Genomic DNA, 70,368 nt, shown 5'->3' with positions numbered 1-70,368 from the left:
TATATATAGTCGTTCAACCAATACTGTTCAATTTGTTCAATAGTTTCTTGAATATCTAGTACAATCTTCTGAGCATATCTCTAATAGTTCTTAAAAAAACACTTGGTAACTAAATGAATATTCTATCTAATAAGTTCCTAAAAAGGTATGCATGTTATTTGTTGCCTTTGTCCAACCGTTTTCAATAATTTGCTCTTAAGAAAAAAAAAACAAATCCCAAGTGGGTTAACCTAGTCAGCCAGCAGTCTCATCCTAACCGGCCATGACCAGCCACTAGCCCCTCACAACAAAATACTTGAATCATAAACATGTTATCATAACCAACGGCAGCTAAGTTCGACCAGGCCACAACCAACCAATGGACGTTATGAGGTGATTGTGGATACTTACTGCGACTAGGGCACCATCAACCGATTTTATCTCTTTTCATCTTTTTTCTAGGTCTAGGATATGGTCGAAGCGATACGGAGAAACAATGGGGAAGGAACAAAACTATACACCAATAATATCGATACGGGTCTAAGAACATCTTCAACAATTTACCAACTTTCTCATCTTTAATTTTTTTGACAAAATAAGAAAAATTCTCTTTAATTGTTTGGCACCTTCCATCCCCATCTTTCTCAACCTCGCAAAAAATTATCCAGGGCTCGCATATATGCGCGTGGCCTAGGAGCATGCATAGAGTTTCGTGGCCCGTCTAGTAAGTTCCAGGTAAGAATAAGTAAGAGAGAAAGATTTGATCCTTAATAAATAAATATTTCTATTATTAAGTTGTTAGTTTTAATACATGGCTTATAACTAATTAGTAAACTGTAAGCAAATCTTGAGTTCACACGTAACAATGCAAATATCTAAATTATCTGTTTGTGAGTTCGCCGTCCCGATCGCTCACGCGCTCCACGAGTTCACCACCACAGCAGCCCAACACCTCGTTGTCAACTCTCCTGTGTCCTGGCCATGCATCAGGCTTGCCTGCCTGTCTCGACCACCTTTCTAAGCCCACTAGAGATGGAGAAGAGATCAGAGATTGTTGGGTCGGCCTGGCGTTGAGGCATTGCGCGATACAACCAGAGCACGATGAGACGTCACATAGATTTTGTGAATATCTATTGCCACATGCCAATCTACTAATTAATGTCTTGAAACGAATATATGTTTCAGCTATATACAAGTCTATCATAGCATATATATATAGTCATGTCAATTTCTGAAATCAACCCAGATACTGTAATCAAGTTTTATGGTCTCCCAAAACTCGGACGATTCTTGGTGTCCCAATCCACAAGTCCACATGCCAGCAGTGCCTGAAGATCCAGTAGTGCACTGTGCCACGCTGCTAGCCGCTGTAGATATCGGTACGAAGGCCACTTCACCTCCTCTCTCAACAAGGTCAACATGCAGCGTCTCCGGCCAATCGTACAGCCTCGGGACAAAGATCTTGTTTCGCATCCACTTAACGTCGGTCTCAACCATTATCGTAGCGGGCGTACCGGTGAACAATGCCCGCCCTTTTAGGCCGCCGTCCACCTGCTCTGCATCTCCTGCTCGTTGAGCTTGAGGACGTGCACCGGAGTCCCACGGCAGCAGCCCATGAGCACCGCCATCAGCTCACCTTCGTCGGACTCGAAAAGATAGGAGAAAAAATCGTCGTCGAAACCACCAAACCCTTGGGGTTTGTCAAGAAGCCGAAGTCCTTCCTCGTGTCGGTTGTCATCATACACTGCCAACCTCCCGTCGACACCCAACATGTAGAGCAAGCCACGGTGGCGGACCAGGTTCGTCATCGGCGACGCGTCGAGCGTTGGCTTGTCGACTCTAAACTCTGAGAACTTCCATGGGTACCACCCGCCACTGTCGGCGTCCTGGATAGCACGGGCGACCTGAGAAATGGGGAACGCATTGTTGACGCCATACATTCTTCTACGCTCACCATCATAGATGACAAAGTCAAAGTGGGTTCTATGGAGCGGGAAGAGGTCACAGATGACGCCAGTCACAAGATCGATGTGGGCCACCGTAATTTCCTGATCCGCACGCTGGCACACCGTGAGGTGCCGGCCACTGGCGCTGCAGATCTTGGCGTTGGGAGTTTGCAAGTTGAAGCTGGCCTCCTCGAAGATTTTGTGGTGGTAAGGGCTGTAGTACCGAAGGTTGGCGGAGCCGATGTCGGCGGCGGCGTTGAGGAGGACCGGGGTTAGCCAGGCGGGGTAGAACGGGGCCACGACGGAGCGCCAGTGCCTGCACACGGCGGCGAACCTCGGGTGGCTCGACCATGGCAGCAGGTCCAGGATGGTTTTGAGTAGGTCGCCAGGGAGGGACGACCAGCCCGCCAGTTCCTGAGTGGCGGTGGCGGACGAGGTGTTCTCCATTGATCTCCTTCTCTTGGCTGCTGCTTGCGTAAGGAAACGAGCGAGGCCGGCAGTATATATATATATATATATATATATAGTAGACTTGTTCCCGATCCATCTTGTCATGTACTGTTTATTGTCTTGGATTTGGAATCGACCACGAGTTGTGTTCCCGCTTCCATCACGCTATGGATGTACGCGTATTCTGTTGGGACTCCGAAATATTTTAGAACATTTTATGGGGGAGTTTCAATATTATTAAAAAATCCCAATACCCTTCACCGAAACTTCATTCAGTTACGATCTCTAGTATTTAAAACAATTTTGAGCCGTCCATTTAATTAGATGACATGATTAGTAACATCTATTACTTCATAGGAGGGGATTGTGGAACATATATTTAATTGAATTTTAAATTTAACAAAATATGATAAGTAAAGAAATGTTTACATATAAAATCTTTTTTCTATAATTGATGTATCTTTTTATTTGAGACCGACATGATGTGATTTAATCTACATCTATATCTATACCCCTTAATATTATCTATACCTAATAATAAAGAGATAAAATTTCAGCCGATTTTTTAGTCTGGCTACTTATAAAGATAGAGAGATTAGACACAAGAGAAATAGAAAGAAGAATCCTCTCGATCCCAAATCAAACTTATCCAAATCAAATTCTATCAAACCTTCGTGCGGCAAAATTTCCGTCCGACCCCTTTGGCATATTTTTTTAAACGAAAGGTGAAGACTTGAATCCGTACCCGTACGTGAGCCAAATAATTTGGAAAAACGAGAAAGACTAAGAGAGATCTGTTAAGTTTGTTATATCTTTTTCACGGCAACGCACGAGTATTTTTCTATTTTTCCTATCATAGCTAGAGAACGACAATGTAGTGGAAAATTAAGTGCATGTACTAAAAATAATAATTATTACTATTTTGGTTATTATTACTACTACTAAGGGCACTCACAATGCAGAGTCCAAGACAATTAATTACATATTATTTATAGTATTTTGCTGATGTGGCAGCATATTTATTGAAGAAAGAGGTAGAAAAAATAAGACTTCAAGTCTTATTTAGACTTTAAGTCCACATTGTTCGAGATAATAAATAATTTTAGACACTATGATAGAGTCTGCATTGTGAGTGTCCTAATACTACTATTGTTTACAAGACTCTTTCTTATGCTCATTCGCCCCAAATGGAATTAACTTTTGTAATTATCTTAAGTCAAACTATTTTAGATTTAACCGTATTTATAGAAAAGAGGATAAAATTAAGTTGTAAAAGCGAACCATGGAAGAAGATGAGGTGATCATTTGAGTTGATTAAGACTATTTGCCTATAGATAGTATTGTTTTTTCTCCCGTTGCAATGCACGGACATCTTTGCTAGTAAATACTAAAGAGGCAAAATTTCTACCACCAAAACTTTTTTCATCTAGCCATAAATCACTTAATAGTTTTTGAAATATATCAGAGATTATGATACAAAATATTCAGATCCAAGTGGATCTCTCCTGGTAGGACTTTTTTTCCGACTTGGGATTGAATCCTTGTAGTTAGGCCGACTTCGTTGTAAGCTGGACCAAGGCCATGCAAGCCTTTTTTTTGTCGCTTTTCTCTTTTTCTAGAAAACAAAGATCTTGCAAAATTCACCAAAAATCATAGAAAAATCAGGAAAATGCCAAACTAATTTTGTTAGCTTCATAAAAATATGATCTGTCGATAGATATTATGAATCTTGTTAGGTTATGTTTTATCAAGGTGTGTTCTTTTCGGCACTTATATATTTGTTTGCACATTAAATTTTGATTTGAGCAGAAGGATTTACATCATTTGATGTAGCTATGATTACAAATTTAGTGCTGAATTTTGATGAACCTTCATTGTCGGTTCTGAGCTTGAAAATTAGAAAATGAATGGGGGTCAACAAAAAAAAACGGCAGTGTTGGTTGATGGAGCACTGCCGGCTTTGAGCCACGAACTGGTAGTGTTGGTCAAGGCAACACTGTCTGCTTGAGTCAGAAATCGGCAGTGTTGGCGCAACCGGATACTGCATGGTGGTGCTTGAAAGATCTCTTCTTACCACTGGCGGTTTTGAGTTACCGGCAGCGATGTGAACCCCTCATCATTGCTGGTATGCCACAGTCAGTTCAAAATCCGGCAATAATGGGGGTTGTTGAATCAATAGTGATGTGAAGAATTAGGGTAGTATCCTTGGTTAGAAGCACGAAGAAGATTGTACAAAGGAAGGGGTCACGACGCTCGTAGGTCTCCCGTGGTAGTGACGGCTGGGATTTGACCATATTTCTTTTTTTTTCTTTTCCTATATATAAGTTAATTAACTAATTATAACTTTAAAAACCTAAAAAATAATTAATCAGATTTATTTGAGATAATTATTTTTAGTAATTACTAGCAAATATATCGTGTGTTGCAACATGAGAAAATAAGTTATCAAATTGTAATGGAAAACGTGAACATAAATTATGTATGTCTATATCCTTTTATAAGTTTAGAAGCAATAAATATATCATAACTTAAATTTTTTACTATGTATGCTTTGTTACAGTTAAATATCAAGTTTCGTGATTTTTGTTGAGAATCTTCAGTTTAAGTTTCGCGACTTTTATACTACTAGTAGACTTGTTTTTTTAAGAAATAGGAGAGACCCAGGCGTCTGTACTGGAATTTATTATTATTAAAAATAACCAAGGCAACAACAAGCAGAAAAGGAAAACTAGAGAACAACTGAGGGGGCAACGCCCAAAGAGAAATAAAAACAGAGACGCGTGCTGTGTATTGTTTTGGATTTGGAATCAACCACGAGTTGTGTTCCCGCTTCCATCTTGTCACGCTATGGATGCACGCGTATTCTGTTGGGACTCGGGGAATATTTTAGAAGATTTTGTGGGGAAACTTCATTGAGGTACGATCTGTGGTACCTAAAACAATTTTGAGCCATCCATTTAATTAGATGATACTAGGTGAATTCTTCGCGCGTTGCTACGGAACTTTCTTAAAAATAAATCATTATATACATAGCATTACTATATGGTATTTAGTTTATTATGTATGTACACATATAAATTTGACTTGCATGTATTTTATTGTATTAGATCTAGTAAAAAATTGCTAAGCTAATAAAACAAAAACTAATATTTGGTTACATTATAGAGAAATTAATTGGTGATGAAACAAATAGTATATGTACATGACTTGTACGTGAATATATTAATCATTTAAAGTATTTCACATGATAAGATGACATGGTTATTTTTTATAATGAATATGGAATGACATGGATTTAGTGGGGAATGATGTGGACATCTTGCATGAAGAGATAAAAGATTTAGTAGGTCACTTAGTGGGGAATGACGTGGACATCTTGCATGAAGAGAGAATTCATCTAGTGGGGTTTAGCTTTATAAGAGTTATAGATAACGTCTATTACTTCATAGGAGAAATGTTTACACATAAAATCTTTTTTCTAGAATTGTTGTATCTTTTTATTTGAGACCTTTGGACATGACATGATTTAATCTATATCTATACCTAATATTAATCTATATCTATATCTATATCTATATCTATATCTATATCTATATCTATATCTATATCTATATCTATATCTATATCTATATCTATATCTATATCTATATCTATATCTATATCTATATCTATATCTATACCCCTAATACTAAAGAGGCAAAATTTCCACCATCAGAACTTTTTTTGTCCAGCCATAAATCACCAGCTTGGTCTCGGTCTGACAATTTTTTTCAACGTTGCCAACGGAATAGGAAAGGAAATAGAAAGAAATATGAGAGAAAAATTGGGACAACCTTAATAGTTTTTGAAATATATTAGAATATCTTATGTAAAAAGTCCAAATCCGAGTGAGCCTCTTTTGGTAGGCGTTTTTCCAACTTGGGCCTTTTTAGTTCACCCCAAAAACCAAAAACTTTTCAAGATTCTCCGCCACATCGAATCTTGCGGCATATGCATAGAGCACTAAATATAAACAAAAATAAAAACTAATTACACAGTTTATCTGTAAATCGCGAGATGAATCTTTTAGGTTTAGTTACTCTATGATTAAATAATGTTTGTCAAATAAAAACGAAAGTGTTATAGTTCCGAAAACCAAAAAACTTTTTAAAACTAAATAAGGCCTTGGATTAAATCCTTGAAGAGCATCTCCAATGGTTTGTCAAATTGCATTTGCCAAATCTTATGTTTTGGCAAGTGGCTAAAACATATGGCAAGTGAAATAATCTTGTATCTCCAATGGTTTGTCATCTGAGCTTGGTAAAATAGAAAAGGAGGCCCACATACTTCAACCATTCAACTGTCGTGACTCTCGTGCCCGTCGTGCGTCGCTGCTTCGTCGCGGCGATCTCCATCTGGCCGCCGTCCGACGCCGGTCTCCATCTCCTGGCCGTGGTGCTGCGCCGTGGTCTCCGCCGCCGTGCTGCGCCGATCTTTGATTCTGCCGTGTCTCCATCGTACGCAGGTCAGTATCTCGTTCCCAGCCTTCACCACGTTGGTTCGTAGCATCTCGTTCAAGTTATTTGTTCCCAGCCTTTGTTCAGTATCATGAATATGCCTAGATGAATACATTGAGTTTGTTTTTTTTCAAAACAAAAAAAATCATTGAGTTTGTTCAGGCTGCTGTCGACATGTTTAGATTCCAATCAATATGTTCAGATTCCAATCAAAATGTAGCCAAAAAATAATATTGCATCAAAGAATTAATGAGAGTTTTAGTTATCATTTGTTTATTGCAGCAACTTAGTATTTATTTTCAGTTATTGTGAATTGGGGTTTTGATTTAGGATATATTTGTCGTTCAGGAATCATGTCTAGGAAGAGATCCCTTCTTCGAACGCAATTGGATGATTCGTCATCATCCGATGAGGATTGTTTGATATTAGGGACTGCTGCAGTTGTGGATACTTTTGCAATGAAAAACAAACACGGTGGCTCTGTCCCAGGTCGTAGAATGATTTACCGTGATAGAAAAGGCGGCCATGAGAGGATGTTTCAAGATTATTTGGCAGTAAATCCAACATATGGCTCTGAATTATTTCGTCGAAGGTTGGTGTTCTTTCACTCTCGATTGACTTGTTATCTTTGTTTAAATATTACTGGAGTTGGTAAACTTTAAATTTTTCTAGGTACAGGATGTCTAGGGAGCTTTTCCTACGCATAATGAACGACATTGAAGCACACGATGATTACTTTGTGCAGAAAAGAGATGCGGCCAATGTACTTGGGTTGAGTTGCTTCCAAAAAATCACCGCTGCAATGCGTATGATCACCTACGGGGTTCCCGCTGATGCCACAGATGAGTACGCTCGCATTGGCGAAAGTACTGCATTTGAGAGACTACGGAGGTTTGTTGTTGCAGTGGATGAAATCTTTGGAGAACAATATCTCAGATATCCCACTGAGGCGGACACAACACGCTTACTTGCAATCGGTACATACATAAAAGAACACTAGTCTCTGATTACGATAGCAGATGGATAGCAGAGATACATGCACAATAGGATAATAAAGGAGCTGATCGATCTAGCAGATACATGCACAAGACGATTAACATATACTTTCATCAATCCATCTGTAAATATACAACTACTAACCTTCATTAGTACTGATACCCTACTGCTACCCAGTTGGCCAGTTCCAAGAACATACCTTCACGAACACGAGGAACGGAGGCCGCACGGACGACGACGGAGGACGGCCGCGCGTACGACGACGGATGGAGGCCGCGCAAACGAGGGATGGAGAACAGCCGCGCAGACGACGACGGATAGAGGCCGCGCGGACGATGACGGACGACGGCCGCACATACGACGACGGACAGAGACCGTGCGGACGACGACAGAGGACGGCCGCACGGACGAGGGAGGCAAGAGGACGGGGCGGTGATGACCACCATGGCGCGAGGGACCGACCGACGCCGTGACGAACTCGATCTGTTCAGCGACGCAAGGGACTCGATCTCATCGGCGAGGGAGACCGAACGGCGCGGCGATTTATATGACGAGCAAGGAGACTTGGAGACGCGTGGGAAGGAGTTCGGAAAATTCAGAGGTAGCGCGGGAGAAGGGGCGGCGCGGGCTTCGTCGCGCGATGGCAAGTCGCAGAGTGCGCGCAAATTTGCGCGTGGAGCGCCTCTGGATAGCAACTCCTAAAAATTTGGCAAGTCCTTTAGCAAACCATTGGAGAATCAAATTTGTAGTTTTTGCCAAATAAACAAGGATAGCAAGTGCAAATGACAAACCATTGGAGATGCTCTTAGCCGACTTTATTGTAAGCTGGACCAAGCCCGTGCAAGCCCCCTTTTTTTTTAACTTTTTGGTCGTTTTTCTCTTTTCATAAAAACAAAGAGTGCCCAGACAAGCAATGAAGCAACAGCACACCCGTCCTCCCTCTTTAGCCCTCCCTCCTTTCTCGTAACGTACACACCGGCGTAGTACACCTCCTCAAGAGATTCAGCAGCATCATCTCTTCAAGATCTGAGTGATCGTCACCTCTTCAAGATCCGGTGACGGTGACCGGCCCTAGCACGGTAGCACCACCCATTGTAACCTCCAACACACGGTCGCACATCAGCAGCAGTCGCTGTCGCTGGTGCCCGAAGTGGTGACTTGGCGGATGCAGGAGGGGACGAGAGGGCTACTGTGGAGTGGAGGTGAACTCGTGGAGCGCGCGAGCGACTGGGACGGTGAACTCGCGGACAACCAGGTGGCTACAGAGGCGAGCTCGTGGAGCACGTGAGCGATCGGGACGGCGAACTCAAAGACAAATAATTTAGATATTTGCATTGTTAGGACAGATTGGAGAAATATTTGTTTTGATTAGATTAAATGATAAATTACTCAAGTTTTGCTTACGGTTTACTAATTAGTTAAGCCATGTCATAATAATAATTTATTTCTATTTAAAATTAACAACTTAATAATAGCAATATTTATTTATTAAGTTAGGATCAAATTTTCAAAGACCTTAATACTGTATTTATTATTTATCTATTTTTATAGGGAAGAGTTACTTGATCGGAAAATTAAAAACAAAAAACAAAAACATGGAAACAACAACACAACAAAAAAAGTTATGGAAAATCACCATGCGGGGCGGGGGTGCCACTTTCACCTACACGTACGCCCACGTACAGAACCCCTACAAAGGGTAGAAGGAGAAAAATAGAAAGCAGCAGGAGTAGAAACAGAGATGGAAACAGGAAAAAAAGAACGCGAACACAACACGAACATGGTGATTAAGTTAGACGAAAATCTAAAAGAGATAGAAACTTTGTCTTTTTATTATTATTAGGTATAGAAAATATTAGTAAGTATAGATATAGATAAAGGGGGTATTATAGTATTGCCCTCAAGAAAAACATGAGTCCTACTCGCTCCTAAAACGAATATCAAATCCATCCGAGCTCATCAGCGTTAAGGAAAAAGGAGAGGCCCGTGCAAAAAGATATACGAGTCCTTAAACCTGCATCAATATTATCTCTACAACTAATAAAAGTTACAAAGAGGACATGTCTACTATACCCATGGTGAAGCCATGACTCTCATCTTCTTCTGGTCTTTTTTACTCCGTCCGTCCTATCTATGTGGTCTGCGCATGGATGACAGGCTATCCCATCGAAGTAGAACCCACTCACCCACGTATGCATAAACATTTTTAACAAATTAAAAAAAAGTCATAACTCCTAACCATATATCTAAATTAAATTTCGATTGCACCATTAAATTTCTTATAATAAATCCTTCGAAACAAGATCACATATGGATATATTTAGATAAAATTTTATTAATTAATATTTATCTTATTCTCTACAACTAAAAATTACAAAGAGAACCTGTCTACCACACCCGTGGTGAAGCCATGACTCTCATCCTCTTCGGTGGTCTTTTTTACTCCGCCCGTCCTATCTATGTGGTCTGCGCATGGATGACAGGTTATCCCATCAAAGTAGGACCCACTCACTCATGCATGCAAAAACATTTTTAACGAATTAAAAAAGTCATAACTCCTAAACCGGAAATCTAAATTAAATTCCGATTGCACCATTAAATTTATTATAATAAATCCTTCGAAACAAGATCACACATGGATATATTTAAATAAAATTTTATTAATGAATATTTATCTTATAAAGATAAAATATTTTCTTTTATTAAGTAGAGACAATTCTAGGTTCAATAGACAATGTTCCACCTTTGTAAGAAAAATATTATTGATTTAGAAGAATAATATTTTGGTTTTAGGTTTATAAAATTGATATTACAATATACATAAAAATAAATAAATACATGACATACATAAAAATAATAAAAAAAGAGTAAAATACACTGGCGGCCCTTTAACTTGTCAGCATGTGCCACTTTGGTCCATGAACTTGCAAACCCGAAAAAGTGACCCCTGAACTTGTCCGTCTGTGCCACTTTGGTCCATGAACTTGCAAACGCAAAACAGTGGCCCCTGAACTTGTCGGCCTGTGCCACTTTGGTCCATAAACATGTAAAGGATCTTTCAACGCGTCAACAAATATTTATTTATTTCATAACTAATTATTAATAAAATACTAAATTCATTAAATGTTTTGTGTAGCCTCTTCATATGTACTCTGCCTAGAAAAAATATGAAACCTAGAAAACGAATAATTTTTGCTTGTTTTAAAATTATCTCTTTTAATTAATAAATGCAACGAATTGATATATTATTTGATATATTTGACGCTATGAATAAAAATATATCAATTTCGTAAATTAAAAAAGAAGTGTTGACATCATTGCTGACGTCAGCACCATAAACGGTGCCATGCATGGCCTACCAGAGGCGGCCACGTGGCAGAACAGTGCCATGCAGCCGGTGTTATTTTCGTATTTGCATGTTCATGGACCAAAGTGGCACATGTCGACAAGTTCAGGGGGCACTTTTTCGCGTTTGCAAGTTCATAGACCAAAGTGACACATGCTGACAAGTTTAGGAGCCTCTTTTTCGCGTTTGCAAGTTCATTGACCAAAGTGGCACAGGGCGACAACTTAAAGGGCCGCCGGTGTATTTTACTCATAAAATCTAGAGCAAAAAGCATAAGAAAAAAAAATAAAACACATAGTGGACACAAATTTCAAAGAATATCAAAGAGTTACTTTTCAAATATCGTAAATATAGTTTTAGACTATTACAAAAGGCATAATTTCAGGCTTGCATCTCACCACAACATGAGGTAGCACATCTACAGCGTATTAGGTGCATCACTTCAGTGCGTATTATTATGTGCCATCGATTATATTAACATTCTGGTTTTTAAGATCAGTTAAGCTAACAAGTTTCTAGTAATATAAATACATTAAGACAATCTCTTGCAAAGTAATTATTTTTTCCAATGTCCTTCACAATTGTGCAGCCATACATTAGATGTGTTGAAATTTATTAAACGGGCAATGGTTAGTTAATCAATAGGCTTTTCCGTCAACTAGATATGGGATGTGTATTGATTATGATTCTTGAGTGAATTATCCAAAAAAGAACCTCAAACCTGTTAGATGATGGTTGTGGTGGGGTGCCAAAAATTCAGAAATTTTACTCCATCTTGGTTTCTTGCATGACTAACTCTTGATACCAGTAGTATAATACCTAACTCCTAATGAAATTTTGTGATTTTTTAATGAGATGTAGAAGTTATGCCTATTAAGCATTAATTATTGTTGTTAATGAGCAGGTCTAACCTTGTGGTTCTGTTTTTCGGTGAAAATTCATAGGGTATTAAGGGGACCTTGAGGTTTAAACTAAAAAATAATTTTGTACCTTTTTTTTCAATCCGGTCTATGCTTAGTGTCTCATGAAGTGTTTCTTCCTATGTTGGATGGTTCGATTTCAAGCGTTATTGGCCTTGCTACAACCCACTTAAAGTTTTAGTGATGCCTTCTCAAATTTGCATGTCAGGCAATTTGTCCTTTGCTAGCTGCATGCAGGGGTGAATAAAAAACTAATGAAATAAGAAGAGAAAGGTTGAATGAGCGTGTTGCATATGTAAATTGCTACCAAAGAAAAAGTGTTGCCCTTGCGTGGGTTCCTATTGAATTTAACAAACCATTTATGTTGAGTAAATTAATTATTTTTAGTTGATTGATCATGGCCCGGGTAAAAGATCATATCTTACAGAACTAGACTTACTTGAGCATTTATGTCTATATAACACTGTCTCATGTATTTTACTTATTATTATTACTTGAGTATTAAATTTTGAAGATTGGATCTGGAAGGTTTGTAGTTCATAGAGGTGATATCTTCACTATAGTCTAAACAACTTAGGTGTTGATGGTGGTCTTTAAATCATTGGTTTCCAAGGCGGCACTAAGCTAAAGTGAACTATAATCTTCGCTCGCAAGTTGCTTTTCCATACAAGGTGTTTCAAGAGATGTTTGACTATGTAAGATGTTCGGTTACCCAAATTGAAACTATAATGCCGTAAGATATTTCTTTTTTCATGTGTTAGCTGAAAATTACTTAGGAGTATGTGAATTTTAAAACCCGTAACAACGTACGGGCATTAACCTAGTTGGTGTGTAATTTTGTTCCTTCGCCATTGTTTCTCCGTATCGCTTCGACCATACCGAAGACCTAGAAATCGGTCGATGGTGCCCTAGTCGCAGTAAGTATCCACAATCACCTCATAACGTCCATTGGTTGGTTGTGGTGTGGTCGAACTTGGCTGCCGTTGGTTATGATAACATGTTTATGATTCAAGTATTATTTTGTTGTGAGGGGGAGGGGCTATGGCTGGTCATGGCCGGTTAGGATGAGACTGCTGGCTGGCTAGGTTAACCCACATGGGATTTGTTTTTTTTTTCTCTTAAGAGCAAATTATTGAAAACGGTTGGACAAAGGCAACAAATAACATGCATATACCTTTTTAGGCACTTATTAGATAGAATATTGATTTAGTTACCAAGTGTTTTTTTAAGAACTATTAGAGATGCTCCAGAAGATTGTATTAGATATTCAAGAAACTATTGAAGAAATTGAACAGTATTGGTTGAACGACTATATTCTTGCATTTGATTGCGAAACAACTCGCCTGGGGCATGCATGCATCAAATTTACAGGCTTTACAGAATGGCATGCATCAAAAGTAGAGGCTTTGCAGAATCTGGAACATTGGTGCCAGGATTGTGCAGGGTGGTAGTTCCTCGCTCCAAGTCATGCACATACAGCCCCTTGTCATTCTTATTACCAACACCATGCGTGAAGTAGATACAATTTGGCTTCAAACCAACCTCATCTGCTGCCATTGAGGCCCCAAACTCATAGCCATAGCTGCCCCCACCACTACCACAGAAGAACACCCTGTTGTCACCAAGGGTGGATACCTTCACCTTCACCCAAGCGTTGTCGTTGGACGATAAGACCAACTTGTAGACGTTTATCTCTGTGATGCTTTGGGCGCAAAAGGGCTCCAAACTGACCCGCTGGAAGAAGAAGAGGTCGCCACAAGATTCGACTAGGCGAACTTGCAAGAACCTTGACAGGAATGGCGTACGAACTAGGTGAGTGGTCGAGAAAATGGGTCCCGGCGAGAACTCGAGTGCCATGATCTTATTGTCTCCAAAGACAAGGGCGTAGAACTTGCCCCTCGCCGCGGTAAGGCTGCTCATCGCCCACATGATATGGCTGTGGTCGTCACTAGAAATCAGCTCGGGCGAGTACTCGTGCCTCAACCACCGGCTGCCCCCGGGGCTGAAGTACCACAGCACGGGCTCCTCGAGGTGGACCAGTAGCACAATGCAACCAGGGTCGTCGGCGGCGGCGGCGGTCGGCCGGTGCTTCGACAAGAGGCACCTCGTGTGTTCGTTGCTGCTTGGGAGGAGGCTCTCCTGGTGGTCCGATGGCAGACGCACCGTGCGGGAGGTGAAGGGATCGCGCAGGCAAGCATCGCGCGTGCTGGGGTCTAGAACGAGCACCCAACCCTGCGGCGTGATCCAGGTGGCGGCGTCGCTGTTGAGGTAGTCGAAGCCGGCGACCACGAGGAGCCGCCGCTTGGGTATGCTGTACAGGAATCTGGTGCCGCCGTCGTCGTCGGTTGTTTCTTCCTCTCCCGCTTCATCAGCACCGCCATGGCCAGGTTCGAACAGCAGGGCTGGAGCTAGGGTGGGGTCTAGCGGAGGCGAGTCTTCTTGGTTCTCCATATGTTGTTCGTACACGCTGCAGTCCGGTTAGGTTTTAATCTCATGCAACAACAGCAGAACAATGATGTTTTGGTGTTCCGTCGCTTTTTTGTTGTTGTTGTTGTTATTGTACCTATATATAAGAAAAAGGTAGGCAGAGTTCGTATCACAATCCATAATGAATCAGTTAATCCGACTAGTTGATTCCCGTACGTGGTACGAACTACTCAGGGCCGATTGGTGTCCGCGCTCTCCATGCGACAGACGTGATTGGACTTCGTCATCTACGATGGTGAGCGTGTAGAAGCATGTACGGCGTCAACAACGCGTTCCCCATTTCTCAGATCGCCCGTGCTATCCAGGCCGCCGCCGACAGTGGCGGCGGGTGGTACCCATGGAAATTCTCAGAGTTTAGACTCGACAAGCCGATGCTCGACGCCTCGCCATTGACGAACCTGGTCCGCCACCGTGGCTTGCTCTACATGTTGGGTGTCGACGGGAGGTTGGCAGTGTATGATGACAACCGGCACGAGGAAGGACTTCGGCTTCTTGACAAACCCCAAGGGTTTGGTGGTTTCGACGACGACTTTGACGACGATTTTTTCTCCTATCTTTTCGAGTTCGACGAAGGCGAGCTGATGGCGGTGCTCATGGGCTGCTGCCGTAGGACTCCGGTGCACGTCCTCAGGCTCAACGAGCAGGAGATGCAGTGGGAGAAGCAGGTGGACGGCGACCTAAAAGGCCGGGCATTGTTCACCGGTACGCCCGCTACGATAATGGTTGAGACCGACGTTAAGTGGATGCGAAACAAGATCTTTGTCCCGAGGCTGTATGATTGGCCGGAGACGCTGCATGTTGACCTTGTTGAGAGAGGAGGTGAAGTGGCCTTCGTACCGATATCGACAGCGGCTAGCAGCGTGGCACAGTGCACTACTGGATCTTCAGGCACTGCTGGCATGTGGACCTGTGGATTGGGACACCAAGAATCGTCCGAGTTTTGGGAGACCATAAAACTTGATTACAGTATCTGGGTTGATTTCAGAAATTGACATGCCTATATATATATGCTATGATGGACTTGTATATAGCTGAAACATGTATTCGTTTCAAGACATTAGTTAGTAGATTGGGCATGTGGTAATTGATATTCACAAAATCTATGTGACGACTCATCGTGCTCTCTCTGGTTGTATCACGCAATGCCTCTACGCCAGGCCGACCCAACAATCTCTCTCTCTCTCTCTCTCTCTCTCTCTCTCTCTCTCTCTCTCTCTCTCTCTCTCTCTGGTGGGCTTAGAAAGGTGGTCGAGACAGGCAGGCAAGCCTGATGCATAGCCAGGACACAGGAGAGTTGACAACGAGGTGTTGGCAGCGATGGGTCACACACTCGTTAATGGCGTGACCCATCCCGGATTATTAGCGTCTTAGATATTTATGGCCAGTATCAGAAAGAGGGTTTGTCGAGAGAGAATCTGTAATCACTAGCAATAAGGCGGTAAGAATACCACAAAAACGCCTCAATAATATAATTATTCCAAGAGACTACATGTTGGTTAGATTATTTCAACGCATTCCATCTGAATATAACATCCATTTTAATATGTAGCAGCTTTCTATATAGTACTACAAAAACATTCATCACCAACAGTAATAAAGGAGAAAAAGCACATGTTTTCTCCTTACTACAAATATAGTGAGTCACGCTATCAAGATACCAGTGCTGCACGTTTTTGTAATGCTTGCTTCTTTAATTTGTTGCGAAAGCTTCTTTTCCTGCTGAATGCTCTCTCCTGTTTAAACATTAACAGTTTTATTATGCAAGTGCTTCTCCAGAAAAAGATTATACCTTCCAGATGGTGAAGAAAACAAAGAGTCTTACCACTGGCTGAGCCAACTCCTCTGCTTGACGAACTGCTCTTACAAGATCACGATTTGCCTCTGTGTATAGGCTGGTCACTATACCAGATTGACCAGCTCTGGCTGTGCGGCCCACCCTGTGCAAAAAATCAACAGCACAGGCAGCAAATTCTGCCTACAGAAGCAAAGATCATTTGATATAAGCATTCTAATGAGATGAAACCACCCCACACAAATTCAACTGTAGCTGGGTTACTCAAGGAATATGACAAAAGTTACAATTTCGTATGTGTAACTATTATAGTAATTTGAAATTTTCAATTGTACTGTTTAAGTATTGACACTGATACCAGAGGTAGATGATACCTGAATGACATGAGAAACATTTGGGACATCAAGCCCACGGGCAGCAGCATCAGTGCATACAAGCACACCGCCATTTTCCCGGAAAGATTGCAAATTGTTAGCCCTCTCCTCCAAGGAACTCTCACGATGGTACAAGATACATGGAATACCAACTCGCCGCAATATATCAGAGACTGAATTGGCAGCATCAACAGTGTTTGTGAAGACCATAGTTCGTCTTCGAACATCTTTAGCATCATGAACTTCACTCTTCAGGCCATATTTAACTGCGTTCAGAAGAGCATCAACTTGTGTATCAGCAGTGACCTCTATCCATCTTCGCTCTAATCTGCATGATCGTGCAATATATATATCAAGCATGTGAAAATTAAGGCATGAATATGAAGTAACAAAGAAAAAAATGGGCTTACAAGAGAAATAGAAAGATTTAATTTTAATGCCAGTGAGAATTCCATAAATGAGCAAGCAAATTAAAAAGAAGAATCCTGACCACAGAAGGCATTCAAAAGCTTATATAGTGAAGAAAAAGTGCATACCTGGGGTTGTGACAGTGAAGATAAGTGCCACTAACCCATACAGCATCTGGAAACATACGTTTTAGCACACCACCAGCAGTTCTTTTCCCACTCTGAGGAAGGGTGGCAGCAACAAAGACATACTGCTTGCTGCGTCTGTATATTTTTCTAACTCTCCTCCAGTCCTTGCGTGCTCCAACATGACTATTCTCCACCTTGACAGGTCTATCTTGCACAATATTGTCTTCAATTTCCTCGTCAGAACCACTAAATTCAGCAGTCTCAAACCTTGAATCCTCAAGATATCCATCATCACTCCCAAGTGATACTTCCTTTCCAGAATCCTGTGCTCTTGAAAGTAGCTTTTCATCAAATCTCAACATATGGATGAGACGAATGACCTGGTTCTCAAAACTTCCACAAAGTAGCATGTCCGCTTCATCAAACACCTATTCCAAATATACAACTATTAGGGCTTTGTAGTACCCAGAAAATCAAGTACTGCAGTTCAAATACTTGCTTTAAAACAGAACAGACACATGAAACGGATTCAAGACATGCACCAAACATGCTAACTACATAGATGTCACATCTTAACTCAAAACTATTCCAGATATTTCTTATCCAGGTGACAGGAAATGGAAAAAAAGAAAACAGAGAACTATTCTAGCTTTGCCAAGCAGATTCACAAAATTGATTAAATACAAGAATACAAAGGTGAACTAGAAAAGGAAATGTTTTGCTCAAATACTTACTACGAATTTTACATTGCGCAGGAATCTCTCTCTTCGCCTCTTTTCTGGGTCATAGTCAAATAGATAGTTTAAGAGAGCAGCTGGAGTGGCTACAAGAATATCTGGATGAACAGCTGGCCAGCCCTGCCATGAAATAAAAATTAAGAAAAACATCACCACAATAAGCTGCCTTACTACATCATTGCATGAGGTGTTGAAGAGAAAAGCAACAAATAGGAAGCAAATAGCCTAAAATGAAGACCCATTTTAATAACACACTCGCAACTTTAGGAAAGGCCATTCTATTACAGAAAAGTCGAAATTAAAATGGGCGTTTAGCTATGGAATGTGATAGCCTGATCATATATTTATCTGTATAAGTAGGACAAGAAAAAGATGAGTTTAACATATTATTGATTAGCATTCAGATAGAACATACCTTTGGCCCACAAACAGCAGCAGCACTTTTAAGTGGTTCGCCAGACTCGTCAAGCAATGAATTAGCCATGCGAACAACTTGCTCACAGAGCATGACATTGGGACAAAGGACCAACACAATGTCATGTGCCCCTGGGGTGGTGTCCTGAGAATTGTCATCTTTGGTGGTAGAAGATTTTGAACACAGCTTTTCAATCAAAGGTACGAGGTAACCATGGGTTTTCCCACTGCCAGTCTCTGCTGCAACAATTACATCATTCTCCATGAGAACATGTGGTATACAGGTTGCCTGCATAACATTTGAAACTTTATGTAAGTATCTTTGACAGTTTCATGCAACAGTAGGCACTGAACAAGACAGTTAGGATATACATATTTGGAAATATATTAGGACAAGTCCTAGTGGAACTATCATCAGACCAAAAGTTATTCAAAAGGTGGATATAAAAAATACTAAATCCACATATTTATGAATCAAACAACAATAAAGAGAAATGTCTTGAAGAGATGACAGAACTAGTATATTTGGAGCACAATTAGCCTACATACCCTAACTTGCTTGGGACCCAAAAAGGTTTGCAGTTGTTGTTGTAAGGATTTACATTCTTATTGTTTGCAACAGGAAAATATATATGTTCATTGACAACAGAACTGGTTTGACTAATCCCACAAAGATGAAAAGGGAGAGAAGCATGTATGAATCCTCTAGTGCTCAATTACTTATCTAAATAATAAAGTGCTTCTGTGCTTGCAATTTTAGATTTAAGATGCAAGGAGTTACAATCTTCATTAAGAAAATTGTAACAGAATCGGGAATTAGAATAGACACTGTTTCACCCTGAAAACGGACTGGAAAGTATTTAGCTTCCCAACCCCAAGTCCCTAACAATAGACAGAGCTTGGAGAGTCTGGTCAATTCATAAACCATACCTGTGCAGAGAAAAAGAGTATAAAATGTACATCTATCAACTGAACTTCTCATGTTAAACAGGCATACAAGGTCCGACATTTCGTCGAACACATGGCGTCTCACGCGTGTGTTGCAGCTGAAGCGCGCGGAGCCTTTACCTGGACAAGGGAAGGCCTCGAGAGCCCCGCACCGCGCAGGGCGGACGCGAGGCGTTCGGATACGCCGAGTGAACCCCACGACGTGCTCTCGGCGAAGAAGCCGTTGGCCGAGCCCGAGCCAACATCGTCGGCCTCGGCCTCGGCCGCGGTGGCAAGCGCGCGCGGCCTCGCAGCGGGCGACAGGAGGCGCCACGGCCACGGCGGCGGCGGCGCGAAGAGGAGAACGTGGCGGTGGCGGCTCGCGGCGATACGGGAGGAGGCGAGAGGCGGGAGGCTCGCGGCGCGAAGGAGCGCGAGCGGCGCGAGGCGGAGGTGGTGCAGCGCCATGGCGTGGTGTCTGATGTGCTGGGGTCCTGGCCTCCTGGGACGGGCTACCTCCAGTCGCATTCGGGTAGGGTACTAGGGCGGAGTCGCTGGTTGGATGGCGGCTAGTTCATAAAAAAAATTAAAAACTTTTCAAGATTTTCCATCACATCGAATCTTACGACACATACATAAAATATTAAATATAGATAAAAATAAAAAACTAATTCCACAGTTTGTTTGTAAATCGTGAGATGAATCTTTTAAGTCTAATTACTCCATAATTGGACAATATTTATCAAATAAAAACAAAAGTGTTACAATACCTCAACCCAAAAAAAATTGGGAACTAAACAAGTTCCGAAAGATTGAGGTACTATACGACTTTTGTTTTTATTTAATAATTATTGTTTAATTATGAACTAACTAAATTCAAAAGATTCATCTTGTAATTTACAGATAAACTGTGCAATTAGTTTTTTTTTATATTTAATGTTTGGAATGAGACAGTTCTTTCTCAATTTTCATGAATGTAAAATGTACTCACTCCTTTCAAGATCATAACAGGTTTTAGCTTTTTTTTTAATATATACTGCTAGATATACTACACTATATCAAGATACAAACTAAAAATAATTTTTCTAAAAAGATCAGAACGTATTATAAGTTAGAATAGAGAAATATAAGTATAGGATACACAACAATTTATTTCAAGTTTAAAGATGTGGCACAAAGAAACATTTTTTTTATATGTGGAATATATAAAACTTTTAAGTTACAATAATGACCACATAAAAGTGCTTAGAGCATAAATTTTACATTATATTTTTTTTCATTCCAAGCTATAAGATGTTTTGTCTTTTTTAGATATATTAATTTTACTTGTATCTAGATATATTAAAAAGGCTAAAATATCTTATAATTTCGAACCAAAAATAATCAAGACATAGTCAAACGCGTATTTGCTTAGAGCATTTTGATTATGGATCAAGATTCTCCTGAAAACATTCTAGTTTCTCTTTGGAAACATTTCTCTCTTGAAACATAGTCACTTTGCAATAAGAAGTGAAATTATTTAACCATCTATCCAAAATCCAAAGTCTCCAGAAGAAATGTTTCTAGGTAGGAAAAAACACTTCTCCAAAATCTATGTTTGTTTCAAATTCTCCTAAATAAAGTAAGAAAAGAAAAACATATCCCAATGAAATGGGCTTAGAATATAGAGAAAACATGTAGTTTTTTTTATTTAGGCCCTTTTTAATCAATGGTCAAGAATTTTTAACTCTTGCGGCTAGCCAACCTCACAAAAATATTAGATCACACCGGTGACCTAAAGTGGTATAAAGTTTTAGGCCTCAACTTTAGCCAACTAAATTTTAGGGCAAAGAACTTGAACAGTCTTTTAGCATCATATATGGTTTAGTCACCGATTAGCCAACTACTCTCTCCAATCACAAATCTAAGATGTTTATAGTATTGATAAGTGTACATAGTAGAACTATAATAAGCAAAATTAAAAATTGTGAAACGGATAATATTAAAGATTATAAATATGTAAGTTTGACTCTTTTCATTCTAAAGAAATGCAATTCTCATTTTTTTGATGAGTCAAACAATATTAAGTTTGACAAAATTTATAAAAGATATTGATATTTATGATGTGTAATAAAGATTTAGAAAATTGTACGTCTAACTAAATTTAAGTTTGACCCTTTTCATTCTAAAAAATTGTAACTCTCGCTCTTCGAGGAGTCAAACAATATCAAATTTGACTACATATATAAAAAGACATAATGATATTTATGATGCATAATAGATATGATTAGACTAAGTTTGAAATATATTTTCATAACAAACATATTTCAAAACATAAATGTTGGTATGTTTTTCCTATAACCTAGTCAAACTCGAGATTCTTGACTCCTTGGGAAATGAGATTTATGATTTTTATTGGATGAAAGGAGTATTTTAGGGGTTAACTGGGAATGCTCTACACCTAAATTTCATTAACGAGTTGCAAATCTTTACACAACCATTGCATATGATCTTAGAAATCCAGAGTTATTTTTTTTGAAATTTGTGTTACATGGATGAAGCATTTTTTTTGAAAGTTAAGATTTCATTACATCATAAACACAATATAGAGATTGGGCATCTGTTACCTAGTCACAATGTTATGACACATGCCTAATATTACAGGTCCAAGATTGAGCAAAAGCTTGGCAAGAAAATAGGCATAATTTTGGAATGGTTGACCATCTCGCATTTTTAGCAAGACCATAAACCTTCTTATTTTGCCTTTTTAGCAGGTGCATCACCCATCTTACTTCTGCTTCCATGGACCTTGATGAACCTACATGTTAATTAAGGACGCGTTTGGTAGTGACTTGAGAAGCCACTCCACCATGATACCAACCAAATAGTTTCCCACAAGAATAGCTTTATAGTTCATACATACCTAACGTCCTACAAAAACCGATGACTTGAGCTAGAACACGGCGGAGGACCTGAAAAATCGAGCTTTACCCAGCTCCATCTCGTTCCCATGGGCCCTACCGTCCTCATGTGCTGAGCCAAGGAGATACTACCATGGTCCCACCTTTTATCGCATGCTACTCTTGACATCGATGCTCCGTCTACCGCCTACGGGTGCTGGACGATGCTTGGGGAGGAGGGTAGTGCCTCTAGAGTCCGACACCGGTAGAGTAGAGCCAATGGAGGAGACTGGCGTGGCGAAGAAGTGTTAGCGTCCTGATGCAACCATGTGGTGATTTGGGGGACAACAGTGGCCACGAGAGAGATTTGAAAGGTACTGGCGTGAGAGATGCAGAGAGGTGTGAGAAAGATTTGTGACGAGGTGAAGGAAGGAATAAAGGGTTAGCCTAATTAAAGGTAGGGTTATATTTAAAGTGGATCTAATGAAGGTTGTTTTACCAAATGTTTCTCTGCTAAATGAAGCTGGGGCCAAATAAAGCTATTCCACCAAAGAAGCTGCACTAGAGCATTTTTTGACGGAGTGAGAGCTCTGTCAAACATCCCTAAGCGGACAACACTTGGATCATAGGATTTGTAGTAACATGTTAATCAGAATAGTCATATAATCATCTTTAATTGGTCTATTCTTAAGCTCCTTCAATAGACATAGCCTCGTGTAAATAAAGCTATTAAAACGGATCAATTCAAGTGGTTGCACCTATGATATTACAAGCTTTCTAAAGATATAACATGATGGAAGAAAAAAAGAATACTCACATCAACTCTAAGATTCAACCTTGTGTCAAACCTTCCGCTTGAGGGCCTCTCACAGTCGCAAGTCTCGTCCTTGATTCAACCTTGTGTCAATTTAGTTATTTATGTGATTTGATAATTGGACTGTTTGACGGCTCATCACAGCACTAATAGCCATTGTACAATATTTTATCTATCGGGATGTAGCGACAACACTGCTTTAAGAGGGTGTTTGCTTGGAGGTGTTAAAATTTAACAGGTACGATAGCATTTTTGTTTTATATGACAATTAGTGTCTAATCATAAACTAATTAGTCTTAAAAGATTCATTTTGTGAATTATTCTCCAGTTATTTTTTTATTTTTGTAAATAATATATATATATATATATATATATATATATATATATATATATATATATATATATATATATATATATATATATATATATATATATATATATATATATATATATATATATATATATAGTATTCTATGCATGTGTCTAAACATTCAATATGATGAATGTTAAAAAAATAATCCGAAACCAAACAGTGCCTAAAATTACATCGAATCTTTAGACACATGCATGAAACATTAAATATAAATGAAAACAAAAACTAATTACACAGTTTACCTGTAATTTGCAAGACGAATCTTTTGAGTCTAATTAGTCTATGATTGGACAATATTTGTCACATACAAACGAAAATGCTACCGTGTCCATTTTCCAAAAAAAATTGGAACTAAGGGGGTGTTTAGTTCCCATTTTTTCTCAAAAATTTTTAGGTTTTGATCCATCATTTTGCAAAATGGAACTAAACACCATGCAAAAAAATTGGCAAAAAGATAGTTATTCTCTATTTTGGAAAACCCAAAATGAGCCTCAAGAGTCTAGGCTTCATGACAACAATAAATTCTGCATTTTGGATGTAACTAAACATGACTTTGGAAATTTTGGTATTTTTGTATTTCATCACTCTAAAGTAGTTGTCATTTTGTATTTTGAATTCTACGGCGGAACTAAACACCCCCTAAACAAGGCCTTAACAAAATTTCTGCTCTTCTCTGTGAATCTTTGTAGATTCAGATCAACTTATTAAAGTGTCAACTGATTGATTACCTGGTAGGCTGGAACCCATTTCTGACGCGTTCACTCCCGATTAATCAACGCGTCCACACGCACTTCCGCGCTAAAGCCGAACCACTACACTCTGGAATGCTCCCTCGCTAACGGTCGCGAGGGGCATTCCCGTCCTTCTGCTGCCCCGCAAACCCCCAAAATTTCAAAACCCCGCACTCGAGAGCGGGCGTCTCCATTCCCCATTCGATCCCTCCTCGATTCGATCCATCTTGCGCCGCCCCCGACGACGAGGACGCCCGCGGAGCCATAGAACCAGCCATGCGACGGGACGACGCCGGCGGCGGAACCGGGTTCCACGACTTGTTTGACTCGGTGCGTCGCTCCATCTCCTTCCGGCCCACCGCCGCCGCCGCCGCCCCGGAAGCCCCCGCGGGCCCATGCGGCGCGGGGGCCGGGGGGATCGGCGTGCGGATCAGCTCTTGCCTCCGGAAGTCGCGGGGGATGGGGCTGCTAGGTCTCATCACCAAAAGCCCCTCGCCGCCACGCCGTATGCTGCCGCCTGTGCCCGACGAGTCGGGCGGTGGCAGCGGAGGAGGGAGTGGGGGCGAAGGCGGAGGTGGAGGTGGAGAGGAGAACCCGCCGATCCGGTGGCGGAAGGGGGAGCTCATCGGGGCCGGTGCGTTCGGGCAGGTCTACCTCGGGATGAACCTGGACTCGGGCGAGCTCCTCGCTGTCAAACAGGTGAGGGGGTTCGGCGCGCGGGACTATTATGTATTTACCGTTTAAAGTTTTGGTGGCATTCGGATCAGTGACTTGCTCCTGTGACTCATTGCAGGTTTTGATCGGCAGGAGCAACGCGACAAGGGAGAAGGCCCAAGTGAGTAGCACTTTTGTTACTCTGCCAGGGAATTAGAGTCTTGATGAGGCTTTTGTGAGTTTTCTGATACGATGTGCCTTTTGTGCTTAGGCTCATATTAAAGAGCTTGAAGAAGAAGTGAAGCTGCTCAAGAACCTGTCTCACCCCAACATCGTTGTGAGTGGATGCAATTTTTTGCTTTCATTAAGTAATTGCTAAGTTGTTGTTTGATTTACTCTGTTTGGTCGAAAAGAGGTATCTTGGGACTGTTCGGGAGGAAGATACGCTAAACATTTTGCTGGAATTTGTCCCTGGAGGGTCTATTCAGTCACTTTTGGGGAAGCTCGGTTCATTCCCAGAGCCTGTAAGTAGTCATCAAACTGTCTGAATTGCAATCCTGGTGAGTTCATAGTGGAAGAGGAACTTATCCATTATATCTGTTGATCAGGTCATTAAGAAATACACTAAGCAAATTTTGCAAGGATTGGAGTATCTGCATAGCAATGCAATAATACATAGAGATATAAAGGTATGTATGCTGATGTCTTAATACATATAATGGCAGATCTTTGGCCTTGCTTGTTCAGTTGCAATGCTTATTCTAATGAACCTGGAAATTTGCCAAATTTCAGGGTGCAAACATTCTTGTTGATAATAAAGGTTGCATCAAGCTTGCTGATTTTGGGGCATCTAAGCAAGTGGCAAAGTTGGTAAGATCAAAATAATATGCTCAGTGTGCTTTTAAGGTCAAGTGTAATCGAGGAAAGTTGCAAACTTGGGCAATAAGACTGGGTTAGTCAGAAGGGCAACTTAGAGTATTCCATCTGATCAATAATGAAAGTGCAAATCACATGCAAGCTAGCTTCAGGGTGTCACCTGTTATTTTTCCCCTTTGCCAAACTAGTTGCAATCAAATACAGTAGAGATGAAAACATGTGTTTGGAGGGGAAAAGGTATACCCAGTGCTAAAAGCTCCTGACAAGTGAGGAGGGGAAAGATGAAGCAAGCATGGAAATTCGAGAATACTGTAGGACGTAACAATCTCATGGAACCATATGACTGTAGGCCTGTAGCAAGGCCCAGAAAACAAAGTGTGGATGCTCATAACTTCTATTCTTGTAGTTGCAATGCCGAGGCTCCAGATTTCATCTCTAGCCTTCCCTGAACTTGGTTGTGACAAAAGTGCTTCTTGTTGTTATTAATTTATTATCAGTGGCAATGTTAAATTACTGAAAATAGGCAGTCAGGTTTGCTGCTGATGTGGTATATTTTCAAAATAGCAAATGATACCCATCTGATCATCATATTTCTACTTGTCTTCTGGCCACAATTATGCCCTCTGGTGTAGTAGTTTGTCACAACAATTAGTATTTGCCAATACTCATCCTCACTTCTCGTATCATTTGTGTATTAACATGATTTCCTGCTGCATCTTTTTTATTTGAAGATATGATGGCCACTATGTTTTTTTCTCAAGGTATTCCTAATTTCCTATGTCAATGCACTTACAACGATATGCCATTCTTTGTCAGGCTACTGTGACAGCAGCCAAAACAATGAAAGGCACACCGTATTGGATGGCACCTGAAGTCATTGTTGGGAGTGGGCATAGCTTGTATGTCTAGAAACTCTTCCACTACCTTGTTTATCGCTTTTCCAGATTTAAATAAGGCGTATTTTTTGTTTTGCTACAATGATATATCAGCAATAGTATCTTATTTAGAATTAAGAATGTTCAGGCCTCACTTATATCTTGGAAACATAATACATTTTCTGTAAAGAAAGTCATCAAGCTGATTTGAAAATATGCTACTATCAGTACTACTTTAAGTTATGTGTTATTTATAGTTTTCCAGGACAGAATAAAAACATTGCTGGTAAGGATTATATATGTTAATGTCCTGCCTGAACTACATGGATTGTCCCAGTACGAGTTGAATATCACTTCCAATCAAATTTGCTAAATGACTAGTTATGCGACTTCTATTGTCCAAATACAGAAAAGTGGCAGGAAACAGCAACAGTATTATTAATTTAAGACTTATCAGTCCCCTACTGTTTTGATTCATTGTCACAGATGTATGACCTTTACCAAGGAAGAAAGTAATGTGCTGTAATTTGAAATAGAAAACTACTTCAGAATCATTTGTTTTATTTTTCTCTTATTTGGCCCGCCCACCCTCACTATTCCATTCTCTCAGCTCTGCGGATATATGGAGTGTAGGGTGCACAGTAATTGAAATGGCCACCGGCAAACCACCATGGAGCCAGCAGTATCAAGAGGTAAGTTACATCACATAAACCCTAAGAAAATTCAAGAAAACTCTTATCATGCACTAAGATTTTTTTTCAGGTTGCTCTTCTATTTCATGTTGGAACCACAAAGTCGCATCCACCTATACCTGAACATCTATCACCAGAGGCCAAAGATTTTCTGCTGAAGTGCCTGCAGAAGTATGCCTATTACTGTTATACCTTTCACTTAACTAATATCTCCTCCAAAAGTATTTGGAAACTTCCTGCAAATGAATACCCAATTTTCTAATGTTTTGTCTGGTACCTTGATTCTCTTATCTTTTAGGGAACCAGAGCTGAGGTCTACTGCACCGGACTTATTAAGGGTATATTTGCACCAATTCTGAATCATAGCAAGTTTATGCTGATTGTGCCTGGTAATTTTAACTTCTTGAAACAATTTTTTTGCAGCATCCTTTTGTCACTGGAAAATTGGATGACCTGCAGCCACTCAATCATGCTGCAGACAAGGTTTGATATAGCATGTCTGATGTTGCTTCCTTCTCTTTTTCTGGACTTCCATTCACTTTTGTAACTTAATAACTTCATCTAAACAATGACACAGGACTCTTGTAATGAGATTCCTGCAGATGATATGCCAAATGGCTTGTAAGTGAACTCTGTATTTCATGTGCTCACTTGATTCTTCACCATCTATTCTTTTTTTTTTTTGCATCTGTAGCTTTAAGAATTATTTAACTGCTTCCAGGGGTTTGAATCATTCTTCCAACTGGTCCACTATGAACTCCAATAAATCATCAAAAATCAAGCCTTTATGGGAGGGTAGCTGTGATGATGATGTCATGTGTGAGTTTGCTGACAAGGATGACTATGCAGCAGTTGGATCTGTAAGAATTTTTCTCCAACCATTGGCCTTTCAAAGTATTGCTTCAACATTTGTTGTGATGTGCATATGGAGTCTTTTTTTTTCCCCCACTGCCTTCCTGTATGCTTTTTTGTTGTAAAAACCACCCCACTGTACAACTGCTAATGTAGTCTTTATTAAAGCTAGCTTCTTCTAAAAGTACAATCATGAGATTTTTAAGAGCTTCCACTGTCACAGATGCAAAACTTAAGCATGGTCACATTGGTTTTTTGTTTGCAAAATTTCTTCACCATGCATGATGAGTAAGCACAATCAAAGCACCAGAAAAACTTGACTGCACAAGCATTGATCATGGTGGCTCCATGTTGGCAAAAAGCCAAAAACAGCCAAAATTGCTACACACATGTATAGTAGGGTGTTTTTTTGTGACGAAGTGAACTAGGGGGTGGGCATTTGCAACAAAATATCTTATGGGGTAGTATCTCAAAATACAAATGGGCTGGTTTTGGGAATTTTCCATAATTTTGCTGTGAATCAACTATGTTACATCCTTGTTGACTTTCCACACTGTCAATTCCAGAGCTATAATCCTATGTCAGAACCATTTGATGACTGGGAAAACAAGTTTGACATAAGCCCAGAGCAAAATTCTCATCAACCAATGGAATTTGGTGAATTGGCCAAACATGCTGAAAGCAGCATAACTGAGAATGATTTTACGTTCCCTGTTGAGGGAAGTTGCGAAGATGATGATGTACTTACAGAGTCAAAAATAAAGGCATTTCTTGAGGAGAAGGTAATTATTAGTATTTATTAGATTGCACAAATTCAGCTGTAGATTGCACAAATTCAGTTGTTCACAGCTAGTGCTTAAATGCTGTTTGCCGATTTTCTTGGCAGGCCCTTGACCTGAAAAAGCTACAAACACCTTTGTATGAGGAGTTCTACAACACTGTGCATGGAGGGAGCTGTCAGGGAGCTGATCAAACTCCCAAGGGAAAACTCCCAATTAGTCCAAAATTGCCCCCTCGAGGAAAGTCACCTCCAAGTAAGACATGTGGAGGTGCATGCGATACTTTGACTAACACAGCTCCCGAGAGCTGCAGCAAGCAATTTCCAAGAAGTAGTGTGGTGGAGAGCAGCCGAATTTTGAGAGAAATTGCTTCTCCTCAACTCAATGAGTTTGTGGATAAACTCCATCTTGATGCCCAAGATAGCCCAAGGTTTGTTTGCTATGCCATTGTTTTGGAACTGAAAGTTTATTCCGCAAAATCCTGACCAATACTGAAGCTAGTCTCTCGTTTATTTTGTGCCAAGGCTGTGCATGATCTAATTGGAAGTATTTCTGTTAACAGCATCAGCTTCACCGAAAGGCAGAGGAAGTGGAAAGAAGAGCTGGACCAGGAACTTGAGCGGGAGAGAGGTAAACAGAAGTTTTCATTATCTATGCACTATTGATAATTCTCCACCAATGCTGATACAAAAAGTTATTATATGAATTCTCCTACAGTGATGAGATTAGCTGGCTGTGGTAAAACACCATCTCCGAATAGAGGTTCCAACGTGAAAAAGGAGTGTCATGCTGACCATTGAACAGACAGCAGCATTCATCATCTCTTTATTTCATCCCACAGAAGACACAACAGCTGAATAGTAACTACACAGTGCCAGAGATTGGCGGCAACAGCAGTACAGCCTGCAGCGCCTTACCATTCGCGGTATTAGCCAAGCTATGACTGCAGAACCATCTTGTACAAGTGGCAAATTTACGTTGAAGTGGACTGGTACAGGGGGCACTCATCACGCTCATATCAGGATCATTGTCGCTGCTGCCTAGAGGCCGTCGTGGTGACAGTTTCCTGATTTTAACTTTTAAGGCCACATTTATCATTCTTTTTGATGCAGTGCTGTAAGTCCGGCTTCGGTTATATATGGTTTATATTGAGAAAAAAGTGTTGTAAAAATTTTTGTGTTTGTAAGCCCAAGATTGGCGTGGGGCTTGGTTTTGTATGGAGCTTCTTTTGTGAAAGTGTGTAATAAGATAGCAATGTGAGTTACGGGTCATTCTGCATTTCTGCTTGCTGAATGAATCTGAGCTTTTCGGAAGCTACAACTGATCTTCTGCAGTTAATATTTGCCATCAAATCGCGAATCTTGCGCCTGTACGGCTGTACAGTTACTGTACTGAGGCTGCTGATGTTCCTGTTTCTTATCCCGTTGCTTCGCTCTACAAGCTGTGTTGAAAGATTGGATCCCTTATATCATTCTGTTCATGCTGGTTACGATTTAAGGTCTTACCTTCTTTTTTTTAATCTTCATTGTGGTTTACATACTTATATCCTCTGAAACTACATGTCTAACAGGAGTATAGTTTATGTCATGTGTTCATAGGAATGAGGATGTTCGTCGTAATATTAGGCTAGTTTCAATGCATCTTTCATAAGAGTGTCATGCACATTAAATATGATGCCACATAAGTTTTGCTGACTTGACATGGTTATTAAATTGAAGGAGTTTCATCAGATGAGAGAAAAGCTCTATCCCATATAAAACTCATATGATTCGGTTAGCTAGTTTATAGTTTTGATAATTATATCATGAAACTTTGAGGACCTCTCGCTAGTTCGGTCGGTGTTTCGCACAGCACACCACAGATTGGGCAACGAGCATGGATTAACGTAAAATTACACGGTGACTCAGGGACTAAACCGAGAAAACACAACACATAGCCTCGGCCTGGACTAGTCGCGTCGATCTCCTCGCACCCACCACCAAGGCTCCAATTTCTCAACCTTGCTCCGCGCCCGGCCGCCTTTGCCTGCCTTCCCCATCTCCTTTTCCCTTCCGCCATGGCCCAGCCCGCCTTCCTCTCCTCTCTCCGCTCCCGCCTCCGCTCCGCTCCGCCGCCGCCGCACCATCGCCTCCAGCCCAGCCGCGGCTACCACGCCGAGCTCGGCGCTCGCGAGAAAGCGGTAAGCGCTCCCCCTAGTCGCTCGCCATCTCCTCCTTGATTCTGTACTTCGATCGCGGGGTAGTTTCGGTGGACTGATGGGAGAAGGAAGAAGGGATTCTGGTTGTGACCCGTGGATTTGTGGAGTTAGATCGCGCCTCTAGGTCTGATCTGCACTCGCCGTGTTGCGAGCTGCGTCGGCTCGATCTGGGTGGGACGGGTAGGCGTAGGTGCTGTGATTGGGAGCTTTCCTGCAAGCGCGAGGTGGGTGCTGGTCATTGTGGACGCGGGAGCATCGCGTAGAGAAGTTGCGTCTGGAGTCTGGACTCTGGTCCAGGATGGCTGACTTTGAGGTGCTTTACGTTGCTTTGGTTATGGTTGCTAGGGTTGCAATCCCTGCCATTAGCATACGAGGATCGTCCAAATGTGGCCTTTGCTGGACTGAGGCAAGCCATACAAGATAGTAGATGCATCGGATCGGATCATCTGGATTAAACGGGGTACTGTCTTGGTGCGCTTATATCTTGTGAATCATGCAAATTGTCTATTTCAGAATTCAGATGCTGGGAAGTTTCTATCTTACTGCCTAACTGTGGTGTTCTTTATCATGCAGAAAGTTGCATCTATTTGTTAAGACAATGGAATCGTTATGTAAATATGATTGAGGGTTTTAGTACTTTCCCTTTGTGAAAATCATATTTATATGTGGCTTTTAATCGCGTTCTATGTCTTCATGTATTTGCCTTTCACAATTATGTTGGAATTAACCATTCAGATACAAGAGTCGATCGAGGTTATGCAATGTTGTTGTTTCTGCTACTAGCTATTTTATCTTACCCCTTGGAATAAGTGTTTAGTTTATTGATACACCACACCACTGTTTCATTGGCATTTTTTTTTGCCTGAGTTTTTTTGTGATATGTGTTTTTCTTTAGTTTTTTACTATCTTGAATCATGTTATTTCTTCTCTTCAGTATTTTAACATTGCATTGCTTTTTGGCAGCTTTTGGAGGAGGATGTTGCTTTGAAGAGGTTCAAATCATACAAGAACAGTGTGAAACAGGTCTCCAAGATTGGGAATGCTCTCACTTTTGCTGTTGTGCTTGGTATGTCTTTGTAGCTTATTGCCCTTACCTTTTAGTTTCAACTCTTTAAGTCTTTGGGGACAGTACTGCACAGTTATTGATGCGCCATGTGAATCCGTGCCGGCTGGTTCTCCTACTGGTGTATACCTACTATTTTGTTAGCTGCGGGGTTTTTTTTTTCTTATTATTTCAGTTATACAAGGATGTAGTCAAAGTTGTGCATAGTGAAGTTTCTACCTTGAAGTAAAAAAAGCAAAATCTAGCTAGAAATTATTATTGGTAGGAGATGGTTGTATATTTCTACTTTACAATTCGATATGCAACTTACTGAATTCCATTCTCTTGATTAATTGAAGCTAAAGTATATTTTATCATATATGAGATTTCCACTACCAACAGATTCTCTTGCTAGATTCTGATATTAAGGTTTTTGGTGGGTTGGCATTTGATTTGTCAGTCTTGCGTGATTAGTTACCACCTGGTAGTGGCCAAAGTTGTTTCTGGTGTATGACAAATGTTTATCAGTTATCACCCAGTTGCATTTACGAACGTTGGGATATAATATATCTTAAGGCATATTTTTCTTTGTGTATCCATATTGCTTATAGTTGCCTACCATAGCAGCAGAGTGTGTGGACATTACATCAGGACACCGTTGTGCATTTTAGCGTTCTGCATACCCAGCACAAGGTTTTGCTTATTTTTTCTTCTACACTAATTAATTGATAGGTTGGGCATAGTACCTGCAGTTAGTTCTAGACTGTAAGCAGTAGGATTCAGCACTATCCTTTACACTCCCTCCGTTTTAAATATATGACGTTTAAGAAATTATTTAAAAAAATTTTAGTTTTTCATAACGCATCTTCTCATCGGAAAGCTTAATGTTACAAATATTCCTCATGTATTGTCAGTTTATCATCGAATACTTAATCAGAAGTATTCTTCTGAAATGAGCAAAAATGGAACGCCTTTTGCATCAGAAGTTGTATGATCTGATTGTTGTGTTTAGATATGCTAACTGATGTTTGTGTCATTATCATGCAGCTTGCAGCTATGAGCTTGCTGTTTTCACGATAAACAGAAAATGATGGAAAACACAATCATGTGGGAGGGCACAGCTATTCCGGGAAGCATAAACGCATTCTATCACTTCATGTTTTTAGCTTCGTTTGTTGTTCGCTCGTACCATGTAAAATAAAAGAAACTAGGTTAACCTTGATTGGCAAATAACATTTCTGTTTTTATGGCCTAGCCGCAAACAAAGTGGCACAAGCATTCCATGGTGAATCGTGATGAATGAGCATCGCCTGCTTTTATTTACCGCCTGGGAGTGCATTCTGCTGCGCATTATAACAGACGTGGCATTTGTTGAGGCCTTGTGTTGCCGAAATGAAAAGTTTTTGGACATTGTACCACTTTTGTTTGGTTGTGGTAAATATTGTCTTATCATGGACTAACTAGGGTCAAAAGATTTGTGTCGCGGTTTATAGGCAAACTGTGCAATTAGTTTTTGTTTTCGTCTATATTTAATGTTTAATGCATGTGCCGCAAGATTTAATGCGACGGGTAATCTTGAAAACTTTTTGGTTTTTGGGTTAACTAAACAAGGCCTGAACTAAGTTCAACAAAATAAGAGTTTGTTTGTTTGTTTGAAAAGTTATGATTGAAAGGTTTGTTGTGAGCTGCTGAGGCCTTGTTTAGTTTCATTCAAAATCCAAAAACTTTTTAAGATAACTCATCACATCGAATCTTGTGGCATATGCATGAAACATTAAATATAGAAAAAATAATAGCTAATTGTATAGTTTGCTTATAATTTGTGGAACAAATTCTTTGAGCTTAATTAGTTCACAATTGAACAATAATTATTAAATATAAATGAAAATGTTACAGTGGTCAATTTTTTTTTACTTTAACAACTAAATAAGACCCAAATAGCTGACGGATTCGGTGATAAAGCTCAAGTGAAAAATGTATAACACTGAACCAGGCTGGGCCGATTTGTTTTAGGCTGCCTTTTGTTGCAGTCTCGGACGCCCAAATGCAAGTGTCCAGTTATCGCAGACAGGTTACCGTAGCCCAATACCGCAATCCCAGCCTTCATTTGGGATCTGACGGCACAGCACAATCAACATCTCGGCACGGGAACGCCCCAAACAGATAAGGAGGGCAAACCGTGTCAGGGCTTCGAGGACAGCCAAAGCGAAAGACGAACTCAGTGAGGCGAGCACACGGGCGCTCACCAGCGATGGCGACGAGGGCATGGGTGGCGGCGGCCGCTGCCTTGAACCCTCATCTCCTGGCTCCTCGCTCCTTCTCGCCCGCGCAGTCGGTCTCCCACGCGCAGCGCTCGGCGGCGATGGGGCTCCGGCTGCGCAGCCGCCGGCCGCGCCCGGGGAAGTTCGTGTGCCGCCGCGCCAAGAACGCGGGGTACGAGGACTACAAGTTCCCGGACCCCATCCCGGAGTTCGCCGAGCAGGTCAGCCTCTCACCCCCCTTTTCCTTCCTCCTATCGAGTCGGAACGAAGACTTCTGCTGCTGTTGTTTTTCGGATGGCTAACATTTCTTTTGGGGGGCGTTTCAGGAGACGAGCAAGTTCAGAGAGCACATGGCGTGGCGGCTGGAGCAGAAGAAAGAGGACTACTTCGGGGACCACGTCGAGGAGATCGTTGACATCTGCACCGAGGCATGTATCCAATTCCTGAATTCCAAATGCATAGTTGGTTTAATTCTTAGAGATGGCGAGAGCTCTTGCTTTATATGAATTGAATTGAGTCAGGAGTTGGAATCGCAGATTTTGCTTGCACGAATTAGCATCAAATTGAACGAATGTGTTCTGGAAATTAGTGAGGACCTTAGAGGAGGTCTCCTGAATTAATTGTGGAATGAGGCATGAAAAGTTGGTGGTGTATCGCCTCTCAAGGATGCAAAATGTTTGTCCATGACAGTTCACAGTTCAGAATTGTATGCATAATATGTTCCTTATACTTCTGGGCTAGACATTGGTGGTTTAGTGCAGTCCAAAAAGTCTCTGCTTAGCTCTATCAAACTGTGTAAGAGGAGAAGACCTTTTGCAGATTACATAGGCAGCGAAGCATGCGAATTATATGGTGTTAGGTATGTAAATTCAGGCAACTGTTTTGCAAGTTAATGGTATAGTAACTATGGTATTCATTCATGTGAGAAGTTTCACCAGTTATTACAACATAGTTTAGATTAAATCATTGAACTATTTGTGTGTGTTCACATGTTCCTCAATTTTTTATGTAGGCAACAGAACAACTTCATCTTACTAGATATGATAACAATGAACAATGCACTTGTACACGAGTTTAAACTATAGCAAAGCACTAACATATGGCTACCCTCACTGCCAGATCTTAGGGACATTCTTGGAGAACGATTACTGTGGACCTGGGACGCTCCTTGTTCACCCATTCCTGGACATGAAGGGTGAGATCAAGGAGAGGGGGCTCCCTGGCGCACCTCAAGCGGCACGGGCAGCAATAGCATGGGCTGAAAAGAACATCGACAAGGATTGGAAGGCCTGGACTGGAGAATACTAGCACTAGTTCTTGTTGGGTGTGCTTTCATCTTTCACTATTTGACTGTAGACTTGAGGTGTAGAACTCTAGACTAGTCATTCCAAGCTCTTGTCTTGTAACACAAAATTTTGGTCCCGCTTGTTCCGATGAAGGCGTGATTTTCCTTTCTCTCTCTCTCTCTCTCTCTCTCTCTCTCTCTCTCTCGAAGGTGCATGATTGAAACTTTTTCCAGCAACTAGTTGCACACACTAATATTTACCAATGTGGTAGGCATGCGGCCATTTTGCCATTACCACTGTGACCACTTGATCCATTTGCCATGTCATGTTTGCAGGTCACATTGCAGATGGCGCCTGCCAGCAAGGAGTGACGCAAGCACGGGAATCCCCGATGACATCCTCCACAGGCCCTTCACTTAACTCTCACTCTGGATGCTGCCCCCCCTCGCAGGAGCAGGACACGGACAGCCGCAGACCGGGTCAATGCCTGTCCATCCAAACTGCAAAAGGATCCGTCGTGTTCACAGTTCACCTCGATGGAGGATGGAGCCGGAGATTTGAAGACCATGGTATCCGCTTCAATGTTGGTGCCACGCAGGCGGAGGAAGGCTGGGTCCATCGCCGTCTGGCAGTCCGGGTCCATGCCATTCAAAGGGCCAGAGAAGCTGAAATGATGCGAGGTAGAGGAAGGCAGCGGGGGCGGCGTCTGTGGAAATGGCTGCCTCCCTGCTCTGCCCTGCGTGGCTGCCTGATCGGAGCTTCACGATCCATGCCATGGAGTGAGTTATGGTGGGTGGGCTATCATCGTCTTGGGCAGCTCTGGTGTCTGGAGATGGCGTGGCCCGTGAGCAGTTCTAATGGCGGACCGGGCCTGTGTACGTGACGCCAAGATATACGTGCAGGTATGGTCCTCCACTTTTCCCTTGTCGATCTATTCCTCGCATCTGTGCCGTCGGTGATCTGTTCTACGGCCAGAGTTGGCTGCGATCCATGCCCGGCTACGGCTATGCTATGTGTTGAATTGAATCTACCGATTGGCTGAAGAGATGATGATGATGATGCTGACATCGTCGGTTCTTGGTACGTGGTGGTAGGGCACGAGAATTTATTTCTACAGGCGTAATATAAAGTGGCTTGGTTCGTTCATTGCATGCAGAGTTGCAGAGTCATCATAAATTCGCAAGCTATACTGCATACCTGAATCCCCAACAAGGTACATCTGTGTCCGTATATCTGGTGACCACTGACCACTCCGTTCGTATAGGATGTGGATCTACAGTAGCTGTAAATGGGTTTGCCTGATGCACTTTCATTTTTGGTCCTTGACCACCTGACAAACATTTGCGAATAAGTAGACATCTTTCTTTCCAGGAAGGAAAAAGGGTGTGAATATACTCCTTGGTCCACATCAGTCATACGTACTGTCATATGACACTTGAATTACAGCTGAGCTGCTCATATGAAATACGTGAGGATCGGATCGGATCGGAGTGACGAACTGAGGGACCCGTGCTGTGTGCTGTGTGTGCTGTGCATAGGCAGGCCGCAGGCGTTGTTAGTACGTAGATGGATGGATCGTAAACATTATTAAATGACTGGTTGATTCGGGTATACGACATGGCGAGCCAGCAAAGCATGACATTCCCCCTCCCTGTGTCCCCTGTGAGCTGTGACTGTGTCCCTTATCCTTCTCTGTTCCTCAGCCGGCCGGCCGATCGGTACTGGTACTGCTCGTCTGCTCCTATTGTATGCAGAGCAGTAGGCCGGCCGTATCGACAAGCCCAACAGACGATGGATCAGATCGGATCTCCCCCTCCTGGCTCGAGTAGATCTTGACCATCCGTGCTCCAATCATGCTCATGCTCGCCGCGCTGCAGCCTGCAGGCATGCCAATGGCCAACCCTAGTCACTTACACCTCTGGCCCAACATGCATGTCACATTCTTGGGAGTTAAGAGACGAAGCCCAAATTTTGTGTCGTCTGAGAAATGCTGTTCCGTGTATGTGACCAGACGACTGAGACGACCATCAAAGTCGCAAGAGAGCTAGCTTAGCTGTCACGCTCGCGAAAGATCAACGTCTGGGAAAGAAAGGGTTATATTAACGGCGACAGGTAGAGATATAATTCACCACTGGGGGTCTGGGTCCCCTTTGTTATCATTCCCTTTCGGAACGGAACTGTCATTCATCGCGTCGTCACTGCCATGTGGGGCCTTTTGATTGGTCGGCAAATTCTCGGATGGCAGGTGCACATGTATAAAGAGAGGGGCGCGATGAGACGGTTCCTTTTACCAATCATTCCCTACTTATATTTATCCGTTCGTCATGCGGCCGATCAATTTCTTTTTACCATACAGTCGTCGTACAAACTGCACACAAGGATAAATTCGTACAAAACCTCACCATATATACTGTACATGCTGAGCACTTCCATTCCATATATACACAGCACACATACATACGATAAGCTAGTAGTGTAGTGGCACTGGCAGTAGCTAGGCGAGGCGACCCTAGTTTTTATATAGATATCCCTCTACTACTAGTAGTAAGTGCTCTCACATCGATCGCTCACACCACTGATCTGACGCTACACGCTGCCTTCTACTATCCTCATCACTTTTGTTCCACTACTTGGCTGCAAGTCTCTGCGGCGGCAGTGGCACCACCAACGCCACGCCGCCCACTAGCTAGCTCCCCTCGGGCACGACAGGCAGCGGCAATGGCCGCCGCCCAGCGACCTTGATCGGACCCACCGCGCGCGCGGCGCCGGGTTGGCGGCATGCCGGACGACGCCTTCCTCTTCTGCGCCGAGGACGCCGCAGCCGCCTTCGTCTTCGACGCCGCCGCCGCTGCAGGGGATGTCGGCGACGGCGACGAGGACGACGACGATGACGGGTGCTGCTCCGCGGTCGAGGACGAGGAGTCGGCGGCCTCCATCGCCGAGCTCATCGGCGGCGAGGCCCAGTACTCGCCCAGGCCGGACTACCCCGACAGGCTCCGGTCCAGGTCCATCGACCCGGCCGCCAGGGCCGAGTCGGTTGCATGGATTCTCAAGGTGACGCGATCTGTCCAGAGGCTATACACACACTCTCTCACACATGCTTGCTTGATATCGTTTAGATTAGACGCTGCACCATGATCCATGCATGCTAGCTTTCTTGCTAGCTCTGTCCATGTCTCACCATGCTGATCTTCCTGATGCTCTATTGTCTTATTAATTTGTAGAAGATGGCATATTAGCTCAGCAAGCAATCTCATCTCATCGTCTTATATATATATATATGTCTTGTTAGTGATCTCTCTCATCTTAATTCTTCATCGCCATCAGGTGCAAGAGTACTATGGATTTCTTCCATTGACAGCCTACCTCGCCGTCAACTACATGGACCGGTTCCTCTCCCTCCACCGTTTGCCGGTAAGAGCTTAGCTCCCTTGTGTTGTGGCCCCCACCGCCGCAGCTAGCTGCCATTTCTCTTTTCGCCACAAACGACACACTATTTACTAAGGCCTTGTTTAGTTCCGAAAATTTTTGGGAAATGGACACTGTAGCATTTTCGTTTGTATTTGACAAATATTGTCCAATCATGACTAACTAGGCTCAAAAGATTCGTCTCGTCAATTTCGACCAAACTGTGCAATTAGTTTTTATTTTCGTCTATATTTAATACTTCATGCATGCGTCTAAAGATTCGATGTGACGGAGGATGTGAAAAATTTTGCAAAATTTTCTGGGAAGTAAACAAGGCCTAAATTACACACTTCCTTATAAATATCATTTAGCTAGCAACACATGAGTACCATATAATTCTTTTTCATATGAGCAATTGAGTATGGTGGTGGCCGTGTGGAAGTATATATATATGGTGTGTCACACACACAGTGTGTTTGCGTGTGGTGGCTGTCAGTGGGAAGTTGATCGATGCTCAAAGTGCACTAGTGCTGATGTTGGTGTGGAAAAAGAAAGGATTTGGAGGAGCGTGTCCGCGTGGATTAACTAATCAATTATAAGCATCTGTCTAATTACCTTCCTACCCCTACCTAAACGGAATGAATTAGGGGGGGCAGCTACAGGGGCAAGGGATTTTGTTTATGCACTCAAGACAGAGAGGGGTCTTTTGCCTTTGCAGCCAGCCAGCCAGCCGTGCTTTAGCGCAAGCCTGACGCTTTTTATCATCGTGTGTGGAACACACCTTATCATTGTGCCTCGCCATCCATCACCTCGTCCCATTCTATCCACATTTTTATTCCATCCATCCATGGCCCTGCCTGTGAGCGAGACTTGCAACTGTGTGACTGTGCTCTAGCTAGCTGTGGGGTTTCGTGGGGGTGTGGTGGTAGTAGTAGTTTATTTATCTGAATTCATTCTGATCTGAACCAAAGGAGAGGAAAAGAACACAAGCTAGCTGTAAACACTGCAAAGTGGTCTCACTAAAACGCATCTCTCACTGCATAGGCACCAAGTCATATGCAGCACCTGCCCTGGTTGAAACTGCAGCATTATTTTTCTGACTTTTGTTGCCTTGTGCTGTCTGCTGCTGCTGCTGTTTTCCTCAACTGAACACATGCTCTTGGATTTATATATATTGTTTAGATGAAACAATCAACCATAGAATATATATACTAGGATTCCACTGTAAAAGCAAGCATGGACCAGGCCATGCTGAGGTCACCTTCTGAAACTTCAGGGATTTACACTAAGATAATAGGGTTATCCTATCCAGACTCTGCTTTGACTGAAACTGAAGACCTCACCAACCTTTGTTGCAAGTAACATATCCTTTTTCAGATCCGTACATATGTGTTTGTTCTCAACGGTAATGGTTGGTTAGAGTGCTAATGTAAAAGTGTTTCTTGTCTAACTTGCTCCTAGCTCCTAATGTCCTCCATCTCCTCATGTTGTTATTATGAGGACTCCTAAATATGTAGTAGGTAATAACAATCAATGTATGTGGTCTTCAGAAATGCATGACCACATCTCCCTGTGGTGGCCATGTGAACATCCCTACCAAAATCTTGATGGCCCTACATGTATGGCCTAGCTTAGCTAGGTCTAGGTGTTCTTGCTTCCATATGCCAACAGACAAATAATTTCGGAATTTAAAGTTTGAGATTTTATCATGTTTCACATAATAAAAGAACAGGAGATGCAATGCAAGAATATATAGAACATGCATGATCTGTCCTTTGGTTTCGTGGATCCTTGCTCCAGCATATTCATTGCGGTATTTTTGTGCGTTTGTCCATGAATGCACGCAGCAGGAGGAGGACGGGTGGGCGATGCAGCTGCTGGCCGTGACCTGCCTCTCCCTGGCTGCCAAGATGGAGGAGACCCTCGTGCCCTCCCTCCTGGACCTACAGGCAAGACAATTAGGACACACTAGTACTTGCCATGCATATGTGCCACTACGGTTACACGTTTAATCCCAGTAATACTCATGAGCTCTTAATTAATCAAGATTGATGAACATTGTTCACTGATTTTTGCCTTGCATTGCATAATTGCGCATTGCAGGTTGAGGGCACCAGCAGATACGACTTCGACCCTGGGACGGTCGGCCGGATGGAGCTCATCGTCCTGACGGCGCTCAACTGGCGGCTCCGGTCGGTTACTCCCTTCACCTTCATCGACTTCTTCGCGTGCAAGGTCGATCCGGGAGGGAGGCACACCAGGTGTCTAATTGCCCGGGCCACGCAAGTGATTCTAGCTGCAATGCATGGTAATTATGCACTGCTACTGCTAGCTTGGGGCCGCTGCAGTGCGTGCAGTTCCAACCTCCAATGTACTAACTGTGAACTGCTGCCACAGACATCGAGTTCTTGGACCACTGCCCGTCATCAATGGCGGCAGCGGCCGTGCTCTGTGCCACCGGTGAGACGCCGTCGCTGGAGTCCGTCAGCCCTGGGGCTGCCGTCAGCTGGTGCATCGGCCTTGCAGAGGTACGGAGTACTCTATACAAGAACTAACTATTACGATACTATATGTCAATTTGTATGTACGTAACATTTTGTTTTTGCCTACCTACAGGAAGGGATCAGCAGCTGCTACAGACTGATGCGGCAGCTGGTGACTGGCAACGTCCAGACAAGGGTCGCCAGCACGACCATGGCAGCAGCAGTGAACCTGTGCTGCTCGGATGAGGTGCTGTCCTCGCACTCCTCCTCCATCTCCACCTCCTCGCCTCCCCCGGCGAAGAGGAGGAAGAGGTCGCCGACGACGGCCACGTGAACACTGAAGGACGCAAGTAGATAGCATTATTTACATGGTTTTTTTGGCCGATTAACAGGGTTTGATCGATTTCTTTGCAGTTTGTTGTGATTCTTTCTTTTATTTTTTTTCTTTTGCCATTTGTTCGTTCTCTTCTTTTGGGGTTGGATCTCTACGCTACGCCTCGGTGGTGGGGGCTCTGCCTGCTAGATCATCAGCCCAGCCATCATGGCGGCCTCTGGCCTCTGCACCGCCAGCTACAACAGATGAAGGTGACGAGAGAGAAAGGCAGCTACAACAGACACATCTGTGTTTCTCTGTGCAACACTCTGTGGGGCTTCTTCAACCCCGACGCAGAGCTGCAGAGGAGCCATTGATTGGTCAGCGAGGAAGCCATGGCGACAGAGATGAAGAGGGTGGCATGAGTTGCGGTGGATGGGTGATGATTGGTAGGGTTAAATGACGTGGTCAAAGGGCCTGGGCGGTCAGGGCTCCTGCCAAGATGCAGCCCTGCCTGCAAAGTTTCTGTTCATATTCATGAGGGCAAAAATTGTTTGTTTCCGAGTGGTTTGTTTGTATTTTGTTGATGCTTCTGCTGAGGGGGGCATGCATGCTTTGCTGTGATGGGGAGGCACATGGATATGCCCTAGCTGGTGTGGTGCTGCTCTGGAGGGAAATATTTGCCCATCTCCAGGGCTAACAGTGTCCAAGCATGGGGCTTTTGGGGGCCCCTTGCTAATTGTTTGTATCTCTTCTTTCTTGTTTATGCATCAATAAAGAATTTTGCCATTTGAATTGGCTTGAGAAGAGAGTAAAAACTAAAGAGAGAGTTTCTGTGTTTTACCTTACCTGCTGCTGGGATCTACTGTATGAATTAGCACTGTCTTCCTGCACTGTTATTCTCAGTCAGATCTGAGGTTGCAGCTGGTCAGACTGGCATATATATTTTTTGTTATATATGACATATGGTTACTACCACTGTCACTTTGTGGCAGAAAAGGCCTCGGCCACAGTAAGGGGCTAAGGGGTTGTCGGACACTGAAAATTCCCTTGCTAATGAACGCACAATGTCAAACAAATGACTGTACATCATCACATGATTGTTGAAAGTGAATAACTGACTAACTGAGTAGGTTAGGTGCTCGCTACATGCAAAAAATGCACAGTAGGAAGTAGACATGCACTGCAAGGAATATGACTCAACTTTGCAGATAATTTATTATTCCTCCCCAACAAGAATTGTTTGCTCAATCATGTCTGAGTACTCTGGGTTTCTACCTATTATAAGTTTGATTGATCTGGACAATATATATAGAGAGAGTCATTGTAAATCTCCTGCTAACTATGCTAGATGCATGCTAAGGATCTCCTATATCCTTTCGTTTAAGATGAGGGAATTAGCATCTTGAACTGCATATATAGAATACAATATCCACAACCTGAGAATATGGCACCAGTCTATGCAAAGCTGCAAACTCCCTGCCCCCAAGGAAGAATAACACAATATATATAAAGTTAAACCTAACCCCATCATTGTTGTTCAACAGCATTTAGAATAGTGGTCAACAGTAGTGGCTAATGGGAATCATTGTGCTAGTACCCATTAACAGGGGCAGTTTGTCATATCCTTTGATCCTTCTTTTCAGTGTTTCTGGAAGGGAGTTAGAGTTACCCACCCAGTACAGCTAGCAACCAATGTGCAAGCTGGCTGAGGTGAATGAAACGGCAACATGTCATGGACATGGACCATGGACCTCCAACTCCATCCAAGAGCAGGCACACAGAAAGGGGTTGCTGCATATGGCCATGGCATGGGGGTGCTGCACGGCACCAATACCTGATGATCTGTGGCAGGCCATGCCATGCCATACTTTGCCCTAATAATGTACAAATGAGGCCATGACCTTGGAGCCCCACCACAGACATCCAATCTTTTTTGTTTTTTTTTTGTTTTTGTTTTTTGCATTCTGCAGCTGTTCTTGTGATCTGTGAATGTGATGCGCTCGCAGTCACTCGGCGTATTTGTTTGTCTTATATTTCTTTTGCTGAATGGCTGGATGGAGGATGGAGAAAACTCTGGTATCAGACAACAACTTTGAGGGTACAACGTACTACTACAGACACCGGCGATGCCTGCAGTTTTTTTGCAGCTGCTCTTTTGTCAGAGGGTAGATCTTGAGGAGAGTCCTTGGCTTTCCACGAGGGGGTGAAAAAACACCATCTTTCTCCCAAGAAAAGAGGGAGAGAAAAGAAAGCGACTTTGAGGGAGGGCTCGAAAGGAATTTCATCATTTCAGCAAATAAAATATTGCCCAGTGAAGATTCGGGGATGCGCACTCCGTGGTCCGATCGAACGGTGCAGATGGCGTCGAGGACTGAATCCAATGTTGGAGCTGCGTGGATGGAGCCCTGGCTTTCAGAACACAGCTTTGCTGATTCAACATTGCATTGCATGCACTTTGGTCACCACACCACAGCACAGCAGAAGGAAAAGGCCATGATCTCACAGGCAGCTTTGGAATCCCATGACCGAGCGTCCGTCCGAGCCCAAAAGACGGACCAGCGAAAGCCTCTGTCTCTGATTGCAGAAACATGTGTATTGTACTATTGTCTACCCCTGATCTGATCTTCTCTGTATGTAATCGTAGTAGAGAATGATCCAGGGCAGGGCATGCTGTTTCAGTTTCACTCCTGGAGTCCAGGTCCAGGTACTGTATTTCACAGGATATCGCTTGCAAATGCTCAGACTGTTGTTATACAAACGGTAGCTGCAGGCCTGTCTGCGAGGGCAGAAAGCTAGAAGGAGAGGAGAGGTCAGAGACTGCCAGTGCTAGGAACTGCAGCGGTACATACTGCAATGCGCGTGTATCTTCAGCAAGACGATGCGCCTTTGCTTTCAGATAAAAAATCAATCAGAGGATTCAGAGGCTGGGCTGGCAAAGGCGGATCAAAAGAAGTGCTGGCTTGCTCCTTTTGGTCCCGCATACGTGCGCTCACACCCGTCGCTCGTGCAGTCGCCTTTTGGGACTCACGAGCGGGGCATGGCCATGGCGTCGAGCAAGCTCGTCCCGTCGCAGCGATCGCACACGAGCTGCATGCGTGCTTTGGCCAGTGCAGTGTGCAGGGGAGTGGTGGCTGCTGGCTGGCTGGCGATGCGTCGGCGTGGTGCCGAGTGTGGTCGCCGGGTCCGACCGATGGAGTGGTCAAAAGGTTGCATGATATGGGAGAATATTTGGAGCGGGGGCGGTGGTTTCCTTTGTGGCGGCGTGGGGAGGCAGCTTACCCCATCCGGCAGCACGGTGCACCTGCAGCGGGCGTAGCCTTTGCCTGGTGACTTTGCACTTCTTTTGTTTTTTTTTTCCTTTTATTTTATTTCAGGGCATGTTTGGTTCCTCGTTTAAGCCAAAAATTTTTTAGATTTTGGTCCACTATTTTATAGAATAGAACTAAACACTATCCAAGTTTTTTTTAGCAAAATGATTGTCATTTTGCATTCTGAATTTTGGTCTCAAGAGACAAAAAAAAAACCCTAAAAGAGCTTTCGCTACCCCAACTAACCCTGAAAATTTTGGTATTTTGAATGAATCTAAACATAACCCTAAAAATTTTAGTATTTTACATTTCATCATTTCAAAATAGTTGGTATTTTGCATTTTGCATTCTATAAGTAAGTAAATAAGGCCTCAATTTAGATAGAAGATCTTCAATTTGTGATATAAAGTAGGGCGTTGATAGAGCGTGTACAGAATTTTGATTCTCCACGTGCACACCTCCTCGCAAAAGCAGATTTGAGTCGAAAAAAAAATCAGTAGCTCTCTATTCCCCAACTTCGCTGCCCTCACCCCTGTCGTCGTTGTCATTGCTCCGTCACGGTGACAGCCATGGAGCTCAGTGAAATCCTAGCTCATCCATGGCGCCACCTTCTACCCTCTCCCTCCCCTCCTCGCCGTCGTCACCATGGCCGGAGCTCCCTGCTGTCGCCAGCTCCCTTAAATTGCCCATCAACCATCCCCACAGTCTGCCCTATACGTCTTGTCCGGTCGGCCATTCTATACCTCGCTGGAGTTGGAGAAGATAAGCGAGCTCGCCAAAACCTTAGAAAGCAGATCCAAAAGAAAGAGGAGAGAGAGAGAGAGAGAGAGAGAGAGGAGAGGAGGCCTACTTGGTGCATATCTGCAGCCGCATCCGGCATGGCTATGCGTGGGCGAGGCTGTGGGGCGCAGGCGCAGGAGCCAAGAGCTAGTGGGGCACGAGCGCAGGGAAGATGTCACCGGTGAGATGCTCGCTAGAGAGAGAGGTGCGGGCACCATGAGGGGTGGATGAGTGGTTTGTGCGGGTTGAAGCGTGAGATACTGCAAGTTTTCTTTTAAGCATTTAGCATATACGAAAATGCTCGTCGCGCATCGTATGTGTATATCTATATAATATAAAAGGACTAAAGAGTATTGTATCTCAAAAAGCACGGCAGAAACCAGCACTCCAAAGATGGATAAGATATATGTAGTTCATAGTGGTGGATAGTCTATTGAGTGATGAGAGCTGATAGATCTAAACACATAATGAATCATGTATAACATTACACAGGATCTTATTCTTAGACCATACATGACCACTAATTAAATAATGCAGAAGTATTGAGTAGATTAGTGCTAGACCAGCGTTTGTAGACGCCATTGAAACCTCTGGTGGTGATGCAGACGTTGGTGGTGGTGTAGATTGACGTAAATCACCAGTTGAGGGTTGGAGAACCCTCTGCTGGTGTAGATCTCCTCGTGCTAGGTACCGACGTCCATCTGGGCGCCGCCGGCACTGGCCTGGACGGGATTGAGACCTTCCTAAGCCCTCCAGTGCCTGATTGATCGGTTTGGTGGGATTGAATGAGATTCAATGGGATCAGGAGGCACCAGGGGTGCCTCTGCTTATATAGTGCACTGTGGGCCATGGGACCAAAACCCTAGACGAATCTGAGGGCTGCCGCCGATCGTGGCAGATCTAATAACGTTGAATAGATATGATGGGTGGACCTCTTACTTGACCCTTAATTAATCATGCGGCTAACTAATCTCGTCATTATCACGGCATTTGCCGAGATCACAATCCAACATTCTCCCACTTGATCGAACGGCTAATGCACTTATGCAACTTATGTTCGCTTACTCTTATGCTCAGACTTAGTACTATAGTAAGACTAGACCAATGCGTCGTCAGCAGCAATAAGTACCACTGGGACCCCATTACCCATAGTTCACTATAATACCTTGTAAGAGCACTTACTACTTATTGAGAGTATACGGCCTTATTACCTAGTCTCAGAGGCTCTCCACTAAACCCATGCTAGTTGCATGTTGTTTAAATATATTATGTGGTAAGCCCTTAGTTAGCGGATCCGCGAGCATCAACTTAGTACTTATATGCTCAACCTTAATGGTCTGATCCTGGGTTCTATCCTTCACAACATAGTACTTTAGGTCTAAAGACTTTGACCCATTAGTAGATTTGTTGTTACCGGAAAACAATACTGCAGACTGATTGTCACAGTATATAGTAATAGGTTTTGAAATGTTGTCGACAATTCTTAGGCCCGAGACAAAATTCTTAAGCCAAACAGCCTGGTTTGTTGCTGCACAACAAGCAATAACTTCAGCTTGCATAGTCGACTGTGTTGCTATAGTTTGCTTAACACTTTTCCAGGAAATTGCTCCTCCAGCAAGGGTGAAAATATATCCTGTTGTGGATCTCTTTTGATCCGCACACCCTCCTAGATCAGCATCTGAATAATCCACAATTTCTAGAGAATCTGACCTCCGATATGTGAGCATTAAATCTTTGGTGCCTTGACAATAACGTAAAGCTTTCTTAACACCTTTCCAGTGGACCAAACCTAGATTTTTCTGATATCTGCCTAGTAACCCGGATACATGTGCCAAGTCTGGACGTGTACAAACTTGTGCATACATAAGACTTCCGACAGCAGAAGCATATGGCTTATCTCTCATCTTATCTAACTCTAACTTATTCTTAGGACATTGGTATTCACCAACTTTATCACCCTTAGCAAACGGTACAGGTGTGGCAGCACACTTTTGCATGTTATACCTTGCAAGCATTTTCTTAATATATGCTTTCTGTGACAATCCTAATACTCCTTTGGTCCTATCTCGGTTTATCTCTATGCCAAGGACATAAGAAGCATCACCAAGATCTTTCATATCAAAATGAGATGACAAGAAGTTCTTTGTTTCATATCGTTACTCGCTAATAGAATGTCATCAACATAGAGTATTAGGATAACAAATCATCCACCTTTTGACTTAAAGTAGATACAATTATCCTTTTGATTTTCAATGAACCTGAATTTCTTAATAATGCCATCAAATTTCAGGTACCATTGTCGTGACGCTTGTTTAAGCCCATAAATTGATTTCTTTAATTTGCACGCCATGTGCCCTTTACCTTTCACAACAAAACCTTCCGGTTGTGCCATGAAAATGGTCTCATCTAAATCACCATTTAAGAATGCAGTCTTAACATCCATCTGGTGTAGCTCTAAATCAAAATGAGCTACAAGCGCATGATGATTCTAAAAGAATCTTTTGTAGAGACAGGGGAGAAAGTTTCATTGTAATCAACCCCTTCTACTTGTGTAAAACCTTTTGCTACGAGCCTAGCCTTAAATTTCTCAACTTTCCCTTTGGAATCACGCTTAGTTTTGTAGACCCATTTACAGCCTACTGGTTTGACTCCATTAGGAATTTCTACTAATTCATAAACTTGATTTGTGCTCATAGACTTAAGTTCATCTTGCATAGCCTCAATCCACTTATCTGAATTCTGATGTGCTATTGCTTGTTTATAAGAAATTGGATCATCCACTTTCCCAACATCATATAAATCTTCACTTAAATAAGTCTCATAACAATCTGGACTAGCAGACCTCCTCTCCCGTTGTGATCTTCTTACAGGTTCATTAGGAATCACAACTGGTTGAGGCTGAGGCTGTTCAGGTGCCTGAATCTCATTCTCAACTATTGGGTCTTCCTGTTCAGGCTCATTATTTTGCACATCTAAATTTTCAACAGGAATATCTATATTAATAGCATGAGGCTGAGGTGCATTGACTTCAGGCACAAAATCATGTATCATTAGAGTCGTATCTTGAGTCATAGGTACAGAAAATTCAGCCCGTATCTTATCAAGATCAACCTCACGCCTATGTGAGCTCCCACTGATTTCTGCATTCTCTAAGAACACAACATGCCTAGTCTCAACAAACTTAGTATGACGATCAGGACAATAAAACCGATATACCTTAGAATTCTCAGGGTATCCAATAAAGTGACAGCTCACAGTCTTAGGATCTAACTTCTTTAGTTGTGGATTAAATAACTTAGCTTCAGCAGCACAACCCCACACACGAAGATAATTCAGTGTAGGTTTTCTCCCAGTCCATAACTCATAGGGAGTCTTGAGTACTGACTTACTGAGAACTTTATTTAGGATATGAGCTGCTGTCTTTAATGCTTCCATCCACAAATTAACTGGCAAATTAGAACAGCTAAGCATGCTACGCACCACATCCATGAGAGTACAATTGCGACGCTTTGCCACTCCATTTTGCTCAGGTTTGCCCGGCATTGAATACTGGGCAATTATACCATTCTCCTCTAGGAACTTTGCAAAAGGTCCTGGGATTTGGCCATATGGAGCATGTCTCCCATAATATTCACCACCTCGATCTGATCTTACAACTTTAATCTTAATGTTGTGTTGATTTTCTACTTCAGCCTTATATATCTTAAATTTTTCTAATGACTCAGATCGATCACGTATGGGGTAAATATGTCTATAGCGGGAGAAATCATCAGTGAATGTAATGAATGAATCAAAACCATCTACTGATGTTACTGGGAAGGGTCCACAAATGTCAGTGTGAATTATTTCTAATAGACCCGTACTCCTAGTACCTCCTTTCTTAATAGTCTCCTTAATACAGTCGATGCACTGTTGGGAGTCTAAAAAATCTAATGGTTGGAGTATCTCTTCTCTAATGAGACGTTACATTCTCCCCTTCGAAATGTGGCCTAAACGACAGTGCCACAATTTCATCGAGGTCTCATTATCACGCTTACGCTTATTTGACTTATCGCACACATTCATTACAGAATCAGATGATATCATATAAAGCTTATCAATAAGAGGAGCAGAAAAAATCTGAATATAATTAAACTTGATGATGCATTTATTATTACCAAACTCAACAATCTATCCAAAATTATCCAATGCTGAAACTAAAATAAGGTTTCTCTTAAGACTAGAAACAAAAAGAACATCATCAAGCTAAAGACTGAAGCCACTAGCTAAATCTAAGGAGAAGCTCCCAATGCCTTTGACTTCAACTTCATGTCCATCAGCGACCCTGAGTGTTTGCTCCCCCCTTCTTATAGTTCTCATCGTACTGAATACCTGTAATGAATTAGAAATGTGCACAGTGGCACCTGAGTCAATCCACCAAGTATCAGGGGAATAATTTGCTAAAAATGATTCATCAACAAAAGAGACAGAATCCTTACCATTCTTACCACACCACTCCTTGAAGCCTGGACAGTACTTCTGGAAGTGCTTAGGCGAGCCACAAAACTTACAAGTTCTAGGGCCATTATCCTGAGCATGATTGTTATTACCATTATTCTTACCATTGTTCTTGCCAAAATTCTTATTGTTGTTATAGTTCTCATTTTTCTTATTTGGCTTGAACTTCTTTCTAGGCTGTCTACTTCCACTAGATTCAGCTTGATTCTTACCCTTGCCTAAAGCAACAAGGTTAGTTGTGTCCTTTTTCTTTGATTTCTGCCTTTCTTCCTCCTCAACACAATAGCTGATGAGTTCAGAAATGCTCCATTTCCCCTTCTGAGTGTTATAGCTTACTTTGAATGGGGTGTAATGATCTGGCAGTGAAGTCATAATAAAATGTACAAGAAAGCCCTCAGAGATGGCCATATCAAGTACCTTAAGTTTTGCAGCCATGTCACACATGCTCATAATATGTTCCCTAATTCCACCTTTTCCATCATAACGTGAGGTACACATTTTCATGATAAGGGTGCTGGCATAAGTCTTCGAAGAGCTCTTAAAATTTTTCTCAATAGAGGCAAAGAACTCCTTACCTGTTAGCTCCTCACCATTTTCTTTCTTATCAGGGATTGCTTCCTTAATGGCATTTGAAATGGTGGCCTTCAAGACCATCAATGCCATCTTGTTGCTCTTTTCCCACTTCTCAAGATTTGAGTTGTAGGTCCTTAGGTCCTCATTTGATGCATTTGGACCAAGAGCAGCAGGCTTATCCTCACGCAGTGCGCTATCATAGTCAGAAAGACCAAGCACAACTGCACCTTATCCTTCCAAACGAGGTAGTTGGTGCCATTGGGGGATCGATGTTGTTGATGAGACCTGCAACATTGCTCACTGAAAAATCACATCAAAATGTCTAAGTTAATACTGTACAGAAAAGATGTAACTTAAAAGCATGAAGTTAAATCAACGTTGGTCAGAAATAAAAACATGTTTAGAACCTCAATTTGCATCACCGTTGGGCAGAAACAAAAAGAAATTAATCTTAAATAACTCATAATTAAATCAACGTTGGTCAGAATTAATTATGAGCTTAAATCTCCGATTAAATTTCCCGTTGGTTCCATTTAATTAGAGACCATCTTAAAGTACAGGGTGGATCTTAAATAATTTTCAATGAACAAATATATGTAAAACATAAACTTATAACAGAATTAAATTAATCATAAAATTACTTAACATATAAAATGCTGATGGAAATAACAAAAGAAGAATAAATTCTGGAAAAAGCAAAAGATAAATTTCGCCTCTGGCGAAATAGCCGAGCAATGGCCCAGCAATGCTTCAGCTGCGCTCGGCCTGCTGGGAGCTTGCCAGTCCAGTAAAGGCCCAGCTAGCAAACCCTAACTCAGATCTAATCTCAGCTATCAAAATGAAACCGACTGCTACGATTCATTCAGACACAAAGTTACTCATATAAATAGGGATAAAAACCCTAATCTTATCTCAGTCTCACTTTCCTCTCCCCTTTCTCAGCCGTCACTTACAGAGAGAGAGAGAGGGACGGAGCATGGCATCGCGCCTGTCGCGAGCCGCTCGGCTGGACCCCGCGCGCGGCACGGAGGAGCTCGGAGCTCGCGAGCGCTCGCCCAGGCGGTGGCCGCCCGATGGCACGCCCTGCGGCCTGCTCGGCTTGGTGGCCTACAGGCGGGTGCGTGGTGCGCACACGACTGCAGAGCCAGCCAGCGGCTCAGCCCCGCAAGCGGCCGGTGCTGAGGGCCCCGCGGCTGCTCGTCATGTGGGCGGCAGCGGCCCCGGCTTGGAGCGGACGACTCGGCCTCGCGCCTCGCGGGGTGGCTCGCGACGTGTGTTCCGGCCGCACGCGCGCGGATGTGGCCCGCGGCCTCGACCAGCGACCCCGAGGCGACAGTGGGGACCCGGCCTTACCTGGGTACGAGCCACGTCCTCCTGTAGCCAGATCTGGGTACGAACCGCATGGGTGTGCGTATCTTAGTCTTAATCTCAGTGAGAAACTGAATCTTAATTTGGGACTTTTCTCGGGTTTTGCCCAAATCATCTCCTTCTAATTTCTTACTTACTGAGTTGTAAAGAAAAGATTCTAATCTCTGAGATTTAAATAAAGTGAGACTAATCATGACTAATTGCGATTAACTGTAAAAAATTAACCCTAATCAGTTAGCTAATTATGTCATTAATTTAAAACAGATCTAATTAAAGCCCTAATCTTCCTTAAAATGAATCTAATCTCGACCTTAGATAGGTAAAACATGCATCACGGATCAAAACTTAACATAAAATAATTTTGCATCTAATCTGACTGACGAAAATAATCTAACAGAGGCATAAAAAAAATTAATCTAGCACTTAACAGGGTCATGAATAGATCTAAGTAGGCTCGTGATACCAATTGATAGATCTAAACACATAATAAATCATGTATAACATTACACAGGATCTTATTCTTAGACCATACATGACCACTAATTAAATAATGCGGAAGTACTGAGTAGATTAGTACTAGACCAGCGTTTGCAGACGCCATTGAAGCCTCCGTTGGTGATGCAGACGTTGGTGATGGTGTAGATTGACGTGAATCACCAGTTGAGGGTTGGAGAACCCTCTGCTGGTGTAGATCTCCTCGTGCCGGGTACCGACGTCCTTCTGAGCGCCACCGGCACTGGCCTGGATGGGGTTGAGACCTTCCTAAGCCCTCCAGTGCCTGATTGATCAGTTTGGTGGGATTGAATGAGATTCAATGGGATCAGGAGGCACCAGGGGTGCCTCTGCTTATATAGTGCACTGTGGGCTAGGGGGCCAAAACCCTAGACGAATCTAAGGGCTGCCGCCGATCGCGACAGATCTAATAACGTTGGATAGATATGATGGGTGGACCTCTTACTTGACCCTTAATTAATCACATGGCTAACTAATCTCGTCATTATCACGACATTTGCCGAGATCACAATCCAAGAAGCGCATCAGTTTTTGTAAGTTTTGATTGAATCAGTGACCAGAGCATGCGACCACACTATCATATAGCTCTTGACTAGTTAATGGTGAGACAAATAAGACTTTGTTGTTCAAGGTATTATGTTCACAAATTTCCTAGTTTTCAGGCCATGTCTTTGTACTTCCAATGTTGTTATGATCGAGATCTCAAGTAGTATTATTTTTTGCATAATAATATCTAGTATAGTATAGGATAATATCGAATCTATAAATTATATATTAGATTTTATATAAGACTTGTAATATGTTATGTAGATTGAAAGTTAGTAAATTGATTTTAATTAATTTATTTTACCTTTTTATATTTAAGTGTAATTCTTGGTATTATTTCAACAACTCTTAAGTTTAATATTTTATAGAGGAATGATTAAACTCAGCAACAAATAGTACCAAAGGCTTAAAGATATGGTCTTATAGAGAAATGATTAAACTCAGCAGCATCAGAAGGCTACAACTAAAGGAAAGGAAAACCTAAGCCTAAAAATGATAACTGGAGAGATGGTTCGTTAGGCAGCCTCTTATTTATAGGCCTATTACACATTTTCAACAAGCCCTTACATATTTAGGCTCAACCACTTAAGCCCAAGAGCAAAATGGTCTAACTTGCGATTTAAGCATCCAATGGCTACAAGCTCTTCATGACTTCCTTTGCCTCGACGCAAGCATCACGATGATGCCACATGCCTCCTCCCGTTCCTGTTAGAACTCCAATCAGATTTTGATGCCCAAACCTAAAAATCATTTATCGATGATTTTCAGGGCCAAACCACTAAACCACTAGAGAAGTGTATCCACTATGTCTCCTACATGATCTTGACATGTGTCACCATTGTCCTCGACCATCCAATCATCAAGTCCTCTTACACCTCCACTTGACTTGGTCAACATAGTCTACTCCTCCTCATGTGCTCTTCCTTGTTAATGCCCCAAGTGTCAGCCACCATGGTTAGTCTTCCAGCCATATTGGTCCCTTGGTCCAAGCTTCAAATCCATCCTTCACCGTTCCCAATCTATGGCATGACATGTCTCTACTTGACCTTCTCCATCACCGTCGACCGTCTCTGTGCTTCACACATGCTATGGTTAGTCATAAACTCAATAGAAGCATGATCATCTTCTGACAATCACTCATCATCAACTCAACACACAAGGGCATCTTGTGTTCACAATATTTACATATTGTCAACAAACGTGAAACATTTTTTTAAATGTGATTGGTTATTTTATTTCACCGGGAGAAACATCGCATAGTGCTATTAGCGCTTCATTAATCCTCTACCTAGCTCTCTCAGATTCTTTGGTATCTGAAAATATGGCCTCCGCGTCTAAACAAGGAGAAAGGAGCGAGTACTGTTTAGATCCCCTCACTAAACATGTGTGTGGTACTGTGGTGTTTGGCATTTTTTGTTTGCCATTTGTTGTAGTTTGCCAACTCCCAAAACGATATGGCAAGTGCAAAAAAAGGCCGTCTACAAGTGTTTGGCATAATTGATTTGGCAAAAACTAAAATTATGGACCCAACCGTTCGTCTCCACTGCAGATCTCCTGATCGGCCGTTCCTTTAGTCGATAAACAGAATTGTTCTTGCCTCTACAAACAACTTGCGAGGCTAAATATGAAGATGAAAACTGAAAAGGATCATATATGGAGTACCTTGCGATGTCTCGCGACACAGAAGGACGCCGCGATCGACTTCGGCAAAGAACGACGACGCGAACCCTTGCGGCACACAACAGCGGCGCGGAGGAGGAAGTTTCTGTCGCGACAAAGTACCAGACAGACTATATATGGCGCGAATAGCGCGGAGGAGCGCCCGATCGGCGTTTGCCAAGCGGTCCGCGGCTTTACATTTATGCCAAGTTTCCTCCCTCAATTGTCAAGTTGCCCAAATTACAAAACACAAATGCAAAACTGTTGGATATCTTATTTCGATAATTTTAGTAAATTACAAGAATACAAATCCTAAATACAAAAATCGTTGAAGATGCTCTTACGAGAGAATAGTATGAATTGTAGCAGACACTTATCCGGCGACATGATCTGCGTCCCAATATGGGAACAGTATCCCCAATCCCCCACGTCAGCTAACCTTCCGCGCACTACGTACCAATGATGAACGACACGGATCGATCTTTGCCGACGGAACGTCGTACATGTGCGCGCGGGGCATATGGAATGGACACAAACGTCTCCGTCTCGTCTACCACTTTTAATTTGCATCATCTAGATAGCACTCAAAATACATATATACCGACATACGCATGGCATGGCGATCGAGCTGAGGCAGGAATAATGTTAACTGAAAAAAAAAAACACGAGACAAAGGAGAGCCCGTTGCCGTCCCTTTCCATCATCTTTCTATGGACGCCACGACGAGAGGAGAGCATCTCCAGCAGGAGAAAAATCCAACCCAAAAACTAGTAAATGAGAGAGATACAAAATATATTTTGGGGTTTTGAAAGTCTTGTCTTCAGCGGAATGAGGAAATTCAATCCCTAGTGAGAAAAATAGTGGATTAAGAAGAAGAAGTCTCTCATTTCTTTGATAGGTGGGAGACAAGATTTAAGAGACTGAGAAAAAAAATCTCATTGAAATTGGATTTGAGGAATTGTTGGAATTACAAGATCTTTAAAACAACAATTTCTTCTCGTTAGGAGTTACAAAAGGAACCGTCGGAGATGCTCGAAGAAATTCAACTGAGAGAGGCTTTGATGGCCATGGGCCATAGTCCGGGAAAAGCTAAGTAGCCTCTAGCAGGCTAGACGGGCTCGGCAGAAAGGATGGATTTCGATTCGCACCTGATGATGAATTGATGATGATGCAGAATTGCAGATGGTTTTTGCTAAAAATTAAAAAAAAAATTGCAGATGGATCGATCATAATGGCACGTAACGCACGCTAATATAATCCAAGCTAAAAAGGAGATTTTGTGTGCATGAGTACGACTGAGACATGCACTACTTACTACAAACACAGGTAGTATCCTGGACCTGGAGTGGCTTTGTTGGATATATAGGCTCCATGCATCCAATGCAAGCTTTTTTTTTCGCCCAAATTAAAAGATGGTAATCATGTTACCATTCCGACAGCTAGAGCTAGCCCTAGATACATTACCCATTATGGCCTTGTTCAGTTAGTAAAAATTTTTGGTTTCGAGTACTATAGCACTTTTCATTTGCATTTGATAAATATATTATAAACTAGTTTAAAAAATTCGTCTCGTAAATTACAGACAAACTGTGTAATTAGTTTTTATTTTTGTCTATATTTAATACTCTATGCAGGTACTGTAAAATTCGATATGATAAAGAATTTTAAATTTTTTGGGTTGGAAACTGAACAAGGCCTGTGATTCATGACCGGTAATCCTCCGATCGATCTGGACGGTGATCCGGTCGTCAAATCAGTCAGACGTTTTCAGATGCAGAGGAGGAAAATGCGATGGTGAGTTGGACAACACAGGCGATGCGTGCAGTGCAGGGTGCTGCCGTGCGCCGGGCATGCATGCGGCATGGCAGCCAGCTGCAGGCCAGGTAGCATGAGACATGATGCTGGTTTCATCAAGGTCTAGAAGGAACTGACCGGCCACTCCGGCATCCGGCCAGAGTGCCTACAGCCAGGGCACACCGATTCTTACGATGCGCCAGAGCCACACCACTCTTTTTTTTTGTTTTTTTTTCACAGTGTTAGTATGAATTTATATATTTAAAAGAAATAGTACTAGTACGAAATTTCATCACCATTTGACTTTACCACATTTAGTTCCCTGAGGTCTCTAAAAAATTTACCAGCCTTTTTTCTATGACAAAGCCAAAATTGGAGAAAAATTCTTTGCGACGGCGTCGTAGACCACTCGCGTGCGACACCCCCTGAATTGACGACGCGTGTCTTGTTGGCCCACCATGCGAGACGCCCGTCATCTGCGTCATTTGAGCCGAGGCAGCGTCCGTCCGAGCCGACGAGCCGAGTCTGCTACTTCTCCAAGCCACGAGTCTTCAGCAGGCAATAAGGGCGAGAGACTGCACCGGCAGGTCGCCTTGTTAGAGCAGGTACAATAATACATGTCAGCTTGGCTTATAGCCAAGCCAACTCAGCAAAATCCTATATGGATGAAAGAGAAAAGAGGACAGAGAGCGAGCTTGTCGCAACTTCCAGCGCCGAGCGCTTGCACGATTTCCCGTGCTTTGAGGGGCCCGCCACTACCAGCCGACCAATGAGGACACAAGAACGGACACGGAGGGAGTTGAACGAAACAGATGAGAGAATGTGAATAGGCCCCACAGACAATAAAATAATAATATTTAAAATAGATGAGGAGACTAGTCATTGTATTGCTTGTCTATTATATTAGGCTCTTGCTGACTGGACTTGGCTTATAGCCAAGCTTATTAACCATGCTCTTATGCGTCCGCACGCACGGGTGTCCATCGACCGGTGAACGGCGGCGTCGGCGGCGAATCATCAGCCTTCTATCTCTTTCTCTGATCTGGCAAATCTTAAGAACAAGTGTTCGTAGGTTATAAACGGGCTCGGCCCACTAAAAGAATGGGCTCTCCAACCTCTCAGGCATTTCCTTCTCTGGCTGCTGAAGGTTGCTGTGAGCTCGGCCAGGAAGGGCTGCCTGCTCTTGTTTCCCTATCGAGCGTCTCCAACAATTTAGTAAAAATCACTTGTCAAATCTTATAATTTGGCAAGTGACTAAAACATATGGCAAGCGAAAAAAATTAGTATCTCTAATAGTTTGGTATTTGAGCTTGGCAAAATTAGAAAAAGTGGACCGACTCCAAACAATTCAACTGTTTTTAGGGGCATATGTGAACAACTCAAATGAAAATAACTTTAATTTTTCACGCAACTCAAATCTTAATCTGATTTGTGAATTAGTATCTAGGGGCATTATTTTAGTTCCAGGGACAGGAAAACATTGGCATAAATAATTGGAAGGTACAGCAACATGTCCTGGACTCCACATCATGCTGATCTCTACACCAGTATTGTACAGTGTGGAAAGTCCATGTCTGTGCTTCCAAAGGCGCAAACAACAAAGGATAGTTGGGTGATGGTTGATTGATGTACAGTTTCTTGGATGGTGAGCGCGGGAGAGTTCTGATCCAAGTTGAAGGACGAGCGAGGGAGAGGCGGCTGTCTTTTCCTGGGTCACGCGCGAAGGACGGAAAGAGGCATCTGCGTGATGGCAACTTGCACGAAGCGCGCAAATTTGCGCGTGAGTGAAATTTATCAAGTGCTTTAGCAAACTGTTGGACTATCATTTTTCTTGTTTTGCCAAAAAAAAAACAAAGATAGCAATTTCAATTGGCAAACTGTTGGAGATGCTTTGCTCGCCTCCTTCTCTTGCGCCGTAAATATCTTGGTGAATAATTTGGTTTCCGCGGTGTGTAGGTATGAATAAGGATGCCTCAGTTCAAATCCCAACTGCAGCGGCAAAGAAGACGAGACAATTGGTGAATGGTACGTCTCTCTGACTCTCACATGTCGTTGAGCCTAATTTGCTATTGTTGTCCCATTTTGTTTCACAACTTTTTTTAAGATATAATGGAAGAACCGGCTCCATCCCCACAAGTGAGGAACCAGACCAAAATTACATCGTATTAACCACATAACTTTTCTAATAATGGAAAAGTTACATCTTCAACCCACTTTCAGAAAATAAGCATTACACTGATTATTACAAGTATCCAAAGTATGTGAAGACTAGCACCCAATATTAACGGCCTATCCAAAAAACAAATGGCCATCCATAAGGATAGCTCTAGATTCGGTCTGGTATTCATACACCAAAAGTCCACTTTTATCCTCGGTACATGGCAACAGAGACAACAAGCCAAACCAATGTGTTTCTCCGAATAACACTAGCATAATGGATGACACACTACGGGAAACTGCTGATTTACCGAGTATAAAATAGTTTGTCGTGAGCTTTTTATCGGACACCCGGCAGAGAAGCTTCCAGCAAAAAGAAACACCTGGCAAAGCAGCCTTTGCCCGGTGCCAGGCACCCGACAAAGTTCAGCCGTCGGCAAAGTTTATTCTTCGCCGGGAGCCGCCACTCGGCCAAATATGACCACCGGCAAAGTCGACCGGCGTGAAGGCGGCCACCTGCCGTCAGCCTTTGCCGGGTGCCACGCCGTAGGCACTCGGCAAAGGTTTTCTGTTTTTTTTTTGAAAAAAGTCTTTGCCGGGTGCCATCTTTGGCACCTGGCAAATTAATTTGTTTTTTTAGTTTTTTGGCCCCTTTTTTTGGGGGGCCTTGATACAGTAATTGAATCCAAATTTCAAAATTTGGGACAATTTTGAGTTTTTTAACTATATTTTCTTAATTATATCCCTTTGGTTGAATTTTTCCTACTACTCTAAATTTAAACTGCAGGTATATGAAATAATAGAATTCAGTCTTTCCAAAAATAGTATTTATGATTTTTACCGTATGTTGAAACCATATTCAGGACCTAGCATAAATTTTGTGCATCATGATGTTGTAACATGAGGAGGTAATCGTAGAAAAAGTGTATTTTAATTCACTTTTCTTTGCCGGGAGCCGGACGCAGCTCCCGGCAAAGACTCCTTTATCGGGTCATTTTTTGTCGGAGGCTCTTTGCCGGGTTCACCCGGCAAAGAGCATTGCCAGGTGTTTTTGGGAGCGGCAAAGCGCCTGAATCCTGTAGTGGCAGTTAGCACATTCCTTGTGAGTCATGAGCCAATCTTTCCGACAAAGAGAAACAACTAATCAATAGCGAAACATTATTTTGCGGCCCAATATTTAGGAATACCAAAAAGGCAAAAAAAAATGACAATCAAATAAGGAACATGTGATGCACTGATTCTGGTTTAATAAACACACACAACTTTTACTCCCCTGCCAGTTCCTCCTAGCTAGAATGGCCTCTCCTTTTAGAAACCATGTTTTTTTATCTTCAGTGGAATATTGATAAGCCAAATTTCTTACATAACCTTAGTCTTGGCTATTGACAAAAAAAACCTATATATTGATTTATTTAACTGAAAAGAGACATTTTTACAAAGACTCCACACAAACACATCCGAACCCTCACTCATGTTAATATTTGCTTTTCTAGAAACCAAGTTAAGATATTCATTATATACTTGTAAAAGAGACGTTAATTGGGTTCATACTCGGAATGGCCGCCAGAGTAGGTTACGCCTTAAAATATTAAATAGATTTGGGAGTTGTAATTTGAGAAGCTGGTTGCCCTAATATCGTTTCTGCTAGATAGCTTGAACTTTCCTAGGTGTAGGAATTGGTCTTTAACCCACATATATAAGGCTCATCCAAAAGTGTGAGTCCGGCTCTTTTGTTCACTTGAGTCAAGGTTTTTGTACTTTAGGTATTTGTTCCTTATATAACAACTCTCGCCAAACACCATCCTCATTGCATATCTTAAATAGCCACATACTCAAAAAGCACTTATTCTGAATATTGAGGTTATATACTCATAGGCCACCTTGGTCTTTCAGGTCGGGACAAGTTTTTCTATTTTAATAAATGGTATTTCTTCTATGCGATCATTTTGCCAAAAAAAAGAGATTTGCAATGCTCTATATACTTTACTAAATGGCATTTCTTGACCATGATGATCACCAACATATCCACCACTATAAATAGTACTGATGAGAGAGAGTCACCTTGTTTAAGTCCTTTTTTTACTGGTAGAAAACTTCCAAATTCCAATTGGTTGTTATTCTTTATTCCTGAATTCCCACTTGAACAAAAGATTGAATCCACCTACACCAAGTAGGGTCAAATCTTTCATTCCAAAGTGTTTGTTGTAAGAAATCCCATCTACTTTGTCATATGTCTTCGTCAAAACCAATCTTAAAATCACTCCATTTATTGCTATCTAGTTTTATGCAAGGTTTCTTTGTAGAATAACAGCCCCGCTCCATGACATTCCTACCAGGCAAAAGAAAGGTTATCTGAGAAGCTTTAAATATCTGTTTGGGTTATTTTAAAAATGTGTTAATGCTAACTTGATGCTAAAGGTGATGGTCATTCCGTGGAAGACTTATTAGAGTTAACCACTTGAAAAGGTTTTAGAAAAGGAGCTTGGTGGACATTTTGCATAACTCTCCAGGTGCCTCAATGAAGAGGAGCACCTAAGCTTAGATGTCTTTGGTTGGGTCAGGCCAATCACCACCAGAGACCTCTGTTGACCACCAGACCTTAGAGCACATGTCTTGCACCGTGATTTTTAAATGAGGAAAACCTTACCTTCGGGTGCCACTGAAGAGGTGAGCACTAGAGCTTGGTTATAATAGCAAACAACCACTAGAGCTTGGCATTGGAAAATCTTTGTAAAGAGCATGTTTTTGTGCACCCGTGGTGTTTGTACCCACCGGAGCTCTCCAGTGGTCACCAAAGTTTAGCTCACGGCAATGACTAGTTTTCTCACACGTGTGTCAATGACCATTGAGGATTGTGTTGGTAATCTCTAGTCAACCCACCGAAAGTCAGTTTCTGACATGTGTGTCAGTGACCATTGAGGACTTGAAAGCCTAAGTTTGGTTTTGGTAATTAATGACACCAAGTTGCTAATGCCTTGTGTTTAAGTGTTTTGAGTTAGGCACAGCAACACATGTGATGAAGGTGCATGGTGGCATGGAAAGGTGGCCACGTGATCACAAAGGGATGAAGCATGAAGTGAAGATCATGGTGATAGACGAGGAGCAAAGTTATCAAGGCAAAGGTATAAACATAGGGTTTTACTTTTGCCGGTCTAAGATGAGTAGAGAAGTGATTGACCGGGTTTAGGATAGATAGCCGACTATCAAGAGGGGACATCACAGTCATCTCTCAAATCAAGTGCTACTAGGTCTACATCTTGAGCATATGCATTAGGATCTAGTAAAGTGCTAACTTAACTCCTTTGGGTGAAAATGTTTGTGAAAAGCTAACACACATGCACTTTGGTGGTGAACACTTGGTGGTGTTAGCACATTTGCAAAGGAGGTGGAGTTTCTAGGGTTGAGAGCTCGGTAGGATTCGGCGCTTTTGAGAAAAATAAGTGTATATTTTCTATTGCGCCGGTGGAAAATTTGGAGAAGTCACGTGAGTGTTTTTTGCTAAGAAACACTCACCGGACGCACTGTGCGGAGGCACCGGACGCTGGCCTTTAGCGTCCGGTGTACTTGACCAGAGGAAGTAGTGTGCACCGGACGCACCGGAGTGAGTCCGGTGCTCAGCGTCCCGTGTGCAGGCGTTTTGCGAACCTCTCTGGGTATGAGTCCGGTGAGCACCGGACGGTCCGGTGCTCAGCGTCTGGTGATCCCGAGAGTTTGCGTACCTCCCTGAGTTTTAGTCCAGTGTGCACCGGACGCGTTCGGTGTGGACCTTCAGAGCGTCCGGTGTTTCGCAGGTAGCCGTTAGAGACTGACATGCGAGATTCAAGAAGGACACGTGGCCAACCCCTGAGCACCGGACGCTAGGGGTCGAGCGTCCGGTGATCACTTGGTAGCGTCTGGTGTAAAGATGGCAACGGGTACCCGAAACCCGATGGGTTTTTACTCTATTAGGGCATGGGTTTGGGTCAATTTCTCTACCATGGGTTTGTTAATGGGTAAAAAGCTAGACCCAATGGGTTTATGGGCATGGGTCTGGGAATGCAGTATCCAAACCCGTAAACCCATGGGTTTTGTAAACCCGGTCCATGATCGCAAAGTAGTTTATATCTACCCACCTAATCTATATATCACACACACTTTGTATAAATAAATTTTAGATAAGGTATGGATTTTGAGTTAGTATTAGAAAAGGTAGTGTTGTCTACTTGGGTTTTAACAAGGAAAACGAGCCGACATGTGTTTGTTTTTAGTTATTACTCACAACATGATGTTTTTAGTCTCATATCGCCAACCAGAGGAGAGAGTGGTGGAATCTATACTATGTAGTGATACCTAGGCAAGCAGTTAAAATCTATAATATTTTTTTCTTCTTAGATTAGAAAGACAAAAAGATTGAACTACATGAGATGTTTATATCTAATAAATATCTATGAAATAATTTTAAATTTTATTAATATCATGGGTGACCCGTGGGTACCCGTGACCCGAATGGGCATGGGTTTGGGCACAAAACTAAACCCGTGATGGGTCATGGGTTTTTAAACGGGCAGATTTTATTTTCGCGGCCATGGGTTTGGGATGGCAAAACCCAGCGGGTTTGTACCCGTTGCCATCTCTAGTTTGGTGCCCCCGATTTCAGCCCAGTGAAAGTGGCCAACGGCTAGTTCTTTGAGGAAGCTTATAAATAGAAGGTGGCTGGCTTTTGGAGGCTATCTCTTGCATATTTGATTACTAGAGACATACATTGAGCTAGAGAACACTCCCTCCACTCATCTCCTTGCTTGATTGCTAATCTTTGTGAGATTGAGTGAGATTCAAGTGCATTGCATTGAGAGTTGCATCTAGTGGCACTTGATCCTTGAGTTTGCTGTGGATTTCTTGTTACTCTTGGGTGTTTCCCGACACCCTAGACGGCTTGGAGCAGCGGAGGTGTTGAGCTCGTGATTGGAGATTGTTTCGAGCCTCACCAAGTGTTTTGTGAGGGGTTCTTGAGCCTTCCCCGTGGGAGATCGCAATTGGCTACTCTAGTGGATTGCTCCTAGCTTGGAGGATCCCCATCTTGTGAGTGGATGTGCGGCACCCGCTGAGGGTTTGGCTTTGGATTGTCAATTAGCTCGTGATCCATCAAGTGGGTGTATCGCCACAACGAGGACTAGCTTGCCGGGAAGCAAGTGAACCTCGGTAAAAAATCTTGTGTTATCTCTTGCCAAGGATTATCTATTGTGATTATGATTGTGAGTGATTGGTTGGAAATATCTCTACTCTTCAATGTTGGTATAACAATCACTCTCCACTCTTTTACTTACTTGTTTAACTTGCTAGTTGTTTAGCTTGTTTAGGTTAGTCTTCTTGTTTAGGAGTGTAGCAAGTTTGTAGTTGTGCTTTCTTGTTGTAACTTGTGTTTAGCTTTCTTGCTAGACTTGTGTAGGTGGCTTGCATAGCTTAGTTGTGCTAGTGCTACAATAGCTCCGCCTTTTGTTTTACTAATCTACTTGTCTAGTTGAAGTTTGTAGAAATTTTAAATAGGCTATTCACCCCCCTCTAGCCATTTGGATCTTTCAAAACTCTAAGCTCTAGTCAACCCACCGGAAGTCTTTGATGGTCTTGTAGCTAACCCACTAAATGGGTAATGGTTTTTTATCGTGTGGGGCTATAAATAGAGGCTATGACTGGGCTTGGCATATCTTTGGAATCCTAACTAATACACACTCTCTCTCTTTAGAGCTCAAGTAAAGCCTCTACTTACATTTGCTTGCTTGAGGTTCTATTCTTGGTGAGATTAGAGTGATCTAGTTTATTTGATTTGAGTGATACTCCCTCCATCTCATCAAATTATAATTCATTTGACTTGTTTGACCAAATATTTGACCACTCATCTTATTCAAATTTTTGTGTAAAATATTATTTCTTTTGTTGTGACTTGTTTTATTAACAAAAATCTTCAAGTATGACTTAAATTTGTGTATATTTTCACATATTTTTTGAATAAGACTAGTTGTCAAATTTTTAGTCACAAAAGTCAAATGAATTATAATTTGGAACTGAGGTAGTAGCATATAGTGGCATTAGTTGATAGATTGGCTGCCACCTAGATGAGGAGAAAGATTATGGATGCATGACCAGCGCAGTTACTTTTGGGCTAGCTGGTCAACTTCTTGTTTGTTTGGGGAGCAAGAGTTTTTTTATATATAAAAAATGAAGGGTTCTTTTAAGCAACCATGAATGAGCAGGTCTCTTGTGGGGTCCTTCAAATTTTCGCTATGAGGCAAAGCGATCAGTGAGATAGCTAAGGTACTCCCTTTGTCCACTCACGGGATTTCTGTGACAACTTATAAAAGATGTACATAACTCTCAATTAAGCACCTAAATCGCAATTATATAATTCTGCCTATTCAGACAACCGATGCCATAAACGATACTGTTAAATCCTGACTCAGTCAGCTAAATTAGAAGGGAAATCCTTACATTTGTGGACAAACTTTGAAACTCAAAATTCTTACATTTATGGTGGACTGATGGAGAAGAATTTTGCCAGCTTGAAAGACGGCAGGAATACCTGTGCTCTTGGATATTTCTAGCCGCCATTCAATGAAAGGAAGCTTTGCACTCCTTGGACTCCCAACCAAATTAAAGATCGACGATAGGATCGTCTCATCCTTCTTCTCTTGCTTGCGTCCCTGTCCAACATTGTTATCGAAAACTATCTATGACCAGTCTGTTGAAACCAGCCGGCGCAGGATGCTTCATCCAATTGGCAACATGTGGTTCTCAAGCTGCTGACAAGTTCCATGCGCAACGCAGCGCGGCAGAGCCTTCGTTTCTGCCTCGAGAGACTCACCCTAACTGTCTGTGCATTCATTCTGGAATGTAAAGATCGATCTACTTGTAAACTCAGATAGAATGGGAGTGATATATGTAAGATATCTTTTGTGTTTTCTAACAGCTTAACTCCTTGTTACATTGGAAAAAGTCTACATGACCCTCAAACTATCTAGGGTGGAATACTTCATCCCACAAACTATAAAACCGGATATTCTACCCCCCGAACTTTCAAAAGATTGAATCCACCTAAAGCTACAACAAAAACTTTGTACTAAAGTATATCATATTATATATTCACTGTGTATATCTACTCACAGGAGTCCAACAAAATTAAAATTTTCATTTTACGATTTTTCTATGATTTATTATGATTTTTCAAAGATTCAGAGAAAATAATTAAAAAAGAAAAGGACAAATCCACCCTATAAAACTACTTTAGGGTGTTATTTGACCGGTTTTGAAAGTTCAGGGAGTAGAATATCCAGTTTTATAGTTTGGCAGATAAAATATTCCATCATAGATAGTTTAGGGGATTATGTAGACTTTTTCGTTTAGGGGATAAGTGTATCGATCATTGGCAATTAGTGATCTGTCATTGTCACATTGGCGTTACATTTGCAGGCACGCTGAACTGACATCGCCTCGCCGATGCGTCGCGTACACTGTCCTACATCCCAGCAAGGCTCCATCATCATACTACTACTAGGGTGCCTACCGCGGATTTACAGTTTCGTGTGAAGTAATCTTTCCATGCCTACCAAGTAGTTTTCTGCAGGATTTTGTACTGGATTGTTAGCTTGCAAATCTATCCGGAGTTCCGGACAAATCGCCGCCGTTTCCTTACCGCATTATTCAATTTGATTCAACGCTTTGCAACAGTTTCAAGTACTTCCGTACGAGCAGAAAAAAACAATAAGTGTGGAAATCGTGCTTTGGATGAAATCATCATGTCTGTTTCAGCTCACCGAATTTGCTTGCATGGTAGAGCCAATATAATTCAGCTAAAAAACAATATACTAGCAAAGTCAAGTTTAGCATTATATATATATATATATATATATATATATATATATATATATATATATATATATATATATATATATATATATATATATATATATATATATATATATATATATAGTTGTAGCCAAATCTACAGTGATGAACCAAAGAAGATACTCTACTCCTAGTGTGTTGTACTTACCGGTAAATAAAGCATGTTTTGCTTCTTTCTACAATCGAATTGTACGCATAGTAAGACGGTTTGATTTTTATATGCACATATTGCAGTCAGAAAACTGGTACGCAAAAAAGGCACTATTATATTTGGGGTCGATTGTGACATCTTTTTTTGTTCAAGAATGAAGTTTGGCCAATCCTTCCACAATTCTCTCCATTGACTTAACCGCCATCTTCTTCCTCAGCGGTTGAGTTGAGTGGTGGAGTCCGTCTCCTCCTCTAGTCCTCTTTTGGTTGCGATAACTCATAACGGATTTCGTTACCCATCCATTGCCTCCAAGCAACTCCCTGCAAATACTTGGCACACAGTAGATAGACTGACAGACCTTTCTTCGTTTTAATAAATGTCTGCAGGGGCCTCGGCCCCTCCAGTTTCCTCAAAAAAAGATAGACTGACAGTCTCCTGCCTTTCCTTGTGCCTATAAATATCTGGCATGTTCCTGCTGCGACCTCACCACACTCCATCCTCAACAAGGCAGCAGTCTGAGTGTTGAGAGGGGAAGAGGAAGAGGAACAGGAACAGAGTGAGCAATGGGGAACAGGCACCTCTGCTGCCTGTCCTTGCTCCTTCTCCTGGGACTGGCATCCGGCCAGGTCCTGTTCCAGGTAACCGAGACGCATTCGATTCCATGATAAGTATTTGCCTGTTGAATTTCCTTGTGTGAAACTAAAAGAATCGAGAGTTCGTAATCGTGCAGGCGTTCAACTGGGAGTCGTGGAAGCAGAGCGGCGGTTGGTACAACCTCCTGATGGGGAAGGTCGACGACATCGCCGCCGCCGGCGTCACGCACGTCTGGCTCCCGCCGCCGTCGCACTCCGTCTCCACCCAAGGTCCGTCTCCGGCCATCTCTGTCTGAACGCGCCTTTCAGCTTCCTTCCTCCCCAATTCTTGTCTGAACATGACCTGGGACTAGGGATGAGAGTGACTGGGGGACAATGGAGTGGACAACACGCCACGCGAGCTGCTATATATGATAGCCCATGTTTTCCCATTATCTTTATCTGGTCATCATACTGATTCAACCGTATTATGACCAATAGTCAAAGAAATTACATGGAATACAATATACATGCGTCACGTAGTAATACTAGCCAGCAGATTGGTGCCAGATCAGAAATTCCAAAAACATACTTGATGCTGTACTCGTACAATCTGCATCATGTTCACAGCAAGATTTGTTAAACGAAAATATGATCATATCAGCTTGTTCGCAGTGAAGAAAAATAAGCAGTATAGGTCAACATCAGTTAGCTGGTGCACATGTACCGAACAACAAGTGAATGGTCGGATACATATATTCGATTTTTTGTACTGTACAACACAGTACTAATTAATATACATACGTGTATATCCATTTATATACGTGCAAGTATTTATATTATTTAGAGTTGGGTGCAGGTTACATGCCTGGTCGTCTGTACGACCTGGACGCGTCCAAGTACGGGACGGCAGCGGAGCTCAAGTCCCTGATCGCCGCCTTCCACGGCAAGGGCGTGCAGGTGGTGGCGGACATCGTCATCAACCACCGGTGCGCCGACTACAAGGACGCCCGGGGCATCTACTGCATGTCTGCATCTTCGAGGGCGGCACCCCCGACGGCCGCCTGGACTGGGGCCCCCACATGATCTGCCGCGACGACACCATCTACTCCGACGGCACGGCCAACCTCGACACCGGCGCCGACTTCGCCGCGGCGCCCGACATCGACCACCTCAACGACCGCGTGCAGCGGGAGCTCACGGACTGGCTGCTCTGGCTCAAGTCCGACCTGGGCTTCGACGCCTGGCGCTTCGACTTCGCCAAGGGCTACTCCGCCGAGGTCGCCAAGGTCTACGTCGACGGCACGGCGCCGAGCTTCGCCGTCGCCGAGATATGGAACAACATGGCGTACGACGGGAACAACAAGCCCGAGTACGACCAGGACCCGCACCGGCAGGCGCTGGTGGACTGGGTGGACAAGGTGGGCGGGGCGGCGTCGCCGGCGACGGTGTTCGACTTCACCACCAAGGGCATCCTCAACGCCGCCGTGGAAGGCGAGCTGTGGCGGCTCATCGACCCGCAGGGGAAGGCGCCCGGAGTCATCGGCTGGTGGCCGGCCAAGGCCGTCACCTTCGTCGACAACCACGACACCGGCTCCACGCAGGCCATGTGGCCGTTCCCGTCCGACAAGGTCATGCAGGGCTACGCATACATCCTCACGCACCCCGGCAACCCATGCATTGTGAGTCGTCGTCTACCTATACACTCTTCGCATTGGACATCAACACGGCACGGCAGGCATCTCATACTGATATATATTTATGTTGCTGCCTCTTGCAGTTCTACGACCATTTCTTCGATTGGGGGTTCAAGGATGAAATCGCCGCCCTGGTGGCGGTGCGGAAGCGCAATGGCATCACGCCGACGAGCGAGCTCACCATCCTCGAGCACGACGGCGACTCCTACGTGGCGGAGATCGGCGGCAAGGTGATCGTGAAGATCGGGTCCAGGTACGACGTCGGCCACCTCATCCCGGCGGGTTTTGAGGTTGCTGCCCACGGCAACGATTATGCCGTCTGGGAGAAAGCCGGCACGGAACAAGTGACTCGAGCGTAATCGTCTCAGAGTGATCGAAATAATACAGATTTAATTTCTCTGCTACACGCAGATATATACACGATTTGGTGTAACCATTCTACACCAGTACAATGTACACGACACACTGCATTGATAATAAGTGGTTTCTCTTTTGTAATAAGTACGTAAGGGAGCAAAAAAGGGCAATTGGAGCCATATGTAACGTTAAAGGTTGTTATTGAGCCAAATAATCTCATTCAAGTCCTATACTTCTATTTTTTCGGTCTCTAAATTTGTCTCAGCCTCCGGCACTAGTTCAAATGGATTTTGACACACTCCATACACCAACATGATATAATGACTCAACGTTGACGTAGATCTAACGTAACATGTGTTGGGTCCAGTATCTAAATTTGCATTACAATGTCATCTAAGTCTCAAACCTCTAGAATTGCATTTGTAGACATCTAACTTGTTAAACGAGCCACAATAAATACCTAAACTTGCACATCTACGTCCATAACTTTCGAAACCACGGATTCATATCTCCAAACTTTGCTGATCGAGCTATATGAGATCCAAATCATCCTTATTTGCAAAAACCACCTACGTGGTTATTGGTTGTGCACCTTGTCATGCA

General features: G+C 42.6%; 7 protein-coding genes across 9 annotated transcripts; 5 read left to right on the top strand and 2 right to left on the bottom strand.

The window, feature by feature from the left end:
* LOC8055780 lies at positions 1,515 to 2,372 on the bottom strand. The gene has a single exon (XM_021453531.1). It carries the CDS (start codon positions 2,370 to 2,372, stop codon positions 1,515 to 1,517), a length of 858 nt encoding a protein of 285 aa, XP_021309206.1.
* LOC8056211 (DEAD-box ATP-dependent RNA helicase 22) lies at positions 16,060 to 19,923 on the bottom strand. The gene is made up of 7 exons (XM_002460123.2): positions 19,542 to 19,923; positions 18,475 to 18,762; positions 18,057 to 18,179; positions 17,323 to 17,750; positions 16,787 to 17,114; positions 16,443 to 16,595; positions 16,060 to 16,353 (listed from the first exon to the last, which is right to left on the bottom strand). Exons 1-7 carry the CDS (start codon positions 19,866 to 19,868, stop codon positions 16,270 to 16,272), a joined length of 1,731 nt encoding a protein of 576 aa, XP_002460168.1. The 5' UTR covers positions 19,869 to 19,923; the 3' UTR covers positions 16,060 to 16,269.
* Positions 24,272 to 30,284, top strand: LOC8056210 (mitogen-activated protein kinase kinase kinase NPK1). The gene is made up of 17 exons (XM_002462280.2): positions 24,272 to 24,896; positions 24,991 to 25,032; positions 25,123 to 25,188; positions 25,265 to 25,375; positions 25,460 to 25,540; positions 25,644 to 25,721; positions 26,544 to 26,626; positions 27,213 to 27,294; positions 27,365 to 27,465; positions 27,593 to 27,632; positions 27,718 to 27,777; positions 27,872 to 27,915; positions 28,016 to 28,154; positions 28,713 to 28,928; positions 29,033 to 29,355; positions 29,488 to 29,555; positions 29,643 to 30,284. Exons 1-17 carry the CDS (start codon positions 24,474 to 24,476, stop codon positions 29,723 to 29,725), a joined length of 2,040 nt encoding a protein of 679 aa, XP_002462325.1. The 5' UTR covers positions 24,272 to 24,473; the 3' UTR covers positions 29,726 to 30,284.
* On the top strand, positions 30,886 to 33,582 carry LOC8056209 (succinate dehydrogenase subunit 7, mitochondrial). The gene is made up of 3 exons (XM_002462279.2): positions 30,886 to 31,104; positions 32,086 to 32,188; positions 33,212 to 33,582. Exons 1-3 carry the CDS (start codon positions 30,982 to 30,984, stop codon positions 33,253 to 33,255), a joined length of 270 nt encoding a protein of 89 aa, XP_002462324.1. The 5' UTR covers positions 30,886 to 30,981; the 3' UTR covers positions 33,256 to 33,582.
* On the top strand, positions 33,760 to 35,880 carry LOC8056208 (protein PLASTID REDOX INSENSITIVE 2). Its single transcript, XM_002462278.2, has 3 exons — positions 33,760 to 34,646; positions 34,752 to 34,853; positions 35,545 to 35,880. The coding sequence occupies exons 1-3, from the start codon at positions 34,416 to 34,418 to the stop codon at positions 35,731 to 35,733; spliced, it is 522 nt and encodes a 173-aa protein (XP_002462323.1). The 5' UTR covers positions 33,760 to 34,415; the 3' UTR covers positions 35,734 to 35,880.
* On the top strand, positions 36,027 to 42,738 carry LOC8056207 (cyclin-D2-1). Of its 3 annotated transcripts, none has more exons than XM_021453194.1 (6): positions 37,992 to 38,765; positions 39,039 to 39,125; positions 40,970 to 41,068; positions 41,223 to 41,427; positions 41,517 to 41,647; positions 41,736 to 42,738. In XM_021453194.1, the coding sequence occupies exons 1-6, from the start codon at positions 38,490 to 38,492 to the stop codon at positions 41,934 to 41,936; spliced, it is 999 nt and encodes a 332-aa protein (XP_021308869.1). In that variant the 5' UTR covers positions 37,992 to 38,489; the 3' UTR covers positions 41,937 to 42,738. The 3 variants fall into 3 exon arrangements, with proteins under 3 accessions (XP_021308870.1, XP_021308869.1, XP_002462322.1); XM_002462277.2 differs by having other exon boundaries at positions 38,001 to 38,765; positions 40,967 to 41,068; XM_021453195.1 differs by lacking the exon at positions 40,970 to 41,068 and having other exon boundaries at positions 36,027 to 38,765.
* LOC8056206 (alpha-amylase type A isozyme) lies at positions 67,614 to 70,003 on the top strand. Its single transcript, XM_021452720.1, is given in 5 exon segments — positions 67,614 to 67,777; positions 67,870 to 68,002; positions 68,571 to 68,740; positions 68,743 to 69,393; positions 69,492 to 70,003. Coding segments are annotated over 5 exon segments (1,305 nt in total). The 5' UTR covers positions 67,614 to 67,702; the 3' UTR covers positions 69,768 to 70,003.

This window comes from Sorghum bicolor, chromosome 2 (genome assembly GCF_000003195.3).
Source record: "Sorghum bicolor cultivar BTx623 chromosome 2, Sorghum_bicolor_NCBIv3, whole genome shotgun sequence".
NCBI classification, from domain to species: domain Eukaryota; kingdom Viridiplantae; phylum Streptophyta; class Magnoliopsida; order Poales; family Poaceae; genus Sorghum; species Sorghum bicolor.
Note: the sequence above shows the minus strand (reverse complement) of the source record. Positions and strands in the feature narration are given on the sequence as shown.

Excerpts from the sequence above, each read along its gene's own strand:
- LOC8055780 (XM_021453531.1), bottom strand. The coding sequence starts at position 2,372 with ATGGAGAACACCTCGTCCGCCACCGCCACTCAGGAACTGGCGGGCTGG.
- LOC8056211 (XM_002460123.2), bottom strand. The coding sequence starts at position 19,868 with ATGGCGCTGCACCACCTCCGCCTCGCGCCGCTCGCGCTCCTTCGCGCC. Across the intron at positions 17,115-17,322 it reads CTTCACTGTCACAACCCCAG|ATTAGAGCGAAGATGGATAG; the intron begins GTATGCACTTTT and ends ACGATCATGCAG. Across the intron at positions 16,354-16,442 it reads AGGAGTTGGCTCAGCCAGTG|GAGAGAGCATTCAGCAGGAA; the intron begins GTAAGACTCTTT and ends ATGTTTAAACAG.
- LOC8056210 (XM_002462280.2), top strand. The coding sequence starts at position 24,474 with ATGCGACGGGACGACGCCGGCGGCGGAACCGGGTTCCACGACTTGTTT. Across the intron at positions 25,541-25,643 it reads TAATACATAGAGATATAAAG|GGTGCAAACATTCTTGTTGA; the intron begins GTATGTATGCTG and ends GCCAAATTTCAG. Across the intron at positions 28,155-28,712 it reads ACTATGCAGCAGTTGGATCT|AGCTATAATCCTATGTCAGA; the intron begins GTAAGAATTTTT and ends TGTCAATTCCAG.
- LOC8056209 (XM_002462279.2), top strand. The coding sequence starts at position 30,982 with ATGGCCCAGCCCGCCTTCCTCTCCTCTCTCCGCTCCCGCCTCCGCTCC. Across the intron at positions 31,105-32,085 it reads TCGGCGCTCGCGAGAAAGCG|CTTTTGGAGGAGGATGTTGC; the intron begins GTAAGCGCTCCC and ends GCTTTTTGGCAG. Across the intron at positions 32,189-33,211 it reads CACTTTTGCTGTTGTGCTTG|CTTGCAGCTATGAGCTTGCT; the intron begins GTATGTCTTTGT and ends ATTATCATGCAG.
- LOC8056208 (XM_002462278.2), top strand. The coding sequence starts at position 34,416 with ATGGCGACGAGGGCATGGGTGGCGGCGGCCGCTGCCTTGAACCCTCAT. Across the intron at positions 34,647-34,751 it reads TCCCGGAGTTCGCCGAGCAG|GAGACGAGCAAGTTCAGAGA; the intron begins GTCAGCCTCTCA and ends GGGGCGTTTCAG. Across the intron at positions 34,854-35,544 it reads TCGTTGACATCTGCACCGAG|ATCTTAGGGACATTCTTGGA; the intron begins GCATGTATCCAA and ends CCTCACTGCCAG.
- LOC8056207 (XM_002462277.2), top strand. The coding sequence starts at position 38,490 with ATGCCGGACGACGCCTTCCTCTTCTGCGCCGAGGACGCCGCAGCCGCC. Across the intron at positions 38,766-39,038 it reads CGGTTGCATGGATTCTCAAG|GTGCAAGAGTACTATGGATT; the intron begins GTGACGCGATCT and ends CATCGCCATCAG. Across the intron at positions 41,069-41,222 it reads CCTCCCTCCTGGACCTACAG|GTTGAGGGCACCAGCAGATA; the intron begins GCAAGACAATTA and ends TGCGCATTGCAG.